Source organism: Uloborus diversus, chromosome 7 (genome assembly GCF_026930045.1).
Source record: "Uloborus diversus isolate 005 chromosome 7, Udiv.v.3.1, whole genome shotgun sequence".
Taxonomy (NCBI): Eukaryota; Metazoa; Arthropoda; class Arachnida; order Araneae; family Uloboridae; genus Uloborus; species Uloborus diversus.
This window is the reverse complement of record NC_072737.1, coordinates 160,683,192-160,746,135: the sequence shown is the minus strand read 5'-3', so window position 1 is coordinate 160,746,135 and position 62,944 is coordinate 160,683,192. Positions and strand designations below refer to the sequence as shown.

At 32.6% G+C, this 62,944-nt stretch overlaps 1 protein-coding gene across 1 annotated transcript; it reads right to left on the bottom strand.

Annotated features, from left to right (window-relative positions):
- Positions 1-5,542: 5,542 nt before the first annotated feature.
- LOC129225794 (interleukin enhancer-binding factor 2 homolog) lies at positions 5,543-51,033 on the bottom strand. The gene is made up of 12 exons (XM_054860303.1): positions 50,941-51,033; positions 50,464-50,575; positions 50,301-50,357; positions 45,381-45,509; positions 44,649-44,751; positions 39,194-39,259; positions 35,003-35,119; positions 28,938-29,104; positions 17,410-17,471; positions 12,952-13,066; positions 11,249-11,336; positions 5,543-5,810 (listed from the first exon to the last, which is right to left on the bottom strand). Exons 2-12 carry the CDS (start codon positions 50,554-50,556, stop codon positions 5,662-5,664), a joined length of 1,146 nt encoding a protein of 381 aa, XP_054716278.1. The 5' UTR covers positions 50,557-50,575; positions 50,941-51,033; the 3' UTR covers positions 5,543-5,661.
- Between the last annotated feature and the right edge of the window lie 11,911 nt (positions 51,034-62,944).

Sequence of the window (62,944 nt, the reverse complement as noted above, 5' to 3'; positions counted from 1 at the left end):
TTTAATCCATACTTCATAAACTCAGACGACCTGGATCCACTATTAGTCCAGATTAATGAGGTCTTAAATGCTTTGTCGCAAAGATAACTGATGAGAAATTTAGTAAAACTTCCTTTTGTGGTAGTTCACACAAGATTGTCTAGCTCTGAGGGAGGGGTCGTGAAATTGTGTCGAGGGGAGAGAGAGGATAACAAGAAGTGTAATATCATACATTTTAAGTGAATCAAAAACCTTTTTCTTTGCAACATGTTTGCAAAATATAGTGTGTGACAAGGAGAGGCTTGGGGGATATGTTGAAATGTGACAAAGGAGGATAGTGGTTTAAATATGTTGTAAAGGAGTGTGACATTTCTGTACCTCAGGGCCAGACTGACGTAAGTCACAAAATTGCTAGTCGTTGGCAGGGTTGCCAGATGGAAATTTAAGAAAATAGCCAAACCACTTTGTGGAAATTAGCTGAAAATAGCCAACCTGCAGGAAAGCCAACCTCCCTTCTGGATATACTATTGAAAATTTCGAGTTGCAACCATACTAAATTGATTTCTATAAGCCTTTATAAGCCAAATTTATAGATTTTTAAATGAGTGGTTTAAATAAATGTTTTAATGTTCTTTTAAAATCTTCTCCCCGATTTATTTACATTTCTATTGATTATGTTATGAGTGATAAATATTAAGCAGTTAATGTAGATTGGTTAGGTTAGTGGTTAACTTTTTTCTAGCCAAGTGTAAACAAAAGTAGCCAAAATGACTAATAAAAGTGAAACCATTCTCTTTTGGAACCAAACTGTCGGATTTGTCAGCCCCTCTGACATAGTGACCTTACTTTAAGCAAAATAAATTTAAGGACAGTGCATGATATATTTCTAAAATTCAAGATTTAGTGAAATTTATTGATTTTATTTTGGTTTAAATATAGAAAAATGTGATATTAGCTTTCATTGATAAAGCCATCAAATCATTAGAGAAATGTGCAAATTAATCTTAACAACTCATAGTTTCCTTACAATTTAGCTCTAATCAGAAATAAAAAAAAAGAAAGAAAAAATGACAAATATATACATTTTTGCAAAGAGTTGTGCTCTTGTGACCTTCATTTTTTAATTGATTCTACCATAATTGATGCAGCAGTGGGCAGGAAATGCAAAATTTTCATTTTTTTTTTTGCCTTTTTGTCATTACTGCTAGGGCTTACTTTCAGAAAATGTCTTATTTTTTATTCACCCCAATAGATGTTTGCTTTTTGCTCAAAAATCTAATTTATTTAGGCTCAAGTATGTATAAAAGTTCAAAAAATACATTTGCTCAAACTCAAAACATTTATTCCCGGTCAAGTATTACGACCTCTCAATGAAATTCATCTTAGTTCAGATTAATTTGCACACTGTATCTTTAGCATTATTAAAGCAAGTAACTGTCACTCATTTCTTTCTTCTGTAAATGAGATAAACCTTGAATATTTTGGTAATCCATTCTCCAAACAATTTTAGAGAAAAAATCATTAGATGTTTTATATATAAGTCAAATAAAAATTTTATGTCAAAGTCAGTTTCTTATTCACTTAGCTTCAAATGATGAAAAGTGATATATATGTATATGGGTCCTTCTCACAGGGGAACTCATTTTTACGTCCCTGTAATAAGCTACGAATGTTTTATGACTCATACATATTTTTAGGGGTTCAAATACTTTTCAGGATAGAATTTATCATTTTATGTTAAATGTCTTAAGTCTAAAGTACCCAAATGTCATTCCCTCACTTGTCCCCACAGTTAGTAAAAAATAAGCAAATTATTTTGAAGCAAACAAGCAATGAGTTCACATTTTTGTGGTTTTTATTTCAAAATATTGAAGCAATTAAGTTTAAAAAAGAAAATTTTTATTAAAAACTAGTTTGTGTAATTATTTTAAGTTTGTTCCGAGCGGTTGATGTCATTCTCTCACAACTGCCAATTTCTTTCCCAAAATCACAACGAAATAATGTTTTTTAGCACACTAAGTGTAGAGCTAGAATCTCAGAAAAATATTGCAACACACTTGTTTTTAATCTGTTCGAAAATATTACTATGAATATACACGAAAGCATAAAATTGAGCAATTGAGAAGGATTTTTGCATCCGTCATTCCGTCACTTCTATTTTTACAGAAAAATAAAATAATGCATGTAAACTGCATGATCATAAGTTTCTTCCTAGTTTGAGAATATTTGTATGCAAATAAATTCAAATATCAGTTAGGCATAACAATTAGAATCCAATTTCAATGAATTCGTCATTCCTCTCACTGGTGATGGAATGACTCTTCAATTAGCTTATAATGCTGATGGTATAATGCTATTCAAAAAAACTTTTGTTTAACAGGACCAATATTTTTTTTCATAAAGCTCTTACATATACCTATCTCCATAGAAGTTTCATCTGATTCCACTTAATTTAAATTTTTAGAACTTAATAAGCTCAAAATGGCTTTTTATGAGAATGAGCCAAGTATATATATTTTCTCTCTGTATACTGTGTGATTGTTGGAACATATACTCAGTAATTACAAGAAATATTATTCATAATTAATTAAAAGTAAACTACTTGTATAAAATAGAGAGTTACTACAAATGATTCATTTGTTTTCAATATGCTATGTATTCAAAAGTATTGCACCTTTGATGAGGAATGTATAAAACACCACAAACTCATCAAGAATTGGAACTGTTAACCAGGGGGTAATATGAGTGCAGTATTTTAAAAATGGCGACAAAACAAGAAAAATACCATTACATAGAGTAACTCACACCACATTGTGTAGCTTTGTCCTCGTAATGGTTATCACTGCACATGGTTGCTATCCTTCAATTCTTCTGGCAGAGGGAAGTACATTAATATGCCCCCAAAGCAGGGTTTAATTTTTTTTAAATCAAAAAAGTTGAAGTTTTAAAATTTAAATCTATTTTTTTTAAAATTTAAATCATTTTTTTAATCTTCAAAAATTAGTAGATATTTCTTTACATTTATAAACATAATTTATTTCACACAATAGATGAAAAAGCAACTTTTTAGCTATTTTCATTTCGAGGCAGTAGCTATTTGTTAATAATAGGTATAAGTAGACCAGCTTTAATATAATTGCATGACTAAAATCACCCTTTTAGATACTTGGGATGATAATAATAATACAAAATACTTTTAATAACAACATGAACACTTACTTTTTACTTACACTTAAAAAATTCTGCACTTTAATAACTTACAAAATTTTTATCACCAGTTTGGTGGAATCACATTCTCACTTCATTATTCAAAAGATGAAACATTTAGTTTTAACGAAATAGCTTAATTGAATATTTCAAATTTGTAAACATTTTAGCTAATTAATATAAATTTCAGTTAAATTATGATTTGCTGCTGAAATGTTTGAAGAGAAAAACAAGTTTTCAGCCTTTATTAGTTCCTAAACAATTATGACTTACTATTAAAATTAGGATGAGTTCTGTAAATATTTAATAATTTTTAAAGATTTATAAATACATTATAACGTTTCAATGTGATTTTGTTTCATGCTATGCTTAAAGATAAGGTTTCCATCATGTAATTTTTTAGTGTAAAAAAATATGTTGAACAATTACTTTTCTTAACTATATAAGTCATAGTGGACATGATGTGTAAGAAAAGTTGTAAATTTATTTTGTTCTGAACTATAATTTTGGATTAAAAATCTGTTACACACACAGAAAGACGGACCTATGTAGTTTTGCCATTTGGAGTTAAGATTGTACACTGTTAAAACTAGAGGTTGCGTTTGGCACCTTTCAGGGGTGAAACGCTTGTTCACCAGCGACACCCAAAACAGAGCCGAAATTGCACCTTTAGCAAGGGTGAAAAACTGGCTCCCTTCACCTAACGTGCACTGTAGGTGAAAGATGGTACCCTAGGTGAGAAAAATGGCACCTTTAATGCTTCCTATAGAGATTCCCCCCCCCCCCCCGTGTTGTGTGAGTTTTTGAATACAATTGTGTTTTATTTATTTTAATTTATATATACGAAGGCATTTGATCACATTTCAACTTTTGAACATAGTTTAGAAGTGTTCATGACTTTAATTTGCCTGTTCGTGCACTTTCTTGCATTCACACTTGAACTGCTCAGTAATTAATATGTTGTTGACAACTTTTACTGCATGATCCGTACTGAAAATGGACAGGGAAGGTATTTATCAATCATTTGCCGGAACAACCAGAAATATTAGGTAACATTAGATTAGAATCATGAGAAAATAAAAGCGTTTCATTAACGCTTAAAATTTTAATTGAGCGTAACATATCAATACTTATTATAAGATTCAATATTTGAGTATCCTTATGCGTACAAGATAAATACTAATTTAAAAGCCCTTCTTTCCAATGTCAAGTTTATCGTCAGATTAAAAATAAAAACGAGTAGATAATTACATTTGCTTCATGCAATAATGCCTAAGAAAGATACGTTAACCAAAACACGATGTGAAACTCATGAGTCACACTGAGTGAGAGAGATTTCTTTTTACGCGTTTTTTTTCCCTCCGCCTTTGCTGCTCTGTTCGTTTTTACTACGTAGTTATTTCATTGAGAAGAAATATACATTGTTATATAGGCTGCTCACGTCGCGTCGATGCATTTTTATTCCGGAATTAGCAATTCAGTTATCAGCCGATTTAAAGTTTTTATTTTTAATGTTGTTGTTGTTCAAGATAGTACTGATAGATAGTTTTAGGTAACAGTTTTGCAGGATATAAATAGCAAGATATTAAATATTTAATAAGGTAAACGGAACAATAAGCGGTTTTCAACATACTTTAAACACTTTAAATATGTTCGAAAGCTCCAAGAGCTACAATATGATCAAATGCCTTTACTTACGCGAGGTTTCGAAGATTAATCCACGAAATTTTCAGTTTTGTACTTCATTCAATGTGAAAGTAAATTTCGTTGCAACTTCCTTCGTTCGCCATTCAAACTGAAATTGTCGTTGCAGTTGTTGTCAGGGCGCATGCGCAACGAGTCGCTCTCCTATTGAATGATCTTTTAGCACTTGAGTTAACGTTGTTCACCCACTGAGGAACCAAAAGCACCTTAACGACACTTCCTAGCCTCTGTTGCACCCAGAGTCACCGTTTTTTCACCCTAGGGTGAAATTCTTTACCCCTGTGGCACTTCTGGTTTTAACAGTGTATAATGCAGTGTTGTTAAATTTAGAGCCAGCACATTAAAATGCAAAATTAATTCATAAAAATAAAATCCAATGGATTTTAATTAATGATTTTTCTTTAAAAAAATCACTTGACTCAAATCTGTATATTTCAATCAACGATTTAAAAAAAAAAAAAAAAAAACTTGATTTAAATCAACAAATCCTGCCTCAAAGCACTCATAATCAAAGGATAGAAAATAAACAGTAGTTCCTGACAAAAAGAAGTTTTGCAGAGGTTATTGTTGCAAAGGGATTTATTGTTGTACCACAATTGTTGCAGCTAGGTTTTACCATAATAAATTTTCTTACACATTAAATAATCTTAAGTAATTCATAAAAAGATTTATTTCGAGTCATACGTCAAACACACATCTAAAGTAGACATATTTACAGCAATTTTAGAATAAATGATGATGCAAATGCAGAACATGAAAATATGATATTGTTTATGACTCTTGAGTTTCCATATTTTCTTCGTGCTCTTGTTCCATATCTTCAGAAGTTTCACCTTCTGTTTTATCAGCTGGTTTTTCATAAGCCTTGCTAAGTGGGGAAACTACAACACCATCCCATACACTCATTTCTGTAGCAAGATCTACAACAAAAAAAAAAGTTTAGTTAAAAAAAAGGGCTCAATAATGTTTAAATTGCATAATGTAAAAGAAATATTCTAATTAAAAATTGCAACAGTTCATATTGAGAATTTTTATTTACCATTCAATGTTTTTATGTAGTTATGACTAATAACATAATCATGAATAAATATTATTAAGTGACAAAAACCATGCTGAGATTTCACAAAATATTAATACAAACATAGAGCCTCATTATTGATAAAAATAGACTACTAAGAACAGTAAGGCAAATCATAGAAAGTAAATCTAAGACAAAAAACAAATTTTTTATAGTAGGATGCCACAAGGAATAGGGAAGTAGACACATATAGTCACAGCGTTAAACAACGGGTGAAGCAGTCGCATCCTTTCACTAGATTGGTTGGGCTGGAGCAAAGAACACGCCATTGCTAATCAAAGATTATGCTTTATTCAGGGTTGCCAACTACTTCGCATTTTGCGAAATTGCTCCGCAAAAATGGAGAAACCCCGAGGTTCTGCGAAGAAGTTATTTTGCTTCGCGTTACCCGGCCGAATGTTTTTCAGCTTAAATTTTGCTATTTTATCATAACAAACATGTGAATATGGGAAATTAAAGATGCTTATACTCAAAGATTAAATAGTGTTTACAGCTGTTTAATTAATTTAAAAATAATTATTTTTATTTTTAAATTAATTAAAATTATTTGTACTTAAAATTATTGCAGTATTGTGGCAATTTTCAGTAAGTTGTCGCCTTATAGCCAGGGCTAAGGCAGAAATACATGAAATACATCGCCAGGGGCGTAGACTTGCAAAAATTGTTATGTGGGCAAGACATCACTGTGGGTTAGGGGGTTATGTAATCTCACAGAGGTCCCCCTCCAAATAAAGGTCCAATTTTTGTACCTTGAAAATGCCATATTTTCTGATGTGTACAATTTAAACAAACTAACAGTATGTGACATGGTGTTTTTGAAGTAAAACAATCTAAAAATTGGTATACAAATTTTCTGGTTCAACTAGATCATGCCACTTGTCTTAGTAATAGACTTTTTTTTGTTCTATTTTATGGAGAGCCGTGAATGCCGTAGCTAGACATTGATATAAAGTAGGCACTTGACTTGCATAGAAGGGCACTCCTAGAGACACCAACTTAAAAAAATGTTGGAGGGGGGAAGCATAACAAGAGGTCTTGCCAGAGGAAATTTTCTAAATTTGAGATGAAAAATAGTGAGTTTAATAAATTTTTTCAAAAGAATTCTAAAGTCATAAAATCAACATTAGAACCCTGAAAACTCAACAAGCCTGACAAATATTTTTTGGCTTTGAAAAAAGGAAAAAATAAACACAAACACGCACACTATTTTTGTAAAAAAGCTAATTTAATTTAGGCATGTTTTTTAAGACTGGTTGTTTTTCATTAGTGATATTGGCTAACATATTCAAGTGTAAACATAGTCTCTTAATGTCTAGGACATTTTTGAAAAACTCAGTTGATTTTTCAAAATTTGTTTCACCTCTGTTTAATAAAAGCAAGCACTCTTGTTCAACTGCAATGATCTGTGTGAGTCCAGTTGATGTAAACTGCCCAATAATGAAAGACTGAACCATTTCACAAACCTCAAATGTAAAGTGCCTTGAAGTACTCCTTTGGGATTTTGAAAGTGTGTGGTGAGCTGGTTTCGTTGTTTTTATACTTCTTTGGTATACACAGATTTCGAGGAAGCGAAGGATCATTATTTTGTGAAGGTTCTTTCTTTTAAACACAATTCTCAAAAGTATTCAGAACTATCACGTCTCCCATCTAATATACAAATCAAACTCTCATATATTTTTTCCAGATCAGCAACACTTAGATAAGCGCGCCGCAGCGCTGCCCACCAGCGACAGACTTGACCCGCAAGTTTACATACAGGGAGAAATTCTAAATGTGCTTGTAACACCGTAAAACTATCATTATTCACACCACTCGTTTTCAATTAACCTGCTTACAAACGTAATAATTGTTTTAACTCATTACTGAATGTATTTTACAAACTAAACTATCTTTGAACCAGGAAAATAAAAGATAAATTTGTGAATTTAGAAAGCATAATATAACTAATACAAAAATATTTTTTGAGGGGGCTTGAGCCCCCTCAGGCCCCATGGAGTCGGTGCCACTGTACCATGTATTTGGCAATTAATTAGGAATGCATTTTTTTCAAAAAAAAATCAGTTTTGTTCAAGTTTTTCATGCATACATTTGAAACTAATAACAGGGGTGATTGTGAGTTCATCAAAAAATACCTGAAAGTTTCAAAGCAAGAACGGGGGGGGGGGGGTAATCTTTGGCTTTTATTACTTAAGTGCATCTATGCCATAGTATTAAATAGTTCAATAGTCAGAGTCAAAATAGTGTGTGTACATTTGGTTACAAAGTTACTTTTGAGCTGGTGTTATACAAAATTATCTTGACATTTGTCCATCTTAAGGGATAGGTGTCCGTCTTAAGGCTCTTGCAGGTATATTTGATGAGTATTATATAATTTTTTAACAATTGCGGAGGTAGGGAGATAAAAGCATAAAAAAAAAACACAATTCCGGTATTTTCGGACATAAAAATACCGAAATACGTCCGAAAATACGGGAAATTCGGTAAAATATCCGAACACAATCACCCATGACTAATAATTAATGTGGCCTTCCCGAAATTTAATAGCATTACACACGTTTTGGCATGGAATGTACTAGACTGGCACATATAGTTTTAATTTCAACGTCTTTATACCATATGTTAATAACAGATGGAATTAGCTTTTCCATCATAGTACTGTCAAACTTATGAAGACTTTTTTTAACGATAGCCCACAAATTTTCAATCCCATTTAAGTACGGTGAGTTTCCGGGTCAATCCAATCTAGTCAAGTTGCATCTGAAATGGACCATTTGCTTCTATGCAAAGGTGCCCATATGAGGGGGAAGGGGGGCAAGTGCGGGCTCAAGCTCCCCTTTGTAAGAACTTCCTAGCTTTTAGTACTCTTTTCTTTGCAAAAATGTAGAAACATTTCTTCTCCAGCAATTAATGAATAAGTTATTGAAAATGACAAATTTTAATAATTCAATCTGTACTGAAATCGGTTTCTATGGGAAAATGTCCTGCTAAACCATAGGAAAAAAATCTGAGCCTCCCTTAAAATTTTGCATATGGGCGCACATACTTCGATGTTTGGCCTAAGTTTAGACATTGTTGGAGGCACATGTTTGGTCAATATCTATTCTGCTCATCATTCCTTCTACAGGAACAAGGGATTATGTTCCTGAAATGCAGAAACAACCACAAAACATCTTTTTTAGCAGATAGTTGCGTGCTTGATCAATGTGGTGCGGATAAAGATGTTTCCTTTGTTCCTTCTCATGAACCTGGATCTAACTCCCTGAACTACAATATGAGTTTTGTCATAAAATAAAACCTTTTCCCAGTCCATGTTTTATATTACCGTTCGAATTCTAACCTTTTTTTCTTCATGCGAGGTGTGAGTAGCTGCTTCTTGTACGATTCACGTGCTTTCCGCACACGTTCTAAAAGCCTGTATCTCACAGTTGAAGGTGCAATGTCAACACCAGCTGCCACCATGGACTTGGTCAGATCAAAACTAGTTAGTCGAGGATTCATAACATTAATTCGATGTAAACTTTTGTAGTCATGAGCCGAAGTTGATCTTTTTTGAACACATTTTCCAATATGGTTGGTTCCAACATATTCTGTTGTCTTAAACCGCTGTCATATTTAAACGACACTTGATTTACTCACTGAAAATATTTTGCTTATTTCTTTTTAAGTTTTAGAAATGTGTTCTCCAAGTGTTATCACCTTAGCACATGTTTCAAGGCTGATATCCATGACTTTAATTACTCCCACAACACACGAAGAACTAACACTGCCAACTTCTAGACACTTGTCAGAAGAATTTATATGCTTGCGCTACTTATCTGATGCGTACAAACAGCTACAAGTCTGACAATAACTGCCATTTGAACTCTGAGCTGAATTTGAGTACTCATTAGTTCGCTTACGCAGGGGTGCCCCCCCCCCCCCAAGAGCAAGGACGCACACTCAAAAAAAAAAAAAAAAACCCTTCAAAACAAACCCTTCTAAAAATTTCAATGGCGCAGTCTGCTCCTTGACCCCTCTAGGGGAGCACCCCTGGCTTACGTGTGATTAAGCAAAAAAAAAAAAAAAATTCCCAATTAATTGCCACAATACTGTATTAAAGCTCTAAAACACTTTTAAATAAGTGGTTTCAGTTATTTTTATTAATTTTTATACAAAATACAGAATTGCTCTGCAAAATTTTAAAACTGTTCCTCAAAATCACCACAGATGCTCCTCAAATGGTTCCTCCAAGGTTGGTAAACCTTTTTTAATTGCTTCTTTAATTGGTGAAAAAAATGTAAGAAATAAATTTTTGTAATTATATCTCCTATTCGTACTACTAATCTTTTGAAAAATATTTACCAAATCTAATATGGTACTTTATAGCATGAAGAAGTTTAGGGAAAGAGTCAATTGCATTGCTGAAAGCATACTATTGGTACTAGGAGTCAAGGATTTGAATTAGGCACATTGTGGCCACGATTTTCAACGTCTGAATATTTTTTTAAATCCACTAAAACAACAAAAATGTAATAAATTTCAATAAACCAGATCATAAATGATCAAATTAAAATTTTACTTACAGTTGAAATTCATAATGATATTTTGGTTCCTTTTCTGTGAAGAACAATACTGCAGTATCTGCAGAAATGAGTTTTGAGATATTTGACGAAGTGTGTGTTGGGTTCAATACTAACAGGGAAATGTTGTACTTAAAAGACGTTTTTTTCGCACCTTTTTTGCAGCAAAAACAAGCAAGCTCGTACATAAAACAAAAGTACAATAGATGACAAAAATGTAAAAAAAAAAAATGAAAATTTGCAGTTACTGCCCTTTACCTGCCCATGGCAACATACTTGCAGTTTGTTTGCACACAAATATATATATATATATATTAATCTAAATAAAAGGAAAAGATAATTCAAAAATATTTTTCTACTTTGAAGACAATTGAATGGTCTGCTGGAACAACGTTGGGTGTAACAAAATACAAATTATACAGTAGAGGTTGTTTCTAAGAGCGCAATTAAATTTGAAAAATCTGTCACGAAAATGCCACATCCAACACTTCTACAATGTAATCAACGTTTTCCTTCAAAGGGTAAAAGATAAACTCAAATTCATTTTTTCACGAACCAACCAACATTATTTCATTGGAAAATCATTTTTATATAAAAAATAATCACATCCAATGTTGTTCCAGCCCACCATTCAATTGCTGAACGCACTGACGGGAAAAATGTCTTTCTGTGCTATTCAATATGAAACACCCTGTACTTGAATAGATAAATTTCAACATACTAGGTAGAATTTCTAGACCCAACACTTGCTTGTATCCACCATGAGTCATAACTCTCAGCAATGTTTGTGCAGTGAGGCAAACAAGATCCTACAAAAGAATTGATTTAACATAATAGTTATCCTTGTACATAAACATAGTTTGGATACATTAGATATCCAAACCAACTGTCAAACTTTTCATGCTACTATATAGCTAAAATACAATGCAATCAGCAAAGTATTACTGGGTACTTTTTTTTTTTTTCAAACACTCCCTTTTAAGGAAATGTTACACAGGAGACAAACAGCACATTAATAATAGAATATATTAAAATTAGAGGAAATTTGCTGAGCATATATAGCTTGATTTTTTTTTCATGTAATTCTTCAGAAATAAAGTGATATTATGTTGTATGAGATGAACATTTTAATAATAATAATAAAATTGTGAAATTAAGCTTGGAAATGAAACAAATTGGTGCTAAAACTTTATTCCCCCTACATGACTATTTCTCTTCTATTTTTGAACTGAAACACATGTTTATATGTCAGCTACTTATTTAACATTATACAGTGGTGGACATAAATAAAAGACATCTAATTTGACAAATAGTGAAAGAGCTTAAAAACGTTTCATCAAACACGTCAAAAACATAAATTTATTCTGTTATCACATGTAATTGTTTTACAGAAATGATATTTTTATATATTTTATGCGAAAAAATTAAAACTACCATGCACAAAATTATAAGACACCCTAACTTTTTATTTAAAATGCCTGCTTTTTTTCGAAAATAATGTGCAATATGCAAAATTTTTGAACGCTATTATGACGTTAGCAGTTAACTAAAGGAGACGATAACAGACTTGATGCATTTGCAAACATGCCTCGAGGTTCATTTAAATGTAGAAGCAATTTTCACCCAACATAACCTTAAGGGGCGATTTTTTAGATATAAAATACTTATGTATGATAAAAGAATAAATTGTTTTTGACGTATTTGATAAAACATTTTAAAGCTCTGAATCTTTTCTTTTACTATCTGTCAAATTAGATAGGTGTCTTATATTTATGTCCACTACTTTAAGATCAATAATCAAATAACGAGTGCTTAAAGTACAGAATCACTTGCATTTTCAAAGAAGGATAATTCTTTTGATCATCTTAAATTTTGAAACGTGAACAGAGCCTTAAAATTCTTCAAGTGCTAAGGATTAACAAGGCTAATATATTTGATAATTAAACTGATATGATTCACAAAATTTTAAAGGCGGCTAAAAATAATGAAAGAACATCCTAAATTGGAGTCACTTGCACCATTTCTAATTTTTCAATAATTTCTCATCAAAGTTCTTATTTTCAATGTTTAGTCACCATCCAATGTTTTGTCACCATGTCATGTCTTAAAATCTTCAAAAATTCCAAGATAAAACTCTGGTAGAAATTCAAATTTTTAAAAGTAGTATTTGTCTTTAACCAACCATAACAAGCTGCAAGACTAGAGTATGAAATAAAGACTAAAAATAACGCTAGAAACAAAATTAAAATCATATAATACACAAAAATGGGAGAGTTCTACAGAATTAGATTTCTAAATCAGCATTAAAAAAAACGGGAATGCATAAAAATCAGCTAAAATGCCAAACTTTCACACCTAAATCTGTAAAAGTTAGCAAGTATGAAACAAGATGTGAAACAATAATTAGAATTTAAGCAGATTTACCTGTTGCTCAAGAGACATAGAAGTATGTACTCGAACGGTACCACCTTCGCATGGATCAGGAATACCCGCAGAACCCGGTAAAAATAAACCACCGGCAAGAAGTTGTAAGCATCTCCTTTTAAAAAGAAATTTAAAAGTTCAGAATCATTAGCAAGATTTATTTCAATTAATAAAAATATTAATAAATCTCTCTTAACTTTTAGGATTTTTGAGACTGTCATATACCCTGACTTTTTTCTGTTGGCGCCAAGAAAGCGTCGCTAAGAAAACAATGTGTGATGACATATCATACATCGTTCTTAGCAATGCTTTTTTAGCGCCAACAGGATAAATTCAGATAAAGCACTTCAGAACACAATATGTATAAAAACAACATAAAACCACAGCAAAAAACATCGCGAATATTTGCTTCAAAAATACCAGAAACCAAAAAGTTTTTGTACAAAAAGAAAAATTACCAGAAAATATTTAAAATGCTTAAATTAACAAATTCTATCACAGCTCACCAAAGAAATATGTTCTAATAGAAATAAAAGCTATTTTCCAACTTGCATTTCATCGAACAAAAACTTCTCTTATACTCTACTAAAAAAGAGCAAAGCGATTTAATATGCAATGTTTAAAGCAGAAAACATCCCCAAAATCCAACTACTTCAGCCAAAAAAAAAAAAAAAAGCTTATAGTTATTCAAATTTCAATGTAAGAAAAGTAAAAATGTCTCGACAGAACATCGCAAACATAAACAATGCAAAAATATAGCGCATTAATTTGCTATCAAGAAATGCTTTCAAAATGCATACCAAAAATATCTACTATATTTTACATAAAATAATACCTTCAAAATTTTATAAAATGCTAGAGTCAACTTATTTTCAGAAATTCAGTACCTAAAGGAGGCACGTTTACAGAATATGCCTGAATATTTCTTGGCATCGATAATAATTAAATTTTAGAATAAAAAAACCATACTATTTTTGTAAAAAAAATTTACATGCAGCAAATATAAAATTAAAAACTACAAGAAACCCTCAAGATTTTGTGAAATCATAAAGAATTTCCGGAGTTTTTTTTTTTTTTTTTGAATTCTAAAAAAAGAAAAATTTACGTTTTTATTGTATAAATCCTCACACTCACGCTGAAATACAACATATGAAACAATGGTTCCTTACTGAGACACAATCCAAGTTGGATTTCACTCTTAATTAATGGTCAAGTTGGAAGAAACTGGCAATTTCTAATATTTATTCATCAAAACACAACTACTGAGTTTAAACCAACACAAAATAAGCTTTCCTATAAGATATATTGCACAAAAAAAAACAAGAATCTATCTAACCTGGAACTGCTAAAAAGTAAACAAGTTTGAATAGATATAAGATTGCCTTCGGGTTGTCAAACACAGTTTAGTTTTGCCAGCGATGCAATTCTTAAAAAATAATCGCCTCATTGGCAAGAAAAATATTTCAATTTTGTGCAAAAAAACGAATGTGGCCAAATGGGGGGGAGGGGGGGGGGGATATTACATCTGTACCGGATTTTTTTTTTTTTTTAAAGCTGGGCTTGAGCACCAACAGGGGAAGAACCAACCACTTCTCCTGCACTACGTGACAATCTAAGGGGGGTGTAAGATGGCATGCAATTACTCACAATTTGAAAATGTTCTCTCAAATAGTGAGAATGATTCCTTTATGTACTGTTTGGACAGACATAAATCTCAACCGTTTGGTGGTATAGAACATATATAAAAGCTGCATGTTGATCAATAATAGATAACACTAAATAAATTAAAATTTTTAATTTGAAAACCCTAAAAACCTAATTCATTTGATCATAGGTGGCTGGGGGAAGAAGTGTGGGGGTTAGGGAATTGCACCTCTGAAGCTAATCTTTTTTTGTAAAATTGGAACTCATTATTGGATTTTAATATTACTGCTTAAATAACCTCCAACAAAATATGGAATATGGTCTCAAAAATCGGGACAGACGACAACCGTAAACTTCCCCCTTGAAATTCACAGTTCCATTCTTGTGAAATAACATCTGGAAATTCCATTTTGTTGATATTTTCAGTCTTTACTTTCATGAAATAAATCAATCCACTTAGTAAGAAATAATTTTTCTGCCAGTCATTAATTTTTAACTCTGAAAAGTGAGGGGGCAAAGCACCTTTGGAAATGAGGGGCGGTTGTGTAAATTTACTTTTATTTAGATAGTTACATTAATTTCTTTTCTTTCTTTTTTTCAAGATCACCTTCCTTAGTACGAGTCACATACACTAACAATTATCAGGGCTCATACCAAGTGAGGAAAAATATATAGAAGTTCAAAACGAAAAATATACGAGTTTGATAGCAAAATATATGGGAGTTTAAAAGGAAAAATATAGAAGTTTGCTACAAAAATATGTAGGAATTTCAAAAAAGTATAGCATCTAGTATGTTTGGAGCATTGTACAAAAAAAAAAAAAAAAAAAGAGAGAGCCAGTATCAATACATTTCTATAATGCATGAAGTCATAGCAATGTGAAAAGTCAAAGATGTGAGAGCAAATGAATTTTTATACCAGGGTCACTTATATGAATCATGTTTGTTTAAAACAACTATGACTCAATTAAGCAAAATTGTATGTGCATGTTTTTCTTTTTTTTTCTTTTTAACGTGGAATTCCACACACAATTTCAGAGAACTTTTTTAAATTTTAGGTCAAACGAGATATTATGAGAAGTAAACCAGGCACTCAAAGTATCCATTCTATTACATCAACAATATCACAAAACAGTATGAAAAAGCAATTACCAAATTCAGGTTTTAACTTATGTGCTTCGTGGACATTCATTTTTCAATGTCATAAATCTGCCCATAGTCCTCGGTATTGGTACCTCATTGCTTAAATGCTAACATTAAGAATGAAAAGTCAACTCCATGTCTCTCTCGTCTCACTGGTTTTGTTGGACATATCAAGAGAAAATCGTTACAAAAAGTGTGCAACACCCTGCCTCCTCGTCGTTTCACTATTTACAAAAAACTAATTTTATTACATGAAGGTAAAGAAAAAAAAAGACTGCTCTAATGCATCACATTTTTTGGAGAGAGAAAGAGAAATGGTCAGTCTCATGCGCTTGATTCATTTAAGTAACATGTTTGATTATAATTTTTTAATGTTTAAACTCGATTTTGTTTCAGTTTTGAGAAATTGATTCATTAAAGCTGCTGATTCAATTACCCGGAACTCACTGTAACAACAGTATCCATAACTTAGTAATGTGTGTATATACATGTACACACATGTATAAAGGGTGAATTTGTCCTAATCTGTCAAACGAAAGGGAATGTTAGAGGAGCCCAAGTGGAGCATAGAACCATCCATTATCCTCTTCAATTTGTAACCGTATGAAATAAAGTGAATGAAAGGGGGGCTCAAACGAACCAAGCACTGCGACCAGAGGTCTATTGTACTAGTCCCCAAACAGAAATCTTAAAACAGACCAGTAGCTGAAGCAGAATTCAGCAAACACCTAATAGGAATATCATGAATTCCGCATGGTTCAAGCAAGTCATGACCAAGGTGATCAAACCTATAGGCAGAAAACACTTCACAATCACACACAGGCTGAGTAATAGTTTCCTCTTTAAAGAGGTAACCTCTGCAAATTAGATCATTATTGACACCCATTACAGCAAGGTGCCGTTTTAAGGTATAAAGTCCAGTAAGAAGACCAAAAGCCTTCCTAATGCTATTTTTATTAAGAAGTCTACTTAATTTTTGGCAAGTGATCCTCAGAGAGAATCAGGTCTATAACCATAACTGAGTGGATAGAAAAAAATGAGCCGGAAAAAAAAAATTGAGATGAAGACCGATTTCTGAAATTCTTGGAAAATCTACACACGAAATAAGTACATATTTGAAAAAGCAGACAAAATTGTATTAAATGACACTTTTTTCTTTGAGATAGTTAAAATTTTCAGCGTGCTACAAGCTTTGAAACATTTGAAGTACTCAAAGTTTGTACACAGCATTTTCAAAAACAATCCTTTGCGCTACAACCGGTCATTTGAACTACATGTGAGATTATATGTGACAAAATTAAAGCTTTCAACATCTTTACAGCAGTACAGTTAAAGTTAACATGTTATACTAATAAAATGACATGGTCATGGACAGGCAGGCGCAAAATCAGAAATTTCAGTTTTTGGAGCAGAATATAGCAGGATTTCAAAGTTGGGTGCAGTGGGAAAAGATTTTCCACCATTGCTTAGATCTTTTCTTTACTAAACCAACTATTTTATGAAAATTATTTTTGAATGAAAAACAATTTTCAAAGATTTTGTAGTTTGAAACTAGAAGACCAACTTTAACAGCTAAAGTAAATTGTTTGTGCTACAGAATTACAGAAAAGTTATTCAAAATGTTTGAATTATAGGTGTCAAAGAAACATAAAATCAAAAAAATAAAACATACTTATAAGCAATATTCAGTCCTAAAGGTTGGCGGCTTGGATGATGGTTAATTGCATAATGGGCCTAAATAATAAGAAAGAAAACATTAAATAAGGTAATAAATAAAGAGTGAATAAGATTACAGCAGCAAACTATTAACATTTAAAAGTATTTTGCAAAATCACAGTCAAATTTATGAGATTTGTTACAATTTATTTTGCAGTTAAATAAGTAAAAACATGAAAAATAATGATTATTCATACAATTCATTAGTTGCTACTTGAACAAGGCTTATGTTTGGAAGTAGAAGAGTCAACAAAAGATTCAGGATTTTTAACAAAAAAATTTTATGCTTCATGATCTTTTTCCCTTACAAGAAAAAAAGAAAAAAAAAAATTAAAAAATAAAGTTACCCTTTCCTCTTTTTTAGGGAACCTATACCAATGTTTGCAAGAAATATAATAAATGCCAAAATGGCACTCATGCAAAATTACAATTTTAAAAAAAGGAGATTGCGTACGGAAAATAAATATCTTCCTAGCTTACTCTAAATTTTTTAATTTTTCAAAAAATTTAAGTAATGAAGTAAATGTCTCGCATCTTTTTGAATGTAACATATTACAATTAACAGCTGTAGTCTTGTTTCATTCTCCTGAGCACAAACAAAGCTTAAACTTATCACGAATAAACAATAGGGTGTCCCAAAAAAAAACCAACTTTCAAAAAATGAAAGTCTCACCCTCTAAAAAGTTTCCTATGGTGGTCATTAAATCACTGGTAAAATTTTATAGCTCTACGAAAATATTTAGAGGTCCCCCAAAAGTGTTGAAGTTTGCCAAAATGCCCAAAATTCAGCAACATTCAGTTTATTAGTCCCTAAGTCAGTTTATTAGTCCCCAATAAAGATCAATGGCCCTCTTAAAGTTATATCTACCCCCTTTACTCATTATAGCCTCTTCCGCTAAACTGTTCCAAGTCTACAACCCTACTAAAAAAAGAAACATTCCTAATTTACAGATTGAATGAACAATACATAATCATTTTTCCTGGTACTGATAGATATCTGAAATTTTAATCAGAGTTATGTATCCTTTTTTATCACCAGCAGTTGATGTCATCAGCATAGAATCCAAAGACAAAAAAAAAAAGGAAAAAAAAGGCTCTGTTGGATTACTGTGATATGGTTACAGTTATAACAGTTGGTGCCTTTTTTAAAATAAATTAGTTGCAACTAAGACATTAGTGTATGTATAAATGGTTACATTTCAAAATGATATAGGGGGTGCTAGTGGGCACAAACCCTTGTTTTGTTAAAATTTTGCTAAATTTGGGGCATTTTGGCAAAATTTAACACTCTTAGGGGACCCTCTAAATATTCTCATAGAGCTATAAAATTTTACCAGTGGTTTAATGACCAACATAGGAAACTTTTTAGAGGGTGAGACTTTCAACTTTTGAATTTTTTTTTTTTTGAACACCCTAATAAACAAGACAATAAATTATAGTTATAACAAACAGCAGTTTCAAATAAACTTTGACATAATATATGGAGAGGCATTCACACTAAAATACTCATCAGAGGCATATGGGATGAGGAGAGAACACCACACAGAGGTCTTGGTTTTTGGCAAATTCGAAAATGAGTATAATGTTATAATGAATGTTACAAGCAAACCACTTTTCAGGCGGTAAATTCTGGCTACACCAGTTATATTCATCATAAAGTACAAGAAGCAGTTCTATATACACATTATAATGCAACAGTAGCTACACACTGGACAAATAAAGACAAATGCATTTTTTGACCTTTTGCTAGCAATTTAACAGTCAAAGTGTTCCTGAAAATTTTGTTAACTTTAAGTTTCACTTCTAGTTGTCTACATCATTAATAATTAATAAAATGATGATCATTACTATTGGAAAAATAAGTTGGGTGAAGAACAAAAATATTCATAACATTCGTAACGAAAGGGAACTGTCTGAATTGAAATAGAGAACAAAAAAGGCAAAATAAGAAATAAATAACTTTTTTTTACTGATTTCTGTTTTCAACAGGGTCGCCACTTAATTTTGGAAAAAAAAATCCGTTTTCCCTGTATGAAAATGAAAGTTACAAACACGTTTTATCACAAACAAGCAAACAATGATGTTTGAAAAAGAACATTATTTCTTGATAATTTAACCACACAAAATAAAATTGAAATAAAAAAATATTAAATAGAGGGAAATAAATAAGAATTCTTAATAACTGAAATAATAGCATGGTGACTGAATATATTTAATTTTTTATGCAAGTTAAAAAAAAAGCATTCTCTTAACTATTCAAAATTTGGATCTAAAAGTGTCACTCTAAAAATTAATTTATCATGAAATTCAAGCTACATGTTAAATAATAATAATAAAAAAATTGTTTTTATGATCAACATTTTAATAATTACTTAAAAAAAAATCATCTTTTACTTTGTTTCTGAACTTCATTAATATTATTATTATTATTGTTACTATTATTATATATTTTTTTTTTTGGTAGTTATATATTTGGGCACTATTTTCTGCACCTTCAATTAAAAAAAAAACAATATTTTCCCTGTATTTTCCAGGTTTTTGAGGAAAAATTCCAAATTCCATGGATTTTCCCAGTTTTTTTCAGGTTTCTGGTGGCGTGGCAACCCTGTTCAAAGAATTGGAAATAAAAAAAGTAGCACGCTTTTTTTTAAATGTCAAAAAAAAAAGAAAAAAAAAGAACAACAGGGTTGCCAACCTTGGAAAAATAATTTGAAGAGCTTTTGTGGTGATTTTGAGAATGAATTAAAAATTTTGCGCAGCAGTTCGGTATTTTATATAAAAATTACTAAAACCACTTACCTAATAGTGTTTCAGTTCTAATAAATCATTTCAAATACAAGTATAAAAATAATTATTTTTAAATTAACAAAACTTTAAACACTATTTCAATCTTTGAATAAGCATCTTTAATTTCCCATATTTACATGTTTGTTATGATAAATACAGGGCTCCCAACACATTTTAGCCATAGAAAAGGGTAAAAGAGGACCACTTTGAATCAAAAAGGGGACCAAAGAGGACCAGTTAGGAATAAAAAGAGGACCTTCGGAGGACCATTCATAGTTAAACCAAAAGGCCAAAAGGCAAATTAGCTGCCTGGCACTAAATACGTGAAGATTATTCTTTAATTAACCATAATAATGATTTTTAATGATAAATCCTTATCACCTTCTGCACAATTGAATTTTTATCCATTGAATTATATTATTTACACAAACATTTGGATGGCGGGGGGGGGGGGGGGGGACAAGCAAGCATGTAACTAACCATCTTACAGAGTAACTTCAATTGTAAAATAAATTTTCTACTAATTAACAGGTAAAACCTGGCTAATTAAAAATAATCACCTAAGTGATCGATGAATTAGTGCATACCTAATAAAGACTTTTTAGATATAGTTATTACAGTAAACACCTTAGTACATAGTAGTTTACAAAATTTTTCACATAACCAGTTTAAAGCAGGGTTGTGTTTTGGACTGTCCAAAACTGGTTTAGGACAGGACAGGTGGTTTTTACCGTCCAAAACTGTCTAAAACTGTCCAAAAGTGTCTGAAACTGTCTTAAACTGACCAAAACTAAGATAAAGTTAAAGGGGTGTAATTTAATCAAGTCGTATTGACTGCAATATTCGTAATGCACAAATATAGACCTAACCGATGTTTAATTAATGAGTTTTTTATAATATTTTTTTCTAAAATGTCATTTTAAAAAATATTTTACTTAAAAAAATTGGCAATAACTACTACATAAAAACTTCCTTTTGTAACAGTTGGTAGAGTTATGAGAGGAAATTCACAACACTACCAAGACAACTAATTTCAGTTCCATTTATAATTGAAAGGAATATAATATTATTAAATGTGCAATATTTAGGTGAAAAAAAAAGCTTAATTTTTTGAATGATTTTTGCAAATAAGTTTTACACCATGTTTTAACAAAAACTATTTTTTAAATCATAGATTAAAGAACAAGAAACTGATTAAACACTTATATTGTAAAACTTGTGTTATTCTTTTTTTAGTTCATATTTTTTGATACATTCTGAAACAACAAAAAATTGTAACTTATTGCATTTAAGTCAATTATTGCACTGTATTTTGAACACATTTTGCACACATGCATAAATGTCGAAAAATTTGGTTTATGGAGGAAAAAAAAAACTCCTGCATACAAATTGAAATTTTTAATGAAGAATTTAATATCTACATAATTAGATTAAAATCAGCTGCATAACTAAACTACATATATATTTATACTTGAATGTTCACATTGAATAAATATATTAAATAGTGAAAAAAAAAATTAATTTTGACACATTTTGTTCTGTTTTTGATATTTTCTCACAAAATATAGTTTCTCAAGAAATAGTTTTAGACACTTTCGGACAGGATGATAAAAAACTTGCCAACCCTGCTTTAATTTGCACACATGCATTAACAAAGGAAAATTTGGTTGCTATTATCAAAAAAAAAACTAATGCAAAAAAATTGAAATTTTGATCAATAATTCAACTTCAATGATTCTAGATTCAAGTCAGCTGCATAAATAAATTGAATGTTCTCCATTAAATAAATGTTCAATATAAAAAATTACTTCGATTCATTTTATTCTGTTTTTGATGCTTTCTCGCAGAATGCAATTTTTATAAAAATACAGTTTTGGACACTTTCGGACAGTTTTGGACACAAGGGTTTTGGACAGGACGGTAAAAACCAGGGTTTTTACCCTGGTTTTTACCGTAGTGTCCAAAACCTTGCCAACCCTGGTTTAAAGAGAATTCATTTTGATATAAGCAGGGGTCGAAGTAGTCCTATATATCTTATATTTCCTATATTTTCAAAAAAAGCATCAAAATCATCCTATATTTCCTATATTTTTCAAAAATGTCCTATATTTCCTATATTCTTGTTTTATACCATATATATCATTTAAAAAGAACGGTAAATAAACTTTCTGACATCGGATTTTTCGCTGAAAGTACGTGCTCAAACGAATTTCAAATTAAAAAACTCAACTGACTAAATTCTGCAACAGGCATCTTCTCTCATTAGCTACAGCAATGTGACGTCACTCTATAGTGGGTGGAGTTTCGAGAACTAATGCTGAAGTTGGTTTTAGAATTTTGCATTGGGGGGGGGGGGCAACAGCCGTTTGTTTTGTTTTCCATCATGGTTTTCGTTGGTATATTTTTGCGTTCATTGCATTTTCTGATCGGAATGTTCTAATTTTCTTTGGCTCTCCTCTGATATGCCCCCCTCTTGGCGAGATTTTAATTTTTCGCTCGATACGAAAATCGCCAATAAGGCGATAACTTGGCAACCCTGGTTTTGCAACTTGAACGCTGGAAAGTAGTTTCTCGAAGTCTGTCTTTTTGCACGTGTCTGTGTGGTAGGAGGTAGGTGCTCATATGTTCCGCTCTTAGGGAGATTTTAAGTTGAATACTCTAAAATACAGTTTCAATTCAAACTTTATTTTAGAGTATTCTTTTTCTTGTTGTTTTTTAATGTTAATTTAGTTGAATTTTCTATTTTAATTATGAGTTCGGTTTGTGATGTTGTCCAAATGTATCAATTGAAATTTTTGAATGAATCTTCTTTTTCTTTTTCGTCAGGTCGTCCAACGTTTGGACGTACCGGAGTCCTAAATAGATTTTTTATATTTAAACTAATTGAAAATAAAGAGGTTTTTTTAGAATTTTTAAGGGAAATTGGTTTACTTAAGAATGAAATGTTATGTTCTAGATGTAATTCTGTTATGAAAATTAAAAAAACTAAAAAATGTTCAGATGGGTTAATTTTTTTTTGTAGAAAGGTTATTGGGGGTGTTGTTTGTGGAAAAGAAGCAACGATCAGGAGTGGGTCATGGTTTAGTTCTAGCAAGTTGAAAATAGAGGAGATTTTTTTGATAACATATGAGATTTTAATTGGGACCAAAACTGCTGATATTGAAAGTCAATATTTTTTTTCATCACAAACTTTAGCCGATTGGCGAAATTATATTAATGAAGAAATATTAAATTACATTGAATTAAAATCCGAACAAATAGGGGGGGGTTGGGAAAGTTATTGAAGTTGATGAATCTAAATTTGGGAAAAGAAAATATAATCGGGGACATACAGTTGAGGGACAATGGGTTTTAGGGGGGGTTGAACGGGGTTCGGGGAAAACTTTTTTGGTTGCTGTTGGGGATAGGGGTAGGGAAACTCTATTTTTGGCAATTAAGCAGTGGATACTACCAGGCACGACGGTGCACTCCGATTGTTGGAGGGCATATGATACATTGGGGGAGGAGGGGTATGAGCATTTAACAGTCAACCATAAACTTAATTTTGTAGATCCAGAAAATTAAATGTCACACTAACACAATTGAATCCACATGGAGACACGTTAAAAGTACTCTACCAACATATAATAGATTAGGGGATTTTAAATTTTATTTAGCTTATTATTTATACAAAAAAAATTGTGAATACAAAAATGAGGATATGTTTGTAAAGTTTTTGGAAATAATTCGCGAAATTAATTGGGTGGAGTACAAAATACAAGTAAAATAAGGTTGTTTTTTTTGGAATTTTTTTTGTCAAAACAAACATAATTTAAATATTTTTGTAAAGTAATGATAATAAAAAAATGGGATAATTTCCCTAAGAGCGGAACATATGTGCACTGCCTCACGTGAGGAAGTAAAAGAAAAGTAAAAAAGGTAAGTGAACATATTTTGAATTATTGTGTTTTTAGTGTGTTTCTGGTAGTTTGTATTTTGGTCTGGTTGGCATTTTTGTAGCACAAAAATGGTGTTAATTTCACATAAAATCTGTGACTTTATTGTATACTGAACGGAGGAGATCTGTGACTTATATCCGACTGTGATGTATATTAAAAGTCGGAGGGATAACGGACCGAGCGGCAGCGAGGTCCTGGCGAGCCCGAGGTCTCATAGTACTTTCGTAATGAGACCGAGGCAGGGCCGGCGAGCCGAGGTCTCATTACGAAAGTACTATGAGACCGAGGGCTCGTATCCCGGAGAAACAACGGAAAAAAATTAATGCATTAATTTCATTAAATAATTAATGACACAATTTGAATTTTTCCTGTTGGCGCTAAAAAAGCATCGCTAAGAACGATGTATGACATATGACGTCATACATAGTTTTCTTGGCGACGCTTTTTTGGCGCCAACAGGAAAAAGTCGCCAAGAGGGGGGTATATCAGATTTGTTCCTTTTCTTTTTGCAATCTTTTCTTTTTGTGGAATTTTGGGATCGTGGAATAATTAGTTCCTTATGATGTTAAAACGTAGTTTGTTGTAATAAGTGGAATTATAATGGCGAAATCGCATTGCTTAACAACATTTCGTGTGGAGTTGGTGAATCAGGAGGACATTAATTCTACAAATTTTGGTGCATGGTGCACTAAAGGATTTTATCGCTTTTTGTCATTTTTGCAACTGTTCAGTGCCCATAAGCAATAGTGGATTTTCGCAATTAAGGCAGCATGCTAAAACATTCAAGCATAAAGAAAACTCTGAAAAACGTCAGAAGGATCCTTCTCAAGCTCTGTTTGTTCCTAATACAAGTGGTAAAGGGTTCAGTTTAGATATAAAATCTAAGAGCAGTGGAATTAGTACTTGGGTCATGAGTGAGGAAAAAAAATAAATTATCTTTCTTCAAATTTTGTTTAGTTATTTAGTCTATAAAGAACACTTTTTTCAAAAATTATTCTTTCAACTACAGGGAAGTCATTATAGATGTAAAATATTTTGTTTGAGGTTTTTTTTTAACAAAATCATTGATAAGAATAACTGAATAATATATGATATGTATTATTTCTTTTTTCATAGCAAAATTATTCATATAATGTGTCCTATATTTGCCCTATATTTTTTGTGGAAAATGTCCTATATGTGACAAGTCGGTCACTTCTACCCCTGTATAAGGTACCGCAAGACAAGAAGATATAGTTTAGAGGCCAGGATGTCCCCTCCCCCTCCACAGCCCTTGGTTTTTACACATATTTCCAGCCTAAATATGGCAAGTTTACATACATGAGAGTTTATGACCAAACACCAAAGCAGGAGGTAATTTCTGGCTACGCTACTGACTAAGTTCAAAAATATGAGAGGATTGAAAATCATTTATTAGTATGCTAAGTATACAAATCATTTCTTCATATGTATGTATTAGTCATTCGGGTACCAAAAAATATTGTAACTGTCTTCATGTATATATAAAAATTAGTGAGAAAGAATTTTTTTTATTAAAGTCACCACAGCACAGTCAAAAATATACGAATGCTGTTCAAGCGATAAATACACTGAATATAAATTTGAGCCTGCTTTTACTGGATAACTTAATGTAATAAATAAATGTGTAATTTCAGACTCATACAGCTATATTTTCAAATTGAAGATACTCATTATGAGTATTTTAAAAAAATAAGGATAAAGTTTTAGTTTTTAAAAATAAAATTAAATAATATAATTTGAGGTAGCACATGTCAAAACAGCTTCCAATTTTCAAAAATATTAAAATAATTACAAGATGCAAAAGCATTGAAATCTTGAACACGAGAATAAAATTTTTGCGAAGTATGTTCACTGTTGGCATAATTTCCAAAAAAAAAAAATATTCTCTAAAACTAAACATGACTAAAATTGGACATAAAATATGCTAGTCTAGGATAGCATATATGAAAATAACATTCGATTGCGCAAAATATCAAAATATTTACAAGATGCAAAAAGATTGAAATCTCAAACACGACAAGCAATTTTCCGTGAAGTGCGAGTTCGTGCAATGCTGCTATGATTTCGAAAAAAAAGTAGTTTATTATCTATTAAAATTAAACAAAAAATAAGCTAATCTATTATGGAGTGTGTCAAAATAACTTCTGATTGACAAAAGTATCAAATTATTTACAAGATGCAAAAAGATTGAAATCTCAAACACGACAAGCACTTTCCGCGAAGTGCGATAAAGTTCAATGTGTTACTACGGTTCAAAAATAAAATAATTGTCTATTAAAATTAATCAAAAAATAAACTAATCGGAGGAGGTGTTATGTCAAAATAATTTCCAATTTCCAAAAATATCAAAATATTTACAAGATGCAAAGAGATTGAAATCTCAAAACTCAGTAAGCAATTTTCGGCGAAGTCCAAGGAAGTTTGATGTTACCATGGTTCGGAAAAAAAAAAGTAGTTTATTATCTATTGGAATTAAACATAAAATAAGCTAATCTAAGTTAATGAATGTTAAAATAACTTCTGATTGTCAAAAACATCAAAATATTAACAAGATGCAAAAAGATTGAAACGCAAGAGGTAATTTTTCGCGATGCTACATATCGAACACAAGTTCAGAAAATTGCACCGATGAAACATTCTAGATTTTTTTCAAGGGCGTACGAACTTCTGAGAAATTTCGGTAGCAAAATGCTTTGATCATGGGTGCAAGTTTGGTGATGTGTTCAAGACGGAAAATATTTTGATTCTCCCCCCCCCCTCCACGCATGTGTGCTCAACAAAAATTCTACACCTATAGATGTTGATTTTTACACTGCCAGTTTTGGAATTAGTGCTTCATTTGAATTTTAAGCTTTGACTTTTGTATCAATATGAACTTAGTTTTAAATGTAGTATTTAAGCTTTTTTTTCTTTTTTTTTGTTCTTTTTTTCTGTCTGTGTGTCTGTCTCTTCGGCACTTTTTCATATCGTAGTTCCTAAAACCTAAATGTGAACAACTGCCATAATGGAGAAAGGGGTGCTGGGGGCTCTGTGGGAATACCAAGCAACTCCAGCCTGTGGAAGTAACAGAGCTACCTAAAAAAAGTTAAACGGTGAGAGGATAAAAGCCACGCTTCCAAAGGCATGCAACAAAATGTTGGCCTAACAAATTTTGTCTAACTCCCGCAAGGAAGGTAAACACTAAGTTTAGCAGATGCCTTCTGTTTCACATTACTGTAGCTATCAAGTGAATGAAATGTCAGAATTCAAGTTGTATGGCTAAATCATTTTATTTATAAATATCCTATAATTAACAACTGTAAAACAAACTATAACATGAGTAAAATGTATAAACAAATATGAGGAATTTCAACTCTCAAAAACATCCTTCATGTTCCAAAGGAACATCCTCCAAAAAAACACATTTGACACCCTAACTTGACTTATCCTAAAAATGTTTCAAAAATTTTAAGTCCCTAACTCTCATGGTGAAACTCTAAAAGCCATCCCCTAAGTGCAGGACGTCGCCACAACAGCGAACGATCCTCTCAAAAAATACGACTATCGTCAGTCGAAAATGAGAAACGCGAGCAGAAGAAGTGATCTCCTTCTCATTTCCCCCTGCTTATATAATACAGCGCACTCTATGCACGTCACGCCGGATATGCCTACGTAAGAGCTCAGTCTGGATGCTTCCAGAACATTCGATTTGCCGCGGAGCTATCGGGAGATTACATCATCTCCGCTCGTGCTCTGACGTCACATCCTTCTTCCTGACGAAACACGTCGTTCGAAGTCGTTCTGATGTTTACAGGTTGATTCTCCCGTACGCGAATTGAAACAAGCGTCCTTTAAGGGACAAGATTAACTGCCTTTTCATTATTAAAGAAATACAAGTGAGTAAAAACATTTACACTTAGTTTTCACTTAGCTTTCAAATCGAGTTGTTGAGAATATTTCTCAAATAGACATTTTTGGCTATCACAAAACAAGCCCATAAAACCGAGAGAATGTCAATGTAAATTCGTGGTTATGAAGCGGTATGATTAAAACGTATTTCCAATAAGTAAAAATTGATGGAAAGTCGTCGAATTTCTTTTCGTCCCATCGTCCGTCTCCGAAATTTCATCAAGACGGAAATCCGTCCTGAGACGGAAGGTGTTGCACCCATGGCTTTGATTGACGTCATAACTCCTCCCCCAAACATCTCCATTTGCTAGATTTCCATGTTACAGCGGTTGAAGGAGGTGTAATGACGTCAATCTGAAGCGAAATATACCAGAAAGTCAGGTTCAATAGAAAAACAGCGCCGCGGCCGCGTGTTCGGGCGTAACAAACGTCAGCACACAGTATCTTTTAATGTAATGAAAATTTTTAAAATCTGATTTTTGAGTAAAAACAATATAAAAGCGGACTAAACGGACCAAAATGTTAAAAAGCGGTCTAAAGCGGACTTTACCCTAAAAAACGAACTTTGGCGGGAAAAGCGGACCATTTGGGAGCCGTGTAAATAGCAAAATTTAAGCTTGAAAACTTGAGGCTGGGAAATGCGGAACAAAAGAACTTTTTTGCTTAACCGTGGAGTTTTGTCATTTTTGCGGTGCAACCAGTTGGCAATCCTGTAAGAACCACATTGGGGGGAAAAAACAAACAAACAAGGAGTTTTAAAATGATTTTAAGGACTATACGAACCTCGCATCTGAAAGTATTTAAAAAAAAAACATGTCTTAAATGAATAATAATAAAAAAAAATGATTACCAATAAATCTAAGATCCACGGATTCAAAGGCTGAAATCCTTCAAACCTACTTCTCAGGTCTTTAAACAAACGAATAAGAACTTTAATGCTTGAATGATGAGCATTTTCTTCAAACCATCGAGCATGTCTTATAGCTGCTAAATGATGTTGCAGGATTTTTTGATCCACTGTAAATAATCATCATTAATACCATAAAATTTTGCAGCTAAAACAAGAAGTTTTTTTTTGTTTTTTACTTTCTTCTATATATAATACAGTCGATGCTCATTATAATGACCACACATTATAAAGACCGTCCCACTATAACGACCAGTGGCAAAAGTCCCAACTTTGTTCCTATGAACACTACGTTAATTTGCCTTCGTTATAACGACCATTCTGTATCGTCTAATCCAATACAACGACCGAATTCAGTGGACGCTATTTCGGGTGTTCTTCCCAATAAAACAAATTTGTAGCTTGAAATGGCCTTGATTATTGTTTACGGACGTCTGCCTGAAGTTTTCAATGTCAAATCCAACTTTGAGAGGGGGTGCGCGTAGATTACCTTTCACCGCAGCTAGCACAAAAAAAAAAAAAAAAAAAAATGGGAGGAAAAATCGAGAAATTTCCAGGTTCCTAAGAAAAGGGAGTTGACAGATGTGTTGGTAGTTTGGTGCTTGAATCTAGCGGTTTTTAAGATTTGCGGTTCTCGAGGGACTTTTAAATGTTTCTTTGAAAAGCAAAAAAAAAAACAATTTATCACCTATGTCTGAAACGGAAAATAATGTTTTTGCAAAAATCACGTCTGCTAAAAAGGCAACCATCTGTTTCTGGTTTTATCTTCAGAAAATGTAGTGGCAGCAGTAGTAGTAGCAGATTTGTAAGTGTGTAACATTTTCCTCCCTATATTTTCTACTTTAAAATTTCTATAATGTTCTGTCATAGTATTTTGCACACGATTTTTCTAAAAATTCCTACGATAAAAACAATTTGGGCATTTAACTGGAATGTTTGAAAAAGTACCATTTTTTTGCGGAACAACGGGGCATGCAAGATGACTGTGTATATATTTTTTAATTATACCTCTTATAACGACCACTCGTCATAAAGACCTTTTTCTCTGGGACGGAGATGGTCGTTATATCGAACGTCGACTGTATATAGTAGAAAGTATTGGTTTCGTGCAATTTTTCAAATTTTGATGGATATGAACGCTTTGAGATGCGCCGAGTCCATTTCGACCATTTTTGGAAAATGTCTGTCTGTCTGTATGTGTGATCCAGTTGTTGGCGCAAATTCCTCCAAGGGGAAGGGAACAATGAATCGTTTCTTGAGTTATACATGCGTACCTGCTATTCCCCAAGAAGTAACTGGACAAAATTTGGTTCCTATGTTGCTCCTAACATATACCGGTGCTGATTCAATTTTGGTGTCAATAGCTCAAACGAGGACTGAGCTATATTACGTTTTTTGTCATCACTTGTGACTACTATATCTCAACAAATAATGAACAGAATCAAACAAAAATTTATTGACAAGTAGCCCTTAGAGCAGTGGTTCCCAACCGGGGGTTCGTGAGAGGTTTTCAGGGGGGGGGGTGAAAATAATATTGTAATGGCGGATTTTTAACATGCCTGTTTCTGATGAAGTCTCGTGTTCAAGCAAACTTTGCTCCTTACTTATTCATTTGTCTCTCGTCTTAGCATGAAAACAATACTTGATGAAAACATTGCATGGAACATATGCGAGCGTCTCAAATATTTTGATGTCCAATCAAATGGTACGCTCCTTCACCATTTGAGTCTGATGAAGAGCTATTGCTATTCGATTGTGTTGAGTCCAAAATGTATAGAAGTGAGATGATGCTGTTGTTTATTGCTATAATTTTAACACTACATAGACTACAATTTACTTCAAGCTTTATTGTCAAAAAAGAGAAAGAATGGCTAGCAATACCACAGGAAAGATGAAAAATTAATTACTTTAGAAAATTTTGTGGGTGAAAGTTTGGCAGTGTAAGGTTTACTTAGAAAAAAAAATCAACGGAATTTAGCCATGCAACTTAACTTGCGCTATATGAAAATAAGGAATTTATGAAATTTGTGTAGAAAATATCTTTTGTAGTAAGTGAGTTTAAAAATATTTGTTTTGTAAAAAAATTACCTTTTCTGTAAAAATTAAAGCAAATGTATAAATTGAAAAATATACACTTCTATTATTTTATAATGTACGCATTTTACTCCGACTTATAGCATAATTACAAGAAAATACTTCAACAATTAAATTAACATGTACAGTATACCCTTATCAAACAGCTAGGCTCGTAGTCCTTTTCAAGAAGACTTAAAACTAGAGATCTCTCATTTTACTGGAAAAAAATGTTCACTTAGTTAATCTGAGACAGTTCCCTGAAAGGTATTTCGAAGATCATTCTCTAATTGATCTGATTTAGTGATAGAGATAAATGTAGCCTTGTATCAGAAAAATTTCAGCCAAATTTTTGACCTTTTTTATTCCACAAATATCCCGTTTTCAAAGTTGATTGAAGCTCCACACAGAATAATCAGCACTTATTTTAATTTTTTCTGTGTGTGTGTGTTTTTTTTTTTTTTTGCGTGTTATTTATTACCTAGCACTCAAGGGGTTCGCCAACTTCTTTTGGAGTTTGGAAGGGGTTTGTAAGGGAGAAAAGGCTGGAAACTGCTGCCTTAGAAGGTACAAGAGCTGATTCTATTATGACGTTAATAGCTGAAAAGGGGGTTGTGCAATCGAACGTTCTTTCCTTTTCATTGCGAGTGCTATATCTCAAGAAGTAATGCTACGTTTTGGATGAAATTTGGAATAAATCTGAACCTATATGCCATTTCATGTTTGTTAATTCAATAAGCAAGTAATTCAAGCAAGGCTTTTAAAGTAACTTTCAATTTTTACTCTTTGCTTTAATTCAATAATCCAGAAATTGGGACGGTCGTCAAGTTTTTATGTGCATAATTTTATTTTTGCTGGGAATATTGCTTTCTCGTCAAGCATGGGGAGGGAGTACATGCGAAAATGGGTAGGCCTTATTGAATGCAAAGAGAAAGATGCAGCAGAGCAGTTGATGGAGTTGGAAGGATTTCATGAAGATGGATGCTATGAAAAATGTTATGAAAATCTCTACTGTTACCACCGAAAATGTTACATGCAATTTACAGATAAAACTAGAATAGGAAGATTCGTAAAGAAACCCAGTTCAACAACCAAACATACCGGAACGTCCAAAACGGCTAAGATATAAGACTGCTGACCAAAGAGACATTTTCCCCGATCTGTAGTAAAGAACAATATTTCTCTGAGAAATGTTTTGGGAAAAAATGCAAGGAACTGTATGCCAGCCATTCATTGCAAGTAAGTCTTTACTGGAAAATGCTTTGAAGAAAAACGATCAATGGCTTCTTATTCAAATTCAAGATACTGATTTAATTGCAAAAGGAGTAAGATATCATAAGAGTTGCTACAAATCTTACACAAAATTCAATGTTCAGACCACTTCTAAAATTAACCAGCCAGCAGCATATTCTGCTTTCTGTGACATAGTAGAGAAAATAATTCTAAGAAATTCTGAAATTCTTTCATATGAACAAACTATCACAGACATATTTAAGCACTGCAGAAAGTTTAAATACAGAAGAACAAAAGATAATAGGCAACTGAAAAGATGGTTACAGAGGGACTTTCATCAACTAGTGTTTGTAAAGCCAAAGCAACAAAATCTTCCTGAATTAGTTTTGTGAAATAAATATAAGCAACTTGTACTAATTGAAAAAAGTTCATTCTCCAATGACTCAACAGATACTGATGAAGACATGATTGAACTATCAAATTATTTATCAGATCCAAACAGTACAGAAATTAATATTCTGTATAAGGCAGCATTACTCACCGGCTCTTCAATGCACATGGCCTCCTACTGCAGAAGATTTAAATGAAGCTTCTGTTGAATGCATGATTCACCCAATTATATTTAATTTCTTAGCATGGTGTGTTGGTAAAAGCAAAGATTTAGAAACTACGGAATATTTTAGAGTAAAAGAAAAGGTTAAACGTAAACTTTTTTCTATTTCTCAAGATTTGATATATGTTACATCAGCAAGACGAAAACAGACTCCGAAGCTCATATCACTGGCAAAGGCAATGAGGCATATAACTGGATCAGCACGTGTAATCAACATTTTAAATAGGTTGGGCCACTCCATTTCACATTCAGTTGTACTTGAGTATAACACTCAACAAGCTGAAATGCAGTTAAACACAACAGTATTGTTGGAAAAATGTTTGCAACTCTGGTTTAGGATAATATTGATTTTTACGAAGAAACAGTAACTGGACACGGGACTACTCATAGCACTAATGGTATAATTGTTCAAACAGAAGCACAAGGTTCCTACGAAAATCCACAAATGTATATTAAAACTGGGAAAAAATCAAAGAAAAGGAAAACTGATCTACCAGTAATACATATACCTAATTATTCCACTGGACAAGGTTGTTCTCAAATATCTCAAACCCTCTCATAGGACAATAAACGAGTAAAATAAGATAATGCAAGACTTGCAGATGCTGTTTACATTTTTTTGAAATTCCCTATGAAAGACAAAGAATTTTTACTGGGTTACAATTGCACATTGAAGAAAGAAAATAAACCATCTCAATCAACAATACGATATCTCCCTATGTTAGAAGCAAACCCAACAGAATTTTCCACAGTTAATGCAATTCTGGAAAAAAGCTCGTTTTTGTGTCAAAAACTAGAATTATAAGAAATTGTTCTAGTATTTGATCAGGCAATTTATTCTAAGGCACAACAAATATGTCGGAAGGAGGAAAAGTTCAAACATTTAGTCATACGTCTTGGTGAATTTCATACTTCACTGTCCTCTCTCAGTGCTAGGCAAACGCTTCAAGAATGGAGGACTTTGCAATATTATGATTGAGTCTAGAATCATTGCTGAAGGATCAATAAATGGCATTCTGAATGGTAAGCACTATAATCGTAGCATATGCTGTCACAAAATAACCTTTGAAGCATCAAGTAGACTTCTATGGTCAGAATTTCTGGATTCATTATCAGTCAAAGAGCAACTTGACTGTTTGAAGATATCTTTTCACCACTATCAAAGTTTTAAACTGGAAATTTTTTAAACAAAATCAGTTTCATGAAGATTTCCTTCTGGTTATGAAGAAGTTTAATGAGTTTGTTGTTGAAAACTCAAAACAACATGACATTTGCATTTAGGATATCATACTCGGAGATGGTTGGCTGTCTGTTAAGATTTTTTACGAGCAACAAGAAACACCAACTGAGATTTACATCTTGCTACTGTTGATGATATGATACCTTGGTTTTTCAGTTATGATCATATCAACTGTGCTTGTTATTTACCTGTTTATTTACATGAGATGCTGAACTTGCCTGAGACACATCCATGTGCACACAATGAACTAAGTGCTGGTAAATTTGTGGCTCAAAGACAAACAAGCTATGGATTTTGTGGCATAGCCATGAATCAAGTAATAGAGCAAACAGCCAACCGAGATTCAAAAACAAAAGGTGGGTTGACAGGATTTATCAGAAATCCAGCTGTTGTGCATCGTTGGATGTTATTGCACCATTTGAGGGTTCATGTTTCTTCATCTTGTGAGCAACTCGCTGGAAGAACAAAAAAGGAGTTCATAAAAAAGGATTTGCAACCCGCACAAATTCTACCCATCCACAGATGCCGGTGGACCTCAAAACTGACGCGGAACACCAATTTCAATCAAGTGAGAGAAATTAATAATTCCCGATTGTTTAAAATGGTTCTTTTAAAACCAACCCTGAGAATAATGGATGGCAGACTACAAAGCAAAGTAGCAGTCTTTTCAAAGGGAGAGAGAAAAGTAGAGTTTTACATTATTGATTTTTTTTTTTTTTTTTGAGTCGAATTGATTTTAAACATAAAAAGACTGACGTTTTAGAGAAATGATTAAAAAAAAAAAATAAATTAAAAAAAAAAACAGATTAATGACTGAAAACTGAAAGACTAGATATAAAAATTACTTACAGTGGAGTTCTGGATCAAGTTTTCTCAAGTTCTGTGGTACAGTAGTAATCAGACATTTCACCAAAACCTCAGTAGAACTTACTTCAAAACCTCCTTCAATAACTGTTAATGCCAAAACTGAAAAAAAAAAAAAAAAAAAAAAAACATTAATTTGAATTTTTTTTTGCATCTTGAATTCGAAATATGTTTTTTGCAATCACGAGCGTATGTGTGTATGAATGCGCGTGTGTTTGTGTAGGCGCATGTGTGTGCTTGTTGTGTATGCAGTGCTGTGTGTGTACGCACATATGTGTGTGTTGGCGTTTGTGTTCGTGTGCAGGCATGAGTGTGTGTATGTGTGTATGATATGGACGCAACATGGAGACCGTTTTCGCAAGAGGAGCAGCATCGTGAGGCCGGTCAACGCAACGGTGGTGCTAATGGGAAAATAAAATGATAGGAATTCAAAACCGTCATGTGAGAACAATAAGCAATCGTGATTGCTCAAAAAAAGAAAACTATATTTATGGTACCAAAAATACTAAAAATCCACACACAAAAAGCATGCATTTTCTTCTCTGTAAGAAGTTTTGAGAAATCATTCCATGTTGAATCAATTCTAGAAACCAAATTGCTCCTTTTTTTCCTTTTGAAGGGGGGGGGGAGGGGGGGCAGGGACATTGGACATTAAATACCAAATGATATTTGGAATCACAAAAAATAGTTCGTCTTCAAGTGGGCCACCCACTGACTTTATCAGAAGATATACAGTTAACCAGATTAAATCACAAAAGTTTTATAAATATGATTAAAAAAAAATGAAAATTTAAAAAATATATCTTAACAAATACAGAAAGTTTGCATTCAATCAAGGAAGGGAAAAAAATTCTTTTTGTGTGCATTGTGTGTTTATGTTTATTCGTTTTTCTCTTAATGAGAAATCAAGGTTGCTCATTGATGTCCCTTTGACATATCGTAAAACCGTACAACTTCAGACTGCTTTATGTGCAATTCTTTTTTTTTTTGCCAAAAAGGTTGAAAATTTAACCATACATTACCATACATCTCAGCTATAGAGTGACGCTTTGAAAAAAAAAATCTAATTTACACACAAAGGGAGGGGGGATTTTTTGTATAATGGTATAAAGTTCCGCACATGGTGGTGACAAATTTAGACCTTTTCATATTTTCCTTGATATGCATTGCTAAACAATTCCAGTCTAAAGTTACAATGCATAAATCGTTCTTTTCCAATTCTGTACACAGTAGAAATTTTTAAAAATTGTTTTTTAACCTACTTTTTCCGATTTATAAATTTTTAAAACCTTTTGAGTCAATTTCCGGTTTTCTTCAGTAAAATCAATTGTGAAAAATACAATATTTTCTTCAGATATATAAGTATAAACGATAGATAGTATGAAAAGCAATTAGTATATAACTACTCCTGGACTCTTTTTTTTTTTTTACAAAGGCAGTTTGTTTATCATTTTTTTTACAGGGGCTTGATACAAATTTTGTAGCAGTTAGGCAGGCTTTTTGGTTGTCACAATAATTTTTTTTTGTACCAAATGACATCGGGGGAATGAGGCTAACACCAAAATTTCCCCTTTTTTGTCTTCCTTGTTGAAATGTAGTTGCTCTTGATTTCTTGGATCACTTTTTCCATCAGAAAAATTTCAAAAAACCTCCGACCACGAATGAATGTTGACACGAGAATGATAACACTGGAGCTTGGAGTTAACAACATGAACTTCGCTGGACAACATCTGCGAACATACTGAATTTTCTTTTAAGACTTTAGCTTTGCTTCAACGACCACTACATAGCACATACTACCAGATTCTTTCAATGGTCTAAAAGTTGCAACACTGGTCTAAAGTTGTATGGTTTTACAATACCTTGATCAGGGTTGGCTACGGTAAAACCCCTGGTTTACGTCCTGTCCAAAACCCTCGTGTCCAAAACTATGTTTTTAGAATAATTACATTTTGTGAAAAAACATTAAAAACAGAATAAAATGTATTAAAGTAATGCCTTAGATTGAACATTTATTCAATAAGAACATTCAACTTATTTGTGCAACTGATTCTAATCTAGTTACATAGAAGTTGAATTCTTGATTACAATTTCAATTTGTATGCATGAGTCTATTTTATTTATTATTTTTTTTTGATAATAGTAACCAAAGTTCCCTATGTTTATGCATCTGTGCAAATGAAAGCAGGATTGGCAAGGTTTTTACCATCCTGTTCAAAACCCTTGTGTCCAAAAGTTTCCAAAACTATTTTTTGAGAAACTATATTTTGTGAGAAAATATCAAAAACAGAACAAAATGTGTCAAAACTATTTTTTGGACTATTTAATACATTTATTCAATGTGGATATTCAAGTATAAATATATAACTTATTTATGCAGCTGATTTTAATCTAGTTACATAGAAATTAAATTCATTAAAAATTTCAATTTGTATGCAGGAGGTTTTTCTTTCTTTTTTTTTTTTTTTCATTATCCAAATTTTTTGACATCTATGCATGTGTGCAAAAGAAAGTGTTCAAAATCTAGTTCAAAAATTGACTTAAATGCAATAAATTACAAATTTTTGTAGCTACAGAACGTATTATATTAAAAATATGAACTAAAAAAAGAACAGCATAAGAGTTTTATAACTAAGTGTTTAATCATCAATTTCTTGTTCTTTAATCTTTGATTAAAAAAGTAAATTTTATGAAAACATTGTGTAAAAATTTGCAAAAACCATTAAAAAATTAAGTTTTTTTTTCACCTCAATATTTATTGCACATTTAATAGCATTCCTTTAAGTTATAAATGAAACTGAAATGAGTTATCTTCGTAGTGTTTTGTATTTCTTTTCATAACTCTACCAACTGTTACATAAGGAATTTTTTATGTACTGTAGTTACTGGCATTACTTTTAAGTAAAATATTTTTTAAATGAACATTTGGAGAAAAATATTATCGAATATTCATTAGTTAAACCTCATTAATATCCATATTTATGTATTACCAATATTGCATTAAAACAAATTGATTAGATTACACCCCTTTAGCTTTAGCATAGTTTTGGACAGTTTAAGACAGTTTCGGACACTTTTGGATAGTTTTAGATGTTAAAAACCACCTGTCCTGCCCTAAACCAGTTTTGGACAGTCCAAAACCCAACCCTGACCTTGATGTTTTCGATTATTGTCTTTGTGATTGCCACATAGTTTGAGTCATCATGACTCAAACTATGTTTGCCATCATTAGTTTGAGTTTAAATGGTGATTAAACCTTAAGTATGGTTATGGAGGTTGATGCAGGGTTTTACTTTTAGGTCTGTATTTTGCGAAAAAAAAAAAAAGAGAAAAATGCAAATTTTATACTTTTGTGAAAAAGTACCATTATCTCCCCTCCCCTTTTCCATAAAGTAAAAGTAGCATGAAAGGCTTAATGCATCTTTAAAATATTGCTAAAACAAAACAAAAAAAAAAAAAAAATTGAAAAATTAAATATTGAAAATCAAAACGTAGGGTTTTGAGACGAGGAAAATGTGTCTGTCGGTTTATCTATCCCTTTAATAACTTTTGAGCAAATAGCCCGATTCAAACAAACTTCTTATTGTTCGAAACATTTCGGTGAGGACACCTCATTAACATATTTCACATCCCCATTCTCGTCATGACAATAGAATACACAGGACAGTATAATATATTTCAAATGTATGCAACATTTTTTGGTCATTTGTGATTAGGAAATATTTTGAAAATAGAGGAATCTGAATCAAATGTGAGGAAAAACATCCCCTTTGATGATTCTGAGAGCAATTTTTGTGAAATATCTCTTAATATCAGAGCATATTTAACAGTTTAGTAGTGAACAGTTTTTTAAGAAATGGAAAAGGAAAGAACATAAGCATGTATACATACCTGCCAACATCTACTGGGAAAAAATCCAGTAGATCATTAAAAAAACCAGTAGATGTTTACGACAGATTTTTAAATGTTGCATAGGAAATAAAGTAACTTTTTATTATCCTTCTGAGTACAACCAAATGCTCCTTACATCTTATACACAATCAAGAGAAATGATCAAAAGTTAGGAATCTCCCGCAAAAACCAGTAGAGTTGGCAGGTATGATGTATATAATGTTACAATAGAACACATAATTAAAACACAACATTTAGTACATTAAAAGAAATACGATAAATTACTTTCAGCTGGATCAATTTTCTTCAGCTCTTCAATCACTTTATTGCCAAGGGCTTGAACGGCTTCCACTGAAAAACACTTAAATTTAAATTAATGAAAAAAAATTTCTTCAAAGACATTTCAAAAACTGCAATTTCAAGGGTCACTGACTGAAAATTTTGAAGCAAAACAATACATATTTCGTAACATTCAAAGCAAAATATATGTTGTACAAACCAGGGGCGTGCACGGGGGGGGGGGGGGGGGGGGGGGGACACCTACTGGTCCAGGTCTGAGCCTGAAGGGGCCCCAAAATTTTTACAACTAGACATGAGATATAGGGGCAAACAATATGGAGGGGAGGGGTGGAAAAGTCATTTGTGACTGGCCCCATAATTTCTGTGTAAGGCCCTGGTACAAACGATCTTTTGCCCTGGAATATTGTATCTTTTAAGCTGAATTTAATGGCATAGTTAAAATTTTCTTGAAATACATCTCAGATGATTTAAAAATATTTATTATAACCATGGCAATTGACGGACATTTCAAAAACAAGTATGTCTGTCAGTTAACATGCGTTTAACAATTTTTTTTTTAATCATCCAAAATATATTTTGAGAATTGAACTATAATACCATTGAACTGGTACATATGCAAACTTTAACTCAAATACTTTTATGGCATTTAAACAATTTTTAGTTGCAGAAAAATTTACAAAAACAAAACTCAACAAAGCATGAGTTTTAAATTGTTATTTGAAATCCATCCACAATATAAGCAACTGCAAAGAACTTTTGCATTGTTATCCAAGAAAACATTGATGATAGCATCTGTATCAAAAAAATAAATAAATAAATAAAAATAAAATAAAATAAAGTGATATTTGAGTTGTTACCTTACAGTTAACTCAATTGGACATCTTCGTTTGGAGTTGGCTGAAGCTACAATTAACTCACATACTAATACATAAACTAAAAGAAGTCCATAATGATAATAATTATTATTAAGTAAACGAACAAATTACATTAATGAATATGGAAATAATAGGTACCAAAAAAAAAAAAAAAAACGAGATTTGAGTCTTTGCAGCAATGGTAGCAACCTCTAAACATTATTCAAATTTTATTTTTAAGGCATGTGATTTTTTTTCTATCTAAAGACACAAAATGAGATGGCGCTTCATGAAAAAAAACCTTACAAAAACACTCAAATGTATAAATATATATATGCAAATTTAATCTTGTAAATAAGTGTTAGTTTAATGCTGGGACCACAGCACTTCAAATTTTTTTCGTTAACATTTGTATCAGCAAATTAAAGGTTTGCATCAGATTTGGAACAGCAAAATGATCTTTCATATCAGTTTGGCAACAACTTGTATTTCACATGTCCCATTGCACCTTGAATGCGAAAGCTCTTTGCCCAATATTCATCAATTAGGAGAAGGTTGGAAGAGTTGAATAACAATTATTCCTCAAGATCACTCTCATCAGTTGATTCAGAGCTGATAGAAGAAAAAAGGTGTTCTTTGTAACAACAAAACACATGTCATCAGTAATCTACAAGCTTCATAGGTTGGTAGCAAAAATTTAAAGTTTTTTAGCAGTTTGTTCTCAAAAGGTAAAATATTTTATTGCTGCCATGTAAAATGATCTGGATCCGAATATAAAAGATTTCTTAGCAGCTGGCAAGTTTTTAAGTGCTTCAACTGTAACAGTGCCAATATCAACCTCTTACCAATTCACTGATTTGTCAAATTCAAGACTAAGGCTTTCCTTTCTGTGTCCTTGAAACAGAAGTCTCTCCAGAAACAATTATTAACCCAAAAAATTAGTAAAAATTGTAGAAACATTTTTCATAAGTAATAATTTAGCCAAAAAAAACTTGATCACCAAGGGATTTACATATCTCTGCAATGGCAACTCCATCAGATCTGAATTCTTGTTGCTTCCCAAAATATTCCTTTACAACCAGTAACACAGGAAACGAATGGTGGAAGAATCAAACAATGACTATTGACTTGCCTAAAAAAAACTGTTTAGGTAATCCCAATTGCACTTGAGTCTTAATAGAACTTGCAACGGCATCCACCATTAAACAGCAATGGGGGAGCTACGCTTTCCTTTTCTCAGAAGGATATAAGTCATACTTGCCAACCTTGGAAGGAAAAAACACAGAAGATTCCACTAGATGTCTATAAGTGATTCACCAGCAACATATCTTCACAACAGAATTATTAAAGTATGCCTTTAAACAACATGAATACCTATTTTAAAGTGAAATACGGATTTTTCACTGATGTAAGTAAATTGGTAGCAGCAAGAAAAATATAGTGCAAAGGAAACACTGAATAATAAGGAGTGAATTTGCTTAAAGATACGTACATTCCCGTCTCTACCAAAGAAAGTAACTGCAAAAATTTACTAAAATCCGACAAAAAAAAAATATTTTATGAAAATAAAATATAAAATAAGTAGGTATAGGGTAGCACATGTTAAAATAACTTCAAACTTTTAAAATAATTGAAATATTTTTAAGATGCAAAAGGATTGAAATCTGCTACAATTTTCGGCAAAGCACGTGCTTTGTTGAACATGCAATGTGGAAAGCTTCCAAAAAATTAATTTTTACTAAATGAGTTATTAATTGGAAAAATTCTTATTCCCTGACATTGGTAGACTAGAAAAGGGTGTTATCTATTGAGAAGAAAGTGAAACCTTCAATGATCGACTGAAAAAACTGCAAAAATGGGAGAAAATCTATAAAAACGGGAAATTAGAAGATAGAAGCAAAAAACTGGAGCCTCCTGCTAAAAACAGTAGAGTTGGCAAGTACGCATAAGCATAGCTGCCAACCTGAAGATAAAAAAAATAGGAGCACTCAAGGGAAAAAAGAGGAGCAATGAGGGTTAAAATAGGAGCACCAAATCGTGGCCTGTGCTAAACCTTCCTTCTGTATCGTAAGCTTCTATCTAAGCACCATTACAATGCGTTTCTGAATTTTCATGTTAGATTTTCAACAAAACTACAACCAAGTTCAAAATACAATTATTTTACATTAAAAAAGCATCAATACGTAGGTACATATTGAAAAGTAAAAAAAAACATGATTACTGTTTGATTTAATAAAACTGCAACCCTTTAAAATATTCTTTTATACATATCCGACATCTATTGAAAATGCATTGCATAAGAACATATTGAAGATTTAAAAAAAAATAATAATAAAAAAAAAACACACAATTACTTCTTATACTTGGAAGTAAAGCAACTTCATAGTAAAGGTCAAGACTCGGAAATCTTCCAAGTGGCCAGTGGCCACTAGACTCCAAAAACTTAGTGGCCACCACTGTCGCTAAGTTTTGAAACACAAACTGGGGGGGGGGGGATGGGGCAGTTATTACAACTTTCATTTAAAAAATAGATGAATAGGACTTCGCACATTCTAAAATAAAGTTATTCAATACCTTTTTTGTACATGGAAAATTCAAGTTAAAATAGGTTTCTGATTTATATAAAAAAATAAATAAATAAATAAATAAATAGAGAAGTCAGCAGAAACCTTCATTTTAGATGAAATAGTTTCAGCTTATAACAAAGCCTCCGAGGCAAAAAGGATCAAATACAGATAAAATTTCCCTTTCAAAAAAATAATTTAAAAAAAAAAAAAAGAAAAACTAACTTTTTGCCTTTTGTTATTTTCAATAGTTTGCATTGAGACAAACAACCAATTCTGTTTTCGGAAACTTAGGCTATAATAGTCTTGTCTACTTCCATCTTGCAAATGACCAAACATGGTAACAATGTGAAAAATTTAAGATGATAGATTTTTGAATTTGTTGCATTAAAAGTAATTATAAATAATTAATAATCCTTAAAAAAACTAAAATTTAGATGAAATAGACAGTTTTTAGCACATTAGCGTCTAAACCAATGAAGATAAAATAATATTCTGAAGAAAAAAAATTTTGCATTTTTCAAGAAAAAAATTAAGAATTTTCCGGAAAAAAAAAAAAAAAAGAAGCCCATTTTGCATTATTTTTAATAGTTTGCATTGCAATAAACATCTATTCCGATTTTGAAAACTTGGCCACTTTAAGAGTCTTGTGTACTTAAATCTCGCAAATGACCAAATATGGCGACTAAGTCAAAAATTCAGATATAAAATTTTGAATTTGTTGCATGAAAATATCTTTAAAATAAAAAGTCCCCATGAAACTACAATTTAATTGAAAATTTTTAGCACACCCGTGTCCAAAGCAATTGGGTTAAGATGAAACTTTAAATAGTATAATTGTCTTCATTTCTCAATAAAATTATTTAAAATAACCAAAAAAAAACATTTTGTAGCATATTTTGCTTATTTTCACTAGTTTGCAGTTAAAAGAAACCCCAATTTTGTTTTGTCTTTGAAAACGAAAGCACTTAGGCATCGCCTACTTCCATCTTATGAATGACCAAACATGGCGGCTATGTTTTGCACATAGCTGAAATGCTCGATGAAAAAACGATGTTCTCCGATCGATCGACGCTCCACTCAGTGTTGATCCTGATACTAATGCTTCCAGAGCATCAAATTGCCTCCTCTTTTGTTGAGTTTGTGCAATTCCTACCTTCCAGGATAGGGAAATTTCTTCTTTTTCCTTAGAAATCGAAAAGTGTACAAGCAAAGTCAAAAAAACGGAGTTTTTTGGAATAAATCGGATTTTCGGAGTACGCAATAAAAATCGGAGGAACTCCGGGAAAAACGGAGCACTTGGCAGCTATGCATAAGTGGACAAGAATATAACCGCGAGTCACTCAGCGCACAATCCTCCAATCATCGGGAGGAGTAAGTTAAACGGAATTTGCTTTGGAGTTTGGAGCTCCTCCGACTGAGCACGCAACGCTCTTTGCTCAGGGATCGAGGTAAAAGCAACCTTCAGAGATTGCAAGAGTTTTGAAACATTTCTGATTGTCAGGTAACAAAAGTAAATCTTTGGTGGAACTAGTACAGAGAAAAACATGAAAACACTTTTGTATCAGATATTTCAATTGGCATAGCACAGGAGTCCCTGTTAATGCCATTAATAAAATCCTTCAACTAACATGCGTTAATGTTCAGATACATAATTTTACATTTTCAGAATGATTAAAAATAATATACACCCAGATTTTGTTTATTTATCTAAGGAAAAATGTCAAGGCTGGACATCGACCCAACCAACATTTGATGTAGAGAAAGAAATAAAAATAAATTTCAAAGCACATGAGGGGCCTTGGTGGCGCTGTGGTAGAAGCTGCGTCTGCAAAGTTAGAGGTGTGCGTTTGATTCCCACCTAGACCTACAAATCTTTCATTTATATTGTCCTGAGGATGAAATTTAGAAAAACGTTTTGGATTATTGGAGGTATAAAGCTTCTATGCTGAGAATAGCTAAAGACCTCCATGTGTGTTATCAAATCATAAAAAGCACATGATGTATTTATAAAATCATTACCTGTTGGAAGAGTTTTTAATATAGTGACTATATCAGCTATAGGATGGCCAATCATCATCGTTCCCTTCTTAAAAGATCCAACTTGTCTCACCTCCTCAATTTGCTAAATAACATAAAAGTGAATTAATAGGGGAGAGAGGAATTAACACTACATTTTACCTAAGTAATCATGTTAAGATAATTTACTTTTAACGAAGAAAAAGGTTTTGGAAAGCAATTTTGTCAGCTGCAATGCATTTCAAGCACGCAACATATTCTTAAACAATATAAAATGAAAAAATCACAGGAACATTTAACTGCTGAATTATTACATTAAAACAATTTCAGGTAAACTGATCCATAAAAAAAAATGAAATTAGGTATTTATTTTTTATTACATTGACAGCAAAAGGATTAAAACTAAAATTTGCAAGTGAAAGAGATTTCAATTAAGATTAACTTACAGCAAATTGTCTCGTGCATGAACGAATGCAAAAATATTAGAAAGCATTATGTGAATATCACTCACTTGCTATCAGAATATTTCAAGACAAATACTTTTCAAAAAGGAGAATCAGAATTAAATAAAATAAACAAAAAAAAAAAAAAAAAAAACATTAAAACTGCATTAAATTTATTTTTGCCATCAGTTTCAAAAGAACTCTTTGTATGAGAATGAGAGTAAAATATTAAATACTAATTTTGGGATCAGTTGAAACCAAAATGGAAAGAAATTACTGTTACAACACTTACACAGGCATCAAAATTTCCAGGTGATAAAGCAATATTGTCCAAAACTGTTTGGATTTTGGTGACCAGGTTTAAAATAGAAGTTTGTTCTTGAGCTGTTGAAGCTAAATCTTGGTTCCTTTTCAGAAGAGCCTGTAACACATTAAATACAAATTAAATGTAAACAGCAACAATGACTAAAATTTTAGGCGGCAGGGGAAAAGTTTTAGGTACCAGACAAATCATTTCTCAATGTTCATAGGGAAATTCAGTGATGTGGCTTCTGAAAGATTCTTACTTAATAATAATTACCAAGCAATTTTTTAGTTGCCCGGATATCTGGGTTTTATCCTGATTATAGGCATTCATATTTCACTAGCTTAAAAAATTTCATACTTCTTTTTTCAGTTTCATACTACTTGTAGAACAACTAAGAGAGAAATTAAATGGAATAGCTGAATAGATGAAGAAATTCCGCATTATTGCAAATATATAACGAAATAAGGTAGATTTTCAGGCAAACAGATTTATATAAATGCCAACTTTCCTTTTTAAATAATGCAGATTTTAAATGACATTGTGTTGCAAATAATAAAATAGAACTTAAAATGAACTAAATGGTTGCTACAGTGGTGGATCTAGCTGATCATTTTGGGAGGGAGATTAACCAACTCACATTGTATGTTTGTCCTAATGATCACCCTGTCAAACAGTGTCGAATCATTGATAAAACTAACGCCTCTGCCCATAATTTTTTATAGTACCAAGCTTGAATTTAAAAATTAAAACAGAATGTGCAGGGATTTTTAAAACTTAAGATTAATAGTAAAAAATTCTCTATGCATAATTTAAGATTTCAAGATTAGGATACAAAAAGCTAATTCTTTAAAACTCAATTTTAGTGTTTTCGATTACGTTAACGGAAAAACAGAGGCGAGGGAGAGTAACATCGAAAATTTTATTAAATGTAAGTCTTAAAAGCAGTTTTGTACTTGTGCAGCAAGGAAAAGAGGGTTGGGGATCCCAGAAATTCATTCTAAATTGAAGTAAAAAACACAAGTTTGACTTTTATTAAAAGTAATTTTAGAGGAAAGGGGTTTTGGGGTTCTCTTCTGTTTTTTTTTTCAAAAAATCAAGTCAGTTTTTACTGTTTTTATCCAAGATGAATTGACAAGGTCCGTTCCACACAAGGACAGCTATTGTGCTTCTCTCTCACCAGGGATTGTCCAGCCATTGAAGAACCTATCCGAACTAACATCCAGTCTGGCTAGACCCTAGAATCTATCTTGTCCTTAGGGGGACACCTCCCGTTGAAATATGGATACACCCAGGTCACCTAGCGCAAACTTTCACCCGCCCTGTTAGGCTTATTTTCAGCAAAATCAACTTCACTTAAAAACAAGGTTTGTGATTTTTAAAATAAATCAAAACAGTCAGATTTTTTTTTATTCAAATCGGATTTTTTTTTTTCAGGGTGGCGACAGGAACTGTGAAAAAAAGTTCCCTGACTTTTCCCTGATTAAGTTCACCAAATTTCCTGATTTACGTTACCATTAATAATTTTTTTCTTTCTTTGATCTACTTGAAATCCATTGTATGTTTGTATAAAATGCAGTATTTTAAACGTTTTAAGTTGTGTAAAGTTATTGAACTAAAGATATATTTAAAAAAGATGCTACATTTTTAATAAAATGGTTAAAAAAAACATATCAAGTCAATTTTTTTGGAAAAAAAACCCTACAAAACAGAATATTAAATTTTTCTACACGAAAAAATTAGAGATAATTAAAAAAAAAACTTTACTTCCAGAAACCACTTAGCATAAGAATTAAACTATTAAAATTACTCTTAAAAACATATGTGTATTTATGATAGAACTAAAAAGTAATTGAAATTATTTTGAACTAAGTTTTCAAACAGTATAATAATTGTTGCAAGAATAACAAGTAATAGTGAAAGAATAGAAGTAATGTAGTTATATAACTAATTGAAATATTTATGCAAAACAGATGAAACCATTTGACATCCATTCATACGGAGCTTTTCTCTAATCAAGAACATAGGTTTTAATGAATGAATACAACATTTTAACAATAAAAAATTAAGATATTTTCTTAAGTACACAAGTTAACTATTTCAAATGATTTCACTATGTAACGAAAAAAAATCTTAGATTGCTTTTGTAATAAACAACTTTGAAATGCAAGAAAAAAAGAAAAAAAAGCAATTAGTTAATTTTAAAATATATAAAAGAAGAATACAACTTGGTTATAAAATTAAAGAATTACTTAAGTCTGAAGAAAAGAAAACCTTTATAATCTGCGGTGACAACAAATAGTATAACGGCAAAAACAAAGTTTTTTTTAATTGAAAGTTCAATTTTAGCAATTAAATGAAAAACGCAAAGAAGTAATAACTTTTTAGCTTTTATAGTATTAATTCAAAAACTAAAGATTCCTTCTTGAAATTGTGATCACAGTAGGCTAATTACTTCGAGACAATGGAATAAGGCAAAGGAGCTAAGGCATTAATGAAGGCTTCCTCTTTGCCTGTATGGTTGTTTATTTTACGTAGCATTGAAAGCGTAAAGGGAAGTTTCAAGCTAGGTAAAATAAACAACCTAACACACACAGAAGCAATCTTAGGAAGTTCATACTGTGGTTAATAAGTAAGATTCAATACTTTAGACGTTGAGGAAAAAAGATGCACAAATATGCGGCAGTGTATAATCGCACCTCATTTTTATTTTACTTTTTTTTTCTTTGAACAGATAATTGGCAGAAAGTGCGTAGGGAACTAGAGCACTTAATTTTGTAAAACAAAAAAAAATTTTTTTTCTTCATAAAATCAATTTTCCCTGATTTTTTGTAATTTTTTAAAATTTCCCTGATATTTCCCTGACTTTTCCCTGATTAATAAAGTTCCCTGACTTTTCCCTGATCTCCCTGATCTGTCGCCACCCTGTTTTTTTTTTAATTTTAAAAAAATTGTAGATATTTATTATTTTACATTTATAAACATAATATACTTCATACAATAGATGAATCCATTCAGCTTACTTTTAAAACTAAGATAAAGTCTCTAAATATTTAATGCCTTTTTAAAATTTATAAATGTTATAAAATACTTAGATAAGAAGTGATTTAAGGTATAAACCATTCTCATTGTGGACAAATTATATAGGAGCCACCCTCTCCTTAGGTGCAATCTCAGCACCTAAATAACCGTCGAACTGCAGCCACGGTATCGGAAACTAAGAGATAAGAGAGATTGATATGTTGACTCTCCTTTTTATACATTTTCTTTTCCACTATGCAATGGCCTGATGCAATTCAACACATGTATAAATTAGATTGTCGAAACAACTCAACACAATTAACATTTTAAACTGTAAAACTTTAACATAGTTTTCAATATGCATTCAGCTAAAAGTTACTCAACACTTTCACATTACATCACATTATTGCGGCAGAAAACAGCACATGAATCAATGTTGGAATTTTAACTTGTGGGAACAATTCGCATGGCAGTTAGATTATGGGATATTTTCAAAGTTCAAAAAGAAGGAAGTTAGTTCTACAACTTTTAAAAACCTTCTAAAATTGTGTTCCAGATGCGAAAACGATGGCTCTGGCCAGCAGCTTGCCACCATATTAGGTGGATAATCGGGAGTTATTTAATAGAACTGGCAACGTATTCCGTACTTTCATAAAAATATTTTGTGAAAATAAATCCACTAACAATTTCTTAGAATTTTTTGCTATGAAACAGTTGCAGTCACCTTTTTGATTAAAATGCACAACAACTTGAGGAATGCTGAAGGAAAAATGTACCATTAAGAAAAATGGTGTAGGGATTAAAACAAACTATAGTTACAGCTTTTCAAATTAAAATGTTTACACTCTGATTAAATGCAGTTGAGTCGCTAAGGGGGGGGGGGGGTCAAATGATGTTACCATCATGAAATGTCACATAAATGCCCTATAAGTTTAAAAATTATCAATGCATCTAAAATTTTAATTATTAATGGATTTACCAACTAATTTAAATTGCACAGCAATACAAATTATTTGTGATGAAAATCTTATGTCTTCTACTTTTGGCCCTGTTATTTATTATTGGCATTAGATACAGCAACTGGAACAATGGTAGTGAATGAACTTCATGTTTATTTCAGGGAAGCAAGCCTTCATTCAAAATTCTGATTACTATTAATGTCATTGATGTAAGGCATCGAATTAATTCAACTAGATGCTGGTATGCCGTGAAAGGGGGGGGGGGTAAGGGCACACACTGCGAAACGTTTCATCGCCTTATCAGTACACAGTTTTGCACCAACATATAAAACAATTCTACTTTTGATGTTCAACTTTGACGAGTTCATTATATTCTTTTAAAGCTCTTTCAAAAAAGGCAGTGGAACTATACTAATGCAGAACTGAATTACTACTAAATCCAGCATCCAATCATCTGCGAAACACACTACCAACGCCACCTAATTAGGGTAATGTACCTAGGCCGCACTCGCGTCAGCACTATCTAGTGAGGCCATGAAGAGAAATTACATGAGATTTTATGTGCCTTGCCCATAACACTTTTTTAAAGAACAAATATGGTCAACCAAAGGTATGCGACCTAAGTTAGCGCATCAACTATCCATTAAAAAAAGAATCATCTAACTCGGATCACTAAGTGAGACACTTTGAGTGGACAAAAAAAATTATTAATGATTTGAATTGATAACCGCCTCAGTTTTGAGTTGGTTAAAAACGGTTTTGTCTCACATTAATAAAGCTACAATAACAAACTTTGTTAAATATCATCTCAAATGTAAAATACACTCAGGAAAATAACAATAATGCAAATATCTTGCATTAAACATTATTTCAAAGTCTAATCAGCACAAAACAAGCTTTTACAACATTATATGAATGAATAACTTACTTGGGTCAATGTTGTATCATCAGGAGCAAGTTTTACCCGGGGAAAGAATGATTCACACTACAAAAAATATACGATACAATTTAACTATGACATTAAATATCAGTCACACACAAACATATAAAAGTAAAGTAAAATGTAAAAAAGTATAAAAGCGATGTCTTACCACATAGATATCAAAGGGAACTCTTGGAATAAAAACTTTTGGTTTGTATGGCCCAGAACGACCTCGGGATGATCTTCCACCGCGTGCCCTCATTTTGATGCAATACGAAAGCCTAAAAAAAGATTTTTTTTTTAAATTTCAAGTCACAAAAATGGCGCAAAATACATTTAAAGGCTTTTTTAAACAAATTAGCTTCATTCACATGCACGAACTGCATAAAGAAAGCGTTAAGCTGTTTAAGATTCATTGTTTACCAAACCAGTAAATTAGTGGAAAGCTTTTCATTTATTTTGATTTCTGAACGGAATATTCAGTGAGGGCAAAACTGAAAATTACAAACATGCATAGGCTTCATATCAATAATAGCTATTAAAGAAAAAGGACTTTCGATACTAAAAGCGATTAACAGACAAGAAAACAAACTTAACAAACTGAAGATGACAACAATAATTTAAAAAATATACTAAAATATATTACCCGGCGTCGTAGAATGAAAACTTCCGAAATAATCAAAGAGATACGTTCAGCTGTTGCCAAGCTGAAAGAAAAATGTAACGAAAGCTAGCTTTATTATAGTGCTTTATATTTGGCGTGAGAGTGCGCTAAGAAAATGAAAGATATAGGCCAAGGCTTCTCCTTTTTTATATAAATACAAATGGGACGACCGGTCCCAGTCAGTTTATAAGTCCCCAATGAAGATCAACGGCCCTCTTAAAGCTATCCACCCCCTCGCTCATTACCACCTCTGCCGGTAAGCTGTTCCAAGTGCCCACGACCCTACTACAGAAGTAATTTTTCCTAATTTCCAGATTAGCATGAGTTTTGAATGGCTTAAAACAATGTCCCCTTTTCTTGCTTTCCGTGAGAAAATTTAACTCATTAACATCTTTCATTTTTATAAATTTATACAACTGAAGCATGTCCCTTCTGGCCCTCCTTTGCTCCAGGCTATACATATTAAGTCTATTTAGTCTGTTATCACAGTCTAAATCTGAAAGTCCTCTACTACTCTCGTAACCCTTCTATGAACCCTTTCCAACGCCGAAATATCTTTCCTGAGATAAGGAAACCAAAACTGAACAGCACACTCCGAATGAGGTCTTAATAAACTCCTATATAACGGCAGAAGAGCTTTCTTCGATTTGTTTGAAATAGATCTATTGATAAACCCAAGAGCTACTTGCACTGTTGACTAAGCTTGAAATCATGATTTATTAAGATACCCATATCAGTAATGTTTTCTGCCTGACTAATGACCGAACCCTGTAAATAATAACTTGTACGCTTATTTCCATGACCTAAGTGTAGCACTTGACATTTCCCTACATTAACTGCCATCAGGGCCGGCTCTAGTAGTACTGCCGCCCTAGGCGATACTGGACCAGTGTCCCCCTCCACACGGAATAATAAAAAAATAACAATTAATAATAATATATTAATGAAATAAAAACAATGGTAAAGTGCTTAAAATAAAGTGAGTTTCAAATTAAATTCCAAATTATATGATTTGCATATCCAAGCACTGGTACACCTCTAAATTATTTTGTTTAGCATTGAAGCAGTGTATCTTATTGCACTGAAACAGACATTTGTACTTTAAAAAATATTTCAATTTCGAAATTTGCCGCCCCTAAACTCTGCTTGAAGCTATTTTACTTGTTCCTCATTCTCTACCATCCCCATAAATTTTACATCATCAGCAAAACAATCAATGTTTCCAGAAATATTTTTATCAATGTCATTTTAAAAAATAATAAACAGAAGAGGCCCTAAAACTGATCCCTCTGAGGAACTCCGCTTAAAACATCACTCTATTTAGAAGGATTTCCTCTCAACTCCTCTTTGTTTCCTTCCTGTCAGCCAAGTTGTACTGACAAATCTGTAGCTTATTTTTTCTTTTAAACTTAGAATGGCTTTTTCTTACAAAGTTAGAACAATACTGTAAATCTATACGATCAAGTACTAAAATATCAGAGACTGGGAAAAGTAAATGAAGTGCCTTAAATAATTTTAATTGCTCTGGAGTCCTTGAAAATAACTAGATTAATCGTTGAAACTTCTAAGCAAAGTGTACTTCATTTTATTTATCATCAAGTGTTTGAATTATGAATAGTAAAAATGGGTAATATGTTACTCTCTCGTTCCCCATTATTGAAATCTGTACACCATTTATTTTAAAACATTTTTTACTATTGATCAGTTTGTATTTAATTCATTGTTGTATTTGTTGGTGGATTTGAGGGGTGACCGAAAACTTATTGTACCGAAACCTGTTGGAGCAAGTAACAGTGCATTATCGTTTCTCCTCCATCACTCTTTCTGTCTGTCGACTGCTGTTATTGATTTGTAGAGCAAAAAGCACTTATTATCTTAATTTGTAAAGGAAACTTAAAAATAAGATTTATTCGCCTCTTTTTTTCCTGATCCAAGAGGGGGGGGCTTGAGTCCCCCTTGCCCCCCTTGGACTAGGTTATATGGTCGCCCTTGGACTAGGATAGTAAATTCTCACTAAAGCTCTTTTTTTCCTGGCAGATAAAAACCACCCCCTATGGGACTGATATTGTCCTCTAAACTTCGATCCTAGGTTGGGATAGAAAATCTCACTACTAAAAAACCGAAATGGACTACAAGAAATATAAATTCTGGGATCAGCCAAATTTGGAGTTCTAGGTAGATCCATCCATTTTTGCTTCCACTCATGCTCATTCCGCTGGAAATACTGAAGAACTTCGTTAAAGCTGTGAACAAAGACAATTTTTCAATACCTTAGAGGGAAATTTCCAAGATATATTGAAGCTAAGGTCAAGGAGAGAATTTTTAACGACCCTTCAAATACACGCAATTACAAAAATCAGTGTTTTTGGAGAGAAAAAAATGCAAGGGGAGGGGGGTAAAAAACAAAACACACACACACACAGAGAGAGAGAGAGAGAGAGAGAGAGAGAGAGAGAGAATTCTTTAAGGTTATATTATAAGTATTTCTAAGCAGCAGACAAGACGAGAACCACACTTCTTTGCATTGAAAAAGGTGTTCCTTGTAACACCGAAACACGTATCTGCAATAGTTTGCATATTTTGTGCTTCAATAAGTTGAATAATTGATTATTTTAATTTTCAGCTCAAAGGTATTTATTCGTTATTTATTCGTTAAAAACAGTTGGTCAAATAATCCCTGCGGAATTTCTGTGACCATTGATGAATGATTTGTCTCTGAAATTCGATTTTGTTCACTTCTTAAAGGATATTTTGTTTAAAAACTAAATCTGGATTAATGCTAATTAAATGCTGCTGAACTATTACAAGTGATGGTCCTTCTTTCACGTACAAAAAACAATCGAAAATGATGCGTTTACAGAAATAAGCCAAAAGCAACCACCACCCAAAAAATAGCATTGTTTATTGAAACAGGAGGACCTATTTAATAACATTTATTGCACAGCATTTTTTTTTCTTTTTCAACATTACTTTTAAATCAATGTGTAGTTACTGTGCATCTTTCTGCATGGGCTTTTATGTATCTTGAAAACAAGAGGTAATAAAAAAAATCCACTACCATATTCGTTTTAGTCGACCCAAAATTAGTATGAATTGACTATTTAAAATCAGGATGCAGACAAAAAGTTCTTTCTTATTTCCATTTAGTTCTTTAAATCATCCTTTCTTTAATGCTTTTAGAACTAGAGTGTTTACATACTGGTGTAGTATTCTCAGAAAATGTTTAGCTGCCCCAGAAATACAAAGTAGCAAAAAGGCAGTTGCAAAACTTCGGTACCAAGCAATTATGGCCACTAATTTATGTTTATCAAATTATCTATACACATATTTGTCTGCAAAATTAATTCATCTTAAAACTAGTATGTTGTGGCCATCACGAAACTTTCTTCTATATTTTTCCTTTTTCTGATCCCTCCCCATGCTTGACGAGGAAGCAATATTCCTAACAAAAACAAAATTACACATGCAAAAACTTGACGACCATCCCAATGTCTAAATTATTGTAAAAACAAAACAAAGAGCGAAAATTGAAAGTTACTTTAAAAGCTTAACTTGAATTAATTACAAATATTTTATTTATTAACAAACATAAGATGGCAACAGTTAAAAATTTTAAATCATTGAGATAATATTTCCTATCATTTCCATACAATTAAAATCACGAGAAATACGCAGACGACAATTAATTACGATTTATCTTTCTTATTGTTGCATTAATAAAAATATTTTTATTCGCAAAAAAAAAAAAAAAAATCAACACCTCTTGGAGCGATCGGCGTCAAAATCGAACCAAAGCCTGTTTACATATGGATTCACATATATTCCAAATTTCAACCAGAACGTAGCATTACTTCTTGAGATAGGGTACTCAAAATGGAAAAAAAGAACGGGTGATTCCGCTACCCCCTTTTTAGCTGTTGACACAAAAATAAAATCAGTTCTTATACCCACTAAGGGTTACTTGCCGATAAATTTTTCTTTCATTCCGTTCATTATTTCTTGAGATACAGCAGTCACAATTGACGACAAAAAACGTTCTATAGCTCAACCCCCGTTTGAGTTATTGACACCAAAATTGAATCAGCACCTGTTCCTGTTAATAACAACATATGGACCAAATTTTGTTTGATTCCGCCAGTTACTTCCTGAGGAATAGCAAGCACGCGTAACTCGAAAAACGTCCCATTGCTCCACCCCCCTTGGAGGAATTCGCGCCAAAAACTAATGGGCACAAGTTCACATAGGGGCACATATGTGTACTAAATTTCGTTCGATTTCATGCAGTAGTTTTTGTTGTTGAGCAGCCACAAAAAACTGGTCACACACAGACGTGACACACATACATACACACACACACATACATACATACACACACACACACATACACACACACACACACACAGACAGACAGACATTTTCCAAAAATGGTCGAAATGGACTCAGCACACCTCAAAACGTTCGAATCCGTCAAAATTCGAAATTCGAAAATTTGCACGAATCCAATACTTTCTTCTATATATTAGATATAGAAGAAAGTAAAAAAGAAATAAAAACTAGTATGTTGTGGCCATCACGAAACTTTCTTCTATATTTTTCTTTTTTTTTTTTCTGATCCCTCCCCATGCTTGACGAGGAAGCAATATTCCCAACAAAAACAAAATTACACATGCAAAAACTTGACGACCATCCCAATGTCTGAATTATTGCAAAAGCAAAGCAAAGAGCGAAAATTGAAAGTTATTTCAAAAGCCTTGCTTGAATTAATTACAAATATTTTATTTGTTAACAAACATAAGATGGCAACAGTTAAAAATTTTAAATCATTGAGATCATATTTCCTATCATTTCCATACAATTAAAATCACGAGAAATACGCAGACGACAATCTATTACGATTTATCTTTCTTATTGTTGCATTAATAAAAATATTTTTATTCGCAAAAAAAAAAATCAACACCTCTTGGAGCGATCGGCGTCAAAATAGAACCAAAGCCTGTTTACATATGGATTCACATATATTCCAAATTTCAACCAGAACGTAGCATTACTTCTTGAGATAGGACACTCAAAATGGAAAAAAAGAACGGGTGATTGCGCTACCCCCCTTTTAGCTGTTGACACAAAAATAAAATCAGTTCTTATACCCACTAAGGGCTACTTGCCGATAAATTTTTCTTTCATTCCGTTCATTATTTCTTGAGATACAGCAGTCACAATTGACGACAAAAAACGTTCTACAGCTCAACCCCCGTTTGAGTTATTGACACCAAAATTGAATCAGCACCTGTTCCTGTTAATACCAACATATGGACCAAATTTTGTTTGATTCCGCCAGTAACTTCCTGAGGAATAGCAAGCACGCGTAACTCGAAAAACGTCCCATTGCTCCACCCCCCTTGGAGGAATTCGCGCCAAAAACTAATGGGCACAAGTTCACATAGGGGCACATATGTGTACTAAATTTCGTTCGATTTCATGCGGTAGTTTTTGTTGTAGAGCGGCCACAAAAAACTGGTCACACACAGACGTGACACACATACATACACACACACACACACACACACACACACACATACATACACACACACAGACAGACAGACATTTTCCAAAAATGGTCGAAATGGACTCAGCACACCTCAAAACGTTCGAATCCGTCAAAATTCGAAATTCGAAAATTTGCACGAATCCAATACTTTCTTCTATATATTAGATATAGAAGAAAGTAACTAGTATGTTGTGGCCATCACGAAACTTTCTTCTATATTTTTACTTTCTTCTATATCTAATATATAGAAGAAAGTATTGGATTCGTGCAAATTTTCGAATTTCGAATTTTGACGGATTCGAACGTTTTGAGGTGTGCTGAGTCCATTTCGACCATTTTTGGAAAATGTCTGTCTGTCTGTGTGTGTGTATGTATGTGTGTGTGTGTGTGTGTGTGTGTGTGTGTGTGTGTGTGTGTGTGTATGTATGTGTGTCACGTCTGTGTGTGACCAGTTTTTTGTGGCCGCTCTACAACAAAAACTACCGCATGAAATCGAACGAAATTTAGTACACATATGTGCCCCTATGTGAACTTGTGCCCATTAGTTTTTGGCGCGAATTCCTCCAAGGGGGGTGGAGCAATGGGACGTTTTTCGAGTTACGCGTGCTTGCTATTCCTCAGGAAGTTACTGGCGGAATCAAACAAAATTTGGTCCATATGTTGGTATTAACAGGAACAGGTGCTGATTCAATTTTGGTGTCAATAACTCAAACGGGGGTTGAGCTGTAGAACGTTTTTTGTCGTCAATTGTGACTGCTGTATCTCAAGAAATAATGAACGGAATGAAAGAAAAATTTATCGGCAAGTAGCCCTTAGTGGGTATAAGAACTGATTTTATTTTTGTGTCAACAGCTAAAAGGGGGGTAGCGCAATCACCCGTTCTTTTTTTCCATTTTGAGTGTCCTATCTCAAGAAGTAATGCTACGTTCTGGTTGAAATTTGGAATATATGTGAATCCATATGTAAACAGGCTTTGGTTCTATTTTGACGCCGATCGCTCCAAGAGGTGTTGATTTTTTTTTTGCGAATAAAAATATTTTTATTAATGCAACAATAAGAAAGATAAATCGTAATAGATTGTCGTCTGCGTATTTCTCGTGATTTTAATTGTATGGAAATGATAGGAAATATGATCTCAATGATTTAAAATTTTTAACTGTTGCCATCTTATGTTTGTTAACAAATAAAATATTTGTAATTAATTCAAGCAAGGCTTTTGAAATAACTTTCAATTTTCGCTCTTTGCTTTGCTTTTGCAATAATTCAGACATTGGGATGGTCGTCAAGTTTTTGCATGTGTAATTTTGTTTTTGTTGGGAATATTGCTTCCTCGTCAAGCATGGGGAGGGATCAGAAAAAAAAAAGAAAAATATAGAAGAAAGTTTCGTGATGGCCACAACATACTAGTTATTTTTATTTTCTGATCCCTCCCCATGCTTGACGAGGAAGCAATATTCCCAACAAAAACAAAATTACACAAGCAAAAACTTGACTACCATCCCAATGTCTGAATTATTGCAAAAGCAAAGCAAAGAGCGAAAATTGAAAGTTATTTTAAAAGCCTTGCTTGAATTAATTACAAATATTTTATTTGTTAACAAACATAAGATGGCAACAGTTAAAAATTTTAAATCATTGAGATAATATTTCCGATCATTTCCATTCAATTAAAATCACGAGAAACACGCAGACGACAATCTATTACGATTTATCTTTCTTATTGTTGCATTAATAAAAATATTTTTATTCGCAAAAAAAAAAAAAAAAAAAATCGACACCTCTTGGAGCGATCGGCGTCAAAATTGAACCAAAGCCTGTTTACATATGGATTCACATATATTCCAAATTTCAACCAGAACGTAGCATTACTTCTTGAGATAGGGTACTCAAAATGGAAAAAAAGAACGGGTGATTGCGCTACCCCCTTTTTAGCTGTTGACACAAAAATAAAATCAGTTCTTATACCCACTAAGGGTTACTTGCCGATAAATTTTTCTTTCATTCCGTTCATTATTTCTTGAGATACAGCAGTCACAATTGACGACAAAAAACGTTCTATAGCTCAACCCCCGTTTGAGTTATTGACACCAAAATTGAATCAGCACCTGTTCCTGTTAATACCAACATATGGACCAAATTTTGTTTGATTCCGCCAGTAACTTCCTGAGGAATAGCAAGCACGCGTAACTCGAAAAACGTCCCATTGCTCCACCCCCCTTGGAGGAATTCGCGCCAAAAACTAATGGGCACAAGTTCACATAGGGGCACATATGTGTACTAAATTTCGTTCGATTTCATGCGGTAGTTTTTGTTGTAGAGCGGCCACAAAAAACTGGTCACACACAGACGTGACACACATACATACACACATACATACATACACACATACATACATACACACATACATACATACACACACACACACAGACAGACAGACATTTTCCAAAAATGGTCGAAATGGACTCAGCACACCTCAAAACGTTCGAATCCGTCAAAATTCGAAATTCGAAAATTTGCACGAATCCAATACTTTCTTCTATATATTAGATATAGAAGAAAGTAATAAAATTAATAAAACAGATATCGCCCGAAATTCGCATAAAAATTTGCATTTGCTTTCTGATATTATGTTCTTTGCCTTTACTTCCTAAATTCAATCTTTCTTTAATGCTTTTAGAATAAGTTTACTATTATATACATGGGGATACATATTATATACAATATTCTCAGAAAGCGTTTAGGTGATCCAGAAATACAAAGTAACAAAAAGCCAGTTGCGAACCTTCGGTTCCAAACAATGGGGTCGTTTCCGAAATTTCAAAAGTATTTTTTTTCTGAAAGAGCATACTTAAAAACAAAAGATCAGAACATTTCTTAATTAATTTGACTAAGTTTAATATTTAAATTTAGTTTTAATATCGGCGCGCTTTCATTGTTTATGCTTCTGCCGATGACATAACAAATGAGGAAATGCCATTCACAGAACACAATATTTAGTTCGCTTCTTTAATCATATGTACTGGTGACGATATGGTTGATAGCATGCGTTGAGCGCAAAATTTAATTCGCTTCTTGAATATCATAACGTGGAAACGCAGTAGACAGATGCGCCAAAGTACATCATTTGTGACGTCATAAAGACCACTCCTTATTTTAAAAATTGGACATTCAAAAATTAATTAAAAATTAAGCGTTGGGAAATAAAAGTTTTTTCTCACTCCATGTTTTTATCATTATTATTATTATTTTGCTTATTTTATCAATTTCAGTGACTAAAAGTAGCACTTTTGACTGAAGTAAACAACCCCATTAGGTGTAGCTACAAACTTATACCCAAATAAAATAATCTTTCTTAAAAATAAGTATAAATCTTTACCTTTATCTTTTCTAATAATAAAGCGGGATTTTTGTGTGGATATTTATCAGGATGTCTGTGACGCTCATAGCGCCTAGACCGTTGTGTAAATTTTCATGAAATTTGGCACAAAACTAGTTTGTGGCATGGCGGTGTGCATCTCGAAGCGATTTTTCGAAAATTCGATTTTGTTCTTTTTCTATTCCAATTTGATTTTTACCGAGCAAATTATCGTTACATGGACGAGTAAATTACCATTACATGGACGAGAAAAGTACCATAACGTGGACAAGAAATTTACCATAACATGGTGAGGAAATTAAAATAGCAAATTGGCGAGAAATTCATCATCCATTATTTGTAAATATACAGGCGAACCAAATGACCTTTTAATTTTCATACTGCGATTCTTTTATTACATTTTACAGTATTTATTATTTGTAAAACAAATCCTAAGACGTTTTCTACTTTACAGACGCAAATGAAATATATTATCACTGTGTGATTTCTAATATAAAATATAGACTTGGAAAATATTGCGTAAGAATTAATTTGAACCCCCCTCACCAGTGGCGTGGCTACGATGTCTGCCGCCCGGGGCAGTTCCTCAATTTGCCGCCCTTTCGTTGTGAAATAGCTGTCATTAAACTGTCAAGGGTGTTTAAATACAAACTAGAAATTTAATAAAAGAAAAAAAAACTTAATTTCTACATACTTACTTACAAAAGAAAAAAAAGAAGGGGGGCGGGAGGCCCACATTCGGAGAAAATTGCTAAATTTACGTTAAAAATCGCAATTTTGTGCAATTTTTAGTAAAACGAAAGGAAAGGGCGGGTTGGGGGTTTGCTTTTAATTTTTTTCAAAACTAAAGTCTGTTTTAGTGTTTCTTGTTGACGTCAGGGGATAGGTGGGCACCGCCAAGGAAATATTCCGAAATCAAAGCTTTAAATACAGCTTAGGTTTCTTTGTGGAGAGGTTAAAAAAATCGGGAATAGTCAGATACTCAAATCGAGAATTTTCAGTTGTGAAATATGCAATTCTAGGCCATCTTTGGCAATGCAATTGCATGTGTATTCTAACGCAGTTGCAGGCGTTAGGGGAGAGAGGGGAGCTGAGGTTTCTTCCTGAAATATTTAAAAAATTGAATTCAACTGTCTTAAGAGGGTTGGTCTTAAGACACCCTGTTAAGAGTGTCTTAAGTGGTTTGGTGGAATGGGGAAGGTTCGACTTCCTTTTTTGAAAATTGTTTGGCATCAAAGTCAAAAATGCAATTCTAGACTATATTTGGTGACGTTAAAGGGTTTTCTAACACCTAATGGCACCATAAATGTTGTGAAGCCATGGGGCTCATGGACAATTTCCGTAATTGACGCCCGACTTTAGGCTTTGCTTGATATTGATAATGTAGGAGCAAAAGGGGGCAGAAGGAGGTTTCCCTCCCAAAATCTTTCTTAAAGCTGAAGTTCATTTTAGGCTATCTTTGAGAAGGCAGGATTGGTAAGCTCTCCCACCCATACAAATTTCTAGGAGGGAAATTTTGGGCTACGGGGAACGTTTGGAAAAGCTCTGAGGAGTTCGTCTTTCCTTCCTTGGATTTCTTTCAAAATTGAAGTTTCGAAAACATAGTTTTAATCTTTGGAGACTTAGATGGGGGGGGGGGGAGTGATTAAAGTATCTGTCTCGGAAAAATTCCGAAACTGAAGTCCTAAAAACTTATTTTAAGCTATCTTTGATCATGTTAGGAGATAAAGGATAGTCAAGGTTCAAATGCTGTTTTTAAATTGATATTGAAGTATCAAATCAATTGATATAGATAAGACTTTAGAAATAGGCTAGGAGTTTTCTCCAGGAAAGATTTCAGAACTAAAGGCCTACATATGCACTTTTTGGCTGTGCTTGCTACGTTAGAGGAAAAGACAGGGTTCAGGGTTCTACACCAAATATTTTAAGCATTGAGGTCTAAAACCGTATTTTGAAGATATCTTTGGTGATATCAGGAAAACAGATAAAATATTCGAGAGCTCTCTCTCCTAAAAACATTTTGAAGCTATCTTTCACGCTGTTAGACTCCAAAGGGAGGTGAGAGAGGTTCCCAACCGGAATTATTTGAAACTGAATATATGCTAAGAAACAATTCTCTTTAGACTATGTTTGGCCAAGTTGAGGGACCAAACCAAATGTTGAAAAATGAAATTCGCTTACCTTCCATAAGGATTAGACTAACGTGTGATTCAAAGTTGTCGGATAGATTTTCTACTCTCAAAAGCAAAAAAACAGAAAATCCTTTTACTTTTGGAATAGAGAACTCTTGTAATGAATGGGAAATCAAAGTAAACTCTGCAACATATAAAGTCAACCCTGTGATGAGCAATAAATTGTTTTGTGTACCATTTTTCACCTCTCCCTCCCTTTCTTACTCTTGTCATCATTTTCTTAAAGTTTTTTTTTTTTTAAGTTTTTATTTCACTAGTAGGTTTTCAAGAAACTCTCTAAAATCCAGTGTTAACTCTTTCATATAACGGAAATCGGAAAACTTCATTGTTTTCTTCCTCCTGCAGTTAACTTCTACAGTCTGAAAAAACATTGGTCCCATCTGACTGTCCACTGCCGCCTCCCTAAAAAGAAAAAAAAAATAATAGCACTGATATGCTATCAAGAAAGACTTTTGAAAGTTTTGAAAGAAAGCAGAAATATTTGTTTAAAAGTAATTTTAATCTAGTAGTGACACAAAAGTCTTACAATTCGAAGATTTACTTTTTTCCTGCAGCGACAGATTAAAACCATAATTTCCTTATTTGCAAAATACCTTTATTTTTGCACATAAAAAAGGTTAGTTTGTCGCCCCTTGAAAAGTGCCACCCGGGGCGGACCGCCCCCACTGCCCCACCCTAGCTACGCCACTCCTCTCAAAGTTAGGGAACGTAGACATTTTTCCAAACCTCCCTCCCCCTCAGGACCCTTAAAAAATTAATGAATTGGCTCCTTATTTCCTAAATTCGTCCTTTCTTTAATGCTTTTAGAATGAATTTGCTATTACATACATGGCGCAGTATTCTCAGAAAGTGTTTAGGTGATCCAGAAATACC

Coding starts and splice junctions, on each gene's coding strand:
- LOC129225794 (XM_054860303.1), bottom strand. CDS start 50,556: ATGAGGGCACGCGGTGGAAGATCATCCCGAGGTCGTTCTGGGCCATAC. Junction 39,260..44,648: donor ATTAAAAACTCTTCCAACAG/GTAATGATTTTA, acceptor AGTGTTTTTCAG/TGGAAGCCGTTCAAGCCCTT. Junction 11,337..12,951: donor CTATGTCTCTTGAGCAACAG/GTAAATCTGCTT, acceptor ATTCTTTTGTAG/GATCTTGTTTGCCTCACTGC.